The sequence below is a fragment of the Phascolarctos cinereus genome, unplaced genomic scaffold (genome assembly GCF_003287225.1).
Source record: "Phascolarctos cinereus isolate Bilbo 61053 unplaced genomic scaffold, phaCin_HiC Scaffold_8;HRSCAF=390, whole genome shotgun sequence".
Taxonomy (NCBI): domain Eukaryota; kingdom Metazoa; phylum Chordata; class Mammalia; order Diprotodontia; family Phascolarctidae; genus Phascolarctos; species Phascolarctos cinereus.
This window is the reverse complement of record NW_027556291.1, coordinates 58,554,068-58,626,156: the sequence shown is the minus strand read 5'-3', so window position 1 is coordinate 58,626,156 and position 72,089 is coordinate 58,554,068. Positions and strand designations below refer to the sequence as shown.

The 72,089-nt window shown below is 38.5% G+C and overlaps 1 pseudogene across 8 annotated transcripts; it reads right to left on the bottom strand.

Moving 5' to 3' along the window:
• Positions 1 to 19,957: 19,957 nt before the first annotated feature.
• On the bottom strand, positions 19,958 to 60,141 carry LOC110202166 (E3 ubiquitin-protein ligase DTX3L pseudogene; annotated as a pseudogene). Of its 8 annotated transcripts, none has more exons than XR_002322649.2 (15): positions 59,975 to 60,141; positions 32,887 to 37,746; positions 30,561 to 30,599; positions 29,905 to 29,984; positions 29,746 to 29,824; positions 29,422 to 29,476; positions 28,303 to 28,377; positions 27,989 to 28,043; positions 26,726 to 26,806; positions 26,400 to 26,456; positions 25,802 to 25,858; positions 24,951 to 25,029; positions 24,617 to 24,675; positions 23,701 to 23,750; positions 19,958 to 22,745 (listed from the first exon to the last, which is right to left on the bottom strand). The product of XR_002322649.2 is annotated as an E3 ubiquitin-protein ligase DTX3L pseudogene, transcript variant X2 (transcript). The 8 variants fall into 8 exon arrangements; XR_013483713.1 differs by having other exon boundaries at positions 29,905 to 30,599; positions 32,887 to 32,922; positions 33,002 to 37,746; XR_013483718.1 differs by having other exon boundaries at positions 32,887 to 32,922; positions 59,975 to 60,132.
• Between the last annotated feature and the right edge of the window lie 11,948 nt (positions 60,142 to 72,089).

Here is a 72,089-nt window from a genome sequence, read left to right as displayed (position 1 = left end):
ATTTAAGAATGAAGGGGGAATTGCATGTTTCAAACTAAAATTTTGTTATAAAGCAGCACTCATCAAATATTTGGCATCATTTGAAAAATAGAGCAGCAGATAAATTGAATAGATCAGACAAGGGAGAATTAGCAGCAATGGATTTTCATATCCCATGTTTGATAAACCTGAAACTATATATTACTTAGCATTGAAGTCCATATTTGATAAAAACTGCTGGGATAACTAGAAAGAAATGTGGTAGAAATTTGGTTTAGAATGACAGCTTATACCACATCCAATAATAATCTCTAAAGGAATATGTGGAGATGTGAATCTCCTGTTGGAAGACAGATATTTATACCATTTCTTGTAGATAAAAATGGCATCAGAGAGCTTCTTCTTCTTTGTAATATAGTTGTATTTTTGAGAAATGTCAAAAAATAGTCTTTAAATATGCCTCCCTGAATCAGTCATTTTCCCTATGCAGTCCCCAATGTCATCTATTCAGGAGCTGCATTATTGCAATGTCTCAGGTGAGCCTATACCTTACTATAAGTGAATGAGTGCAAAAATGGATTTCCTATGTCAAGTGGGGTGTTGAAGCTTAATGCTAGTTGATATAAAAATTGTGGGAAAAGTGATGCTAGGTCCAAATATTTCTTTAAAATGCTCATATAGAAGAGGGTGCCAAGATGGCAGAAAAAAGGGCAGGGACTTGCCTGAGCTTTCCCAAATTCCCCTTCAAACACCTTTAAAATAATGTTTCCAAACAAATTCTAAAGCAGCAGAACATGAAAAAGGACAGGATAAAACATTTTTCTAGTGCAAGACAACTTAGAAGGTTGGCAAGAAAGATCTGTCCAACTGGGGCAAGAGTGAAGCACAGTTCAATGCAGGCCATGCCAGTTCAGCCTAGGCCCCAGCAAACCCAGGAGCAGGTCTTGGGAGCAACTGAATCAGCAGTGGCAGCAGCTTCTTCCAGAGCTCTCAGCCCACTGGTGGTAAGAGGGGTTGGACAACTGATAAGAAGGAGATTACAGGTATCCATTTGTTGGAATTGGGGGCAGGACTCTGTTGCATTGCCCATACTTGGATCTGGGTCACAGTCCTGGGTGGTAGTGCTGGGGCAAGGAGGAGCATTAGCACACCAAAACTTGGGGCCACAGGGGAACAGGTACCCTTGTCACAGTTCTAGGGCAGAAAAGAGTGTTTGTGGTCACTCACAGACGAAAGCATAGGCCAAGAGAGTTGCAAATACACCTCTTTTTAGATCATACCACCTGAGCTGAAAGCTTACAGACCCTAATAGTAGCTCTGAAAACTGCTACACAAAACTCTAAAGCTTGGGACAGTGCACTCTTACCCTGGAAGCAGAGCTCCACTTTAGCATAGAATTAAAAGTCAAGAAGTAGACTGGGAAAAATAAGCAAAAAACAGGGAAAACAAATTCTGACTATAGAAAGCTACTATGGTGAAAAGGAAGATCAAAACACACACTCAGAAGACAACAAAGTCAAAATTGCTAAGTCCCAAGTCTCAAATAAAAAAAATGAATTAATAGTAGGACTTTAAAACTCAAGTAAGAGGTAGAGGAAATACTGGGAAGAGAAATGAGAGTGATGCAAGAAAATTATGAAACTTACTAGCTGTGTGACCCTGGGCAAGTCACTTAATCCCATTGCCTAGCAAAAAAACCAAAAACCAAAAAACAAAAAAACAAACAAAAAAAGAAAATTATGAAAAATGAGTCAATATTTTGGTAAAGGATACACAAAAATACTGAAGAATAACACCTTCAAAAACAGAGTAGGCCAAATGGTAAAAGAGGTTTAAAACTCCTGTGAGAAGAATGCCTTAAAAAGCAGAATTGGCCAAATGGAAAAAAAGATATACAAAAGTTCATTGAAAAGAAGAGCTCAAAAAGAAGAATTGGTGAAATGGAAAAAGAGGTACAAAAGATCATTCAAGAAAATAATTCCTTAAAAATTAGAATTGGGCAAGTAGAAGCTAATGACTTTGTGAGACATCAAGAAATAATAACAGGCTCAGATTCTTAGAAGCTAGCCAGTGCTCAGATTCTTAGAATCTAGCCAATAGCTTACTAATGTTCAGACTCCTTAAGAGTCTGCCCCATATGACTGATGTTATAATAAACCTTGTCTTTGGCTGAAAGAAGGCTTGGGTCGAATTCTTTTGGCAGGATCTGTGTGTTGTGATTTTGGGGTCCCAGCACCCCTAAACCCTTAAGCTTCAACATTTTGGTGGCCTGTACAGGGAAACTACCTAACCCCAAGTTCTTCTTCAGCCAAGACTGGAAGGTATGTAAGTCTCCTTCCCCCTCTTTCTTGCTCTGCAGTTGAAGTCACTCTCCAAGCACCAAGGCTTGGAGGTGCTTTTCAGGCAGACAGTTACTAGGGTGTCTTGAACTCAGCCTGATGCTCTCAGGCTCTCAGTCCACTCCTGGGTACACCTTTTTCAGCATAGGATGGATGCCCTATCTGGAAGTGTATGCCCAATTCTGTTGGTGCTAAGGAATTGGGGAAAACTGCAGTTGCTTTTTGGTTCCCTGAGGCTTACTTACTCCCTTCCCTTAACAACTCTGAATCCTCCTTCATGGAGGTTACAGGGAAAAGTTAGAACAGCTAAAAATATCTTGGCAGATACTGGAGGTTTTGTGATTGATCATTAAGGAGTTTTGAAACTCCTCCTTACGACTGTGTGGGACATCGACCCCAACCCAAATTAAACTCAGAGACTTCTCAAGGTGGAAAGTAAAGGATACCTTTATTACAATCTTGAGAGGTGGCTGTCTGCTCCTTCGATACATGTGGAGAGAGAGAGAGAGAGAAGAGAGAGAGAGAGAGAGAGAGAGAGAAACTCAGAGTAACAGGGGCTGCCTTATGAAAGCAAATCTCTGCCCACCATGCAAACAAGCCTCCACCCACCACGCAAACAAGTTTCCACCCACCACTATCCCTTACTCCCTTAACTGGGGGTGGGCTTACATTCTAAGCTCGAAAGTTTCTTCCTATCCTCTTAACTGGGAGGTGAGGCTTACATTCCAGGCCCAAAATTCAAAGACAAGGAAAGAGGCCTGAAGCTCAGGTTGGGGGTGGGGCAGGGCTTATTCTTTCTGTTAAGTGCTTAAAAATAGGGTCTAAGTGGGGGAGGATTTTGAAAGTAATAATCAAGAATTATTTGACCCTTTGAGGAGCCTTCACTTCTGAGAGTTCATTTCTCACACTACCTTCTGAACTCATTACCTTAATTACACTGAGAAGTCTTCACTGGGACATCCCATTCACGACCTTTGTCACTCTTTTCCCCCACTCCCTTCCTTTGAGTCAAGAGAGTATCTCTTTGGAGAACAGAGTTTCACCCTTTACCCCTCACCTTTGATTTCTCCCTCCCCTACCTGGGAAAGGAAGGAGTGGGGAGGGGCAGCAGCCACAGCATGGGACCCTCTGGCAATGGCCCTGGGCCCTGGGGCAACCTTTGTGGGGAAGTATCACGCAGGTTCAGCACATCCTGCTCAAGGTAAAGAAGCTAGCCTCCAAACTCGGGTAAGCGCTCTTCTTAAAGTTGTAGTTTAAACTGTTAATGATGAGATGTTGACGGGTTTGTTTCAAGTTTCAAATTGGTGAACTTTTACTGCTAAAATAATTTGGCTCTTGTTGGTTATTGCTTTAATGCGTAAACTTGCCAAAAAGCTTGTATGGGTTTTGTCTTGCTGAGAATTTGCAAGTATATAGAAATAATCTCTAATGATTGTCTTTTTACACCAGGACAAATTTAAATTTGAGATGTAAATCCTGGAAAAGTTTTTCCTAAGCTGTGATTAGTGAAACTTGCTGTTTGAGGTAAAAGCTCATAGGATTTTATTTTGAGTTGTCTGATGGATCGTAATTCATTGATAATCAAAAATCCACCATCTGAGAGAAATACCATAAGCTACTCGGAGAGTGTGATACTGATGGGAAGTCAGCATTGGGAAAAGCTGAAAGGACAATTTTAGCGTCAGTCTAAGATGGGATCCTCCTGGCTCAGTTTCCTCATTGTGTTCCTTTGAAAGGGAATGTTACCCACATGGCTATTCCTGAGTCTGGCTATGAGGTGGATTTGATACTGCATGGTTGGAAAACTGAATTATCTGAATTCAAACAGAGCTAAGGATGTTTTATCCTCTCATATTTGGGCCCTAAATCTAGTCCCTGCTTTATATCTGGGCCCTGCAGTCTTTTCTGTCAGATATGTGTCTTTCTGACCACAGGCCATTCGTAGCAAACAGCAGGTACCAGCCAATGTCCCCCCATTGTTCCCTGGATGCAGCCTGTGCTTGGTTCCAGTCAACCTTCTCTTTGGGAGCCCCTCAAGGCAGAGATAGCTTTACCCCCCTTACCAGCAAGAAGCAGTTTCAGAAGCCAAGACCTTTGCCCCTTACCCCAAAAGAATTTGTGTCCCATTTGTTTGAGGGGGGAATGATGAGGATGGGATCTAGACCCCAAAAAGGAAAAATCCTGGACTTTCCCACATGGCCAAATCTCTGGATTTTGCCTGAGGCTATAATCCCATCAACTGGCATTTCAATGTAGCTACACCCAATCTCCCAATTCTATTATCTTTAACCTAGCCCTAGCTCTCCATTGTCTTATCTCCCTATGGCCCCCCAGGCCACTTCCCATCCTTAATACCATCTAGGCTCCATTCTCCCTTGGCCACATGGTCCAGGTCCCTGGAATTCTATTACCTCTTAGACTACTTGGCCATCCCATAGTCTTTCTGTATATAAGGTCGATCTTGTCACCATTAAGATGCTTAGATTCTTATAATCTAGCCACTGCTTAGATTTTTACAATCTAGCCAATAGTTCATAGATGCTCAGATTCCTTAAGAGTCTGGCTAATATGGCACATCTTTAATAAACCTTGTCTTTGGTTGAAAAAAAAAAGAAACAATAACACAAAATCAAAAGAATGAAAAATATAGAAGAAAATTGCCTAAAAACAAAACAAAACAAAATGAAATTATCAAAGAAAACTATCCTGATATTTTTGTACAAGAGTGTAAAATAGAATGGAAAGAATTCACCTATCATATCCTGAAAGAGGTCCCAAAATGAAAACTCCCAGGAATATTATAACCAAATTCCAGAGCTCCCACGTCAAGGAGGAAATACTGCAAGTTGCCAGAAACAATTCAAATACTGTGCAGCTGTAGTCAGAATAAGGCAAGATTTAGCAATTTCTATGTTAAAGGATTGGAGTGCTTGGAATATGTTTTCTAGAAGGCAAAGGAGTAGGATTACAATCAAGAATCACCTACCCAGTAAAACTGATTATAATTCTTCAGGGGAAAAATGAACTTTCAATGAAAGAGAAGACTTTCAGGCATTCCTAATGAAAAGACCAGAGCTGAATAGAAATTTTGATTTTCAAATACAAAATTCAAGAGAAGCATAAAAAGGTAAACAGGAAAGACAAATCATAAGGATTTCAATAAGGTTAAACTGTTTACATTTTGACATGGGAAAATGACACTTGTAACTCCTATAAACATTCTCGTTAGGGCAGTTAGGAGGAGTATACATAGATAGAAAACATAGTTGTGATTGAATATGATGGGATGATTATCTGAAAAGAAAAATAAAGTTAAGGCATGTACTTGGGGAAGGGGAAAAGAGTGGTAGAATGGGATAAATTATATCACATAAAAGAGGCACGAAAGAGATTTTACAGTGGAGAAGATGGGGGATGTGGAAGAGGGAGTAAGTGAACCTTACTCTCATCAGAATTGGCTCAAAGAGTGAGTAACATACACATTCAATTGGGTATAGAAGTCTATTTCACCCTACATAAAAGTAGGAGAGGAAGGGGATCATAGAAGGGAGGGTGATAGAAGGGAGGGTGGATTGGAGTAGGTAAAAGACAGAAAAGCAAAACACTTTTGAGGATGAACTGGATGAAAGAAGAGAGAGACTGGGATAAATAGGAACATAGGATGGAGGGAAATACACAATAATAATCATAATTATGAAAAAAATTTACAGCACATTTCTCTGATAAAGACCTCATTTCTCAAATATAGAGAAGACTGCATCAAATTTTCAAAAAGATCCATTCCTTAATTGACAAATGGTCAAAGGATATGAACAGGCAGTTTTCAGACAAAATAATCAAAGCTATCTATAATCATATGAAAAAATGCTCTAAGTCACTATTGATTAAATAAGTGCAAAGTAAAACAGATCTGAGCTACCACACCACAGTTATCAAATTGACTTTTCCATCCTCTTCTGTGATGTTAGAGGTCATTCTGATTTCCCCTAATGTAAGGGCTCTTCTATCTCTGATAACCTTCCATTGAGGTGCCCTCCCAGCTCTGACATTCTCTTCTCTCTGGCAACCCCTAGCCCAGACATTCTCTATGTGTTCTCAAGTTTCTATAAGCCCTGATATTCCATGTTCTAAGGTTCCATCCTCTTGTGACATGCAAGGCTTTGGTGTCTTTTGAGTACATTGTATTTTATTGAAAACTACCTGGTTGTATATCTTATCAATGCAGTAGTTTACTAAGACAAGGAGGCTCTTACAAATCCTCTCTAATTAACCCTTTAATGTTATGAATAAAATAAATACTGTGGCTGGGGCTGCTGCTGGGAGTGCTGAGGCACCTGGAGCTACTTAGTCAGCAGAGGAGGTGGCAAAGCCTGGGTCTGTTGGGGAGGTGGAAGCTGCGGTTGCTGATGGGGTTACTGTTGGGGCTGCCAGGGATGTGGCCAAGGCTGCTGCAGGTGCTGCTGGACTTGGTGATCCAGCCACTTGGGGCAGGCTTAGGCCCGAGGGCTAAGGGAAGTGGGGGGGGGGCTCCCAGGGAAGTATAGTGAGGTTGACCCCAGCACCCATCAGGGCTGTAGTGTTCTCTCTCTCTTTTGAGTAACATACCATAAGCTTGACTTGTTTGTATCACACCTTCATCTGAACACATGGGCCCTTGTGCATCTTGGACAGATTACTGTCCAGTTTTTCCAGAAGGTTTTGTGAAATACTGAGTCCTTTCCTCACTAACTAGGGGCTTTAGGATTATCAATCACTTTGCTGCTGTGATTTCTTTCTGCTGTATATTATATATCTGATCTATTTCACTGACCAACTTCTCAATTGCTTAACCAATGCCAAGTTATTTTAATGATTACTACTTTGTAGTAAAGTACTAATAGACCCCCTTCCTTGCTACATTCTTTTCATTATTAGCCTTGAGATTTCTTACCTTTGGGGGCAGAGTCAAGATGGTGGAGTAAAAGCAATGACTTGCTTGAGCTTTTCCCCAGACCCCTTCAAATACTGGTAAAGAATGGCTCTAAACAAATTCTAGAGTTGTAGAATCCACAAAATGACAGAGTGAAACAAATTTCCAGACCAAGACAACCTGGATGGTTGTTTGGAAAGGTCTGTTGCTCCATGCTGGGAGAGGAGTGCAGTTCAGTGTGGGCTATGCAAACAAATACCAGGCCTCAGCTAACCTGAAGCAGGCCTCAGGGGACCGAATCATGAGCAGCTGTGGTGATTTCCAAACTTCTTAACCCACAAATGCCAAAGACAACTTAGATGGTCAGTAGGAAAAGTCTGTGACCTTGGTGAGAGAGAAGCCCAGTCCCAGCCCCAGTCCTGGCACAGCCAGGGGGAGGCGGCTGCTTCAGGAGCTTCTGGCCCACAGACTGAGGGGGAATCGAGTGGCTGATCAGAGAGGGATTTCAGGGATCTCTTTGCTGGTGCTGAGGCAGGATTCTTTTACTTTGCCTATGCTTGGATCTGGGTCACAGTTCTGAGTGGCAGTCCTGGAGTGGGGAAGAGTGCTAGCATGGTGGAGCTTGTGCCTTGGTGAAGAGAGAATTTTCCTCACAGTTCCAAGGCAGAAAACAGTGCTTGTGGTCACTCATAGACCAGAGCACAGGCCAGGAAAGGAGTAAACACCTCGCCCTTGATCATACCACCTTGGAAGAACTGAAAACTTACAGGTCCCTAGAAATATCTCTCAAAACAGCTGCACAAAATCCCCAAAGCTTGGGAGAGTACATTCTTCACACTGGAAGGTGACCCCTACCTTAACAGAGTTTATAACTCAAGTAATTGGCTGGAAAAATGAGCAAACAGTGCAAAAAAGTCAGACCATAGAATCTTACTTTGGTGACAAAGAAGATCAAAACATACAACTGGAAGAAGACAACAAAGTCAAAGCTCCTACATCCAAAGCCTCCAAGAAAAATCAGTCGCAGACCATGGAAGAGCTCAAAAAGGATTTTAAGAAGCAAGTAGGAGAAGTAGAGGAAAAACTGGGAAGAGAAATGAGAGTGATGCAAGAAAATCATGTAGACAAGTAAACAGCTTGCTAAAGGAGACCCAAAAAAATACTGAGGAAAATAACATCTTGGGGCAGCTAGGTGGCACAGTGGATAGAGCACCAATCCTGGATTCAGGAGGACCTGAGTTCAAATCCGGCCTCAGACACATAACACTTACTAGCTGTGTGACCCTGGGCAAGTAACTTAACCCCATTGCCTAGCCAAAAAACAAAAAAACAAACAAATGAACAAAAAATATAACACCTTAAAAAATAGCCTAACCCAAATGGCAAAAGAGGTCCAAAAAGCCAATGAGGAGAAGAATGCCTTAAAAAGCAGAATTGGTCAAATGGAAAAGGAAGTTCAAAAGCTCACTGAAGAACATACTTGCTTAAAAATCAGAATGGAGCAATTGGAAGCTAGTGATTTTATGAGAAATCAAGACATTGTAAAACAAAACCAAAAGAATGAAAAAAGAGAAGGCAACATGACATATCTCATTGGAAAAACAACTGACCTGGAAAATAGATCCAGGAGAGATAATTTAAAATTATTGGACTATCTGGAAGCCACGATAAAAAAAAAGCCTAGACATCATATTTCAAGGAATTATCAAGGAAAACTGCCCTGATATTTCAGAACCAGAGGGTAAAATAGAAATGGAAAGAATCCACCGATCTCCTCCTGAAAGAGATCCCAAAAGGAAAACTCCTAGGAATATTGTAGCCAAATTCCAGGGCTCCCAGGCCAAGGAGAAAATATTGCAAGTAGCCAAAAAGAAACAATACAAGTATTGTGGAAACACAATCAGGATAACACAAGATTTAGTATCTTCTACATTAAGGGACTGGAGGGCTTGGAATATGATATTCCAGAGGGCAAAGGAGGTAGGATTACAATCAAGAATCGCCTATCCAGCAAAACTGAGTATAATCCTTCAGGAGAAAAAATGGTCATTTAGTGAAATAGTGGACTTTCAAGAATTCTTGATGAAAAGACCAGAGCTGAATAGAAAATTTGACTTTCAAATATAAGACTCAAGAGAAGCATGAAGAGGTAAACAGGAAAGAGAAATAATAAGGGTCATATTAAGGTTGAACTGTTTACATTCCTACATGGAAAGACAATATTTGTAACTCATGAGGCCTTTGTCAGTATTAGGGTAGTTAGAGGGAAAAAAATTATACGTATAGATAGATTGATAGTTAGAGGGCACAGGGTGAGTTGAAGATGAATGGGTGATATCTGGAGAATAAAATTAAGGGGTGAGAGAGGATTATACTGGGAGAAGGAAAAAGAGAGAGGAAGAATGAAGTAAATTATCTCACATAAAACAGACAAGAAAAGGCTTTTATGGTGGAGGGGAAGTGGGGGAAGGTGAGAGGGAATGAATAAATCTTATTCTCACCAGATTTGGCTTAAGGAGGAAATAACATACATACTCAATTGGTTATGGAAAGCTATCCTACCCTCCAGCAAAATATGGGAGAAGGGGATAAGAGAGTGGGGGAATGATAGAGGAGAGAGCAGATTAGGGGAAGGGGTAATCAGAAGCAAACATTTCTGAGGAGACACACGGTCAAAAGAGAGAATAGAATAAATGCGGGGCAGGATAGGATGAAGGGAAATATAGTTAGTATATATATAAGTATAACCTGTACAGAGTTGCATGCCTTCTCAATGAGAGTGAGTGGGGAAGGAGGAAGGGAGAAAATTTGGAACCTAAAGTTTTAAAAACAAATGTTAAAAATTATTTTCACATGCAACTGGGAAATAAAATATACAGGCAATGGGGTATAGAAATCTATCCTGCCCTACAGGAAAATAGAAGAGGAAGGGGATAAGAGAAGGAGGGGAGATAGCAGGGAGGGCAGATTAGGGGAAAGAGTATTCAGAATGCATGCTGTCTTGGGGTAGGGGTGTTGAGGGCCAGAGCTGGAGAGTCTAATGTGGGATAAAGAATTTAGATTAGAGCTTGACTCTTTCTTTTTCCTACCCACAAGGGCTTAATTATTTAGAACATTTGGCTCACCAACTTCCCATAGAGGTTAGAATACTCTGACCCTTAGACCTTGATAGTAAGCAGGTATGAACAATTAAGGATGTGCATAAGGACTGGGGTTGGTCACATAAGAATGGTGAGAATGCCTCAGGGATGATTGTTAGTTTTCACTATATAATCCGGACCCTCAGAACAATAAATTGGCTCAGTCTTTCACTGACCCACTTGTCCCACATTTCTTAATTTCACACTCCTTCATTTGATGCAACACTTAGTCATGGGTGACAGGTGGCGCCATGAAGGAGACCTAGGAAGGTATGAGAGGAGTGGCTCTCTTGGTGCTCTGGAGAAGAAAAAAGAAAAAAAGAAAAAAGAAAACCCTTGGCAGCTTTATGCTGTGGAAACAAGGTCCTTGGTGGCTCAATGCTGTGAGAACAAGGTAAGAGAGCAATAGCCACACAACATATCCTTTAGCAGTTCTAGGGCTAAGGGGACACCAGGCAAGTGGGATATAGGAACATAAGAAAAAAAAGAGAGAAAGGCTCGGTAACAGGAGCATAAGAAAAGAAAAGAAAAAGGGCTCGAGCATAAGAATAGTGTCGCTTACTTTTGGTTCTGGGAGGCGAGCCTGGGATTGAAAGTATGGGTCAACCACAAAGCAGAAGCAAAGACAGAGAATATTATCTAAAACCTTTCAAGGAAATAGTGAAAGAAAGAGGTTTATTTATTACAGATGGTCAATTACAAGGAAGTAGGTCCAGGTGCATTCTCCATAGCTACAGTCTCAATTTGGAACATGCTAAAAATAAGTCTTACTCCTCCAGAGAAAAGTGCTATTAACAACAACAGTACTTAAGGCAAATGTGGGGGTGGGAACTGAGGAAGAAGAAGAGATGAATAGAGTATTTGAGGAAAGGCTTAGGATTGTAGAAGATGTTATCTATGCAAAATCTATCACACCTTCAGCACCACCACACCCCCTACCTTCATATAGAGAAGATAGTGAGGAGACAAATAAAGATCAAAAAAGCCATAAAACACATTGTAAAGGGATATTAGAAGAAGAAATCATATAAACAAAGAAAAAAAGAGTAAGAGGAACCACACATTTTCAAACACAAGTCATAACAGCTGCCTTTAATAATGTCCAAAAGCCTCAATGAACACTAAAATGTTTTAATTGTGGGTAACCAGGTCACCTAAAAAGGGAGTGTAGAATACCCAGAAAAATCTCTCAAAATTCTCCTAGTACTCCCTGTCCCAAATGTCACCTTGGTAAGCATTGGGCTTCTCAGTGTAGATCTTCTATTGATATTGATGGACAACCTTTAAACCCCCAGAGGGCCTGCTCTGCCCCAGCAAACAATAGGAGCTGCACTGTCTCTTATGCACCTCAGGCCAGCTCTGACTCCTCACTAACCACTGTGCATGATCTTATACATGCTACCTTTGGTGGCACTGGATTGGATTTAAGTTCTCATATCTCTACAGAAATTAGTGATGATGTAGTTTGCATTCCCACCAGTGTATATGGCATGTTGGGGAAATTAATGTTATGTTGTATGCTTTCCCTCATTGCCACATTTCTACCAAAAAAGGGGAAAGAGTAACCTAAAAGAGTAAGAGGAACAGAAGGCTTTGGGAGCACAAGGATGTTTTGGCATAGAACTATCACAGATGCCAGACCTACATTAAAGATAAAAATACAGGGAAGAGATTTACTGAAACATATGAATGTCACCATAAGTAGCAAGAATTTTTCATAGGGGTCACAGCCAAAGATAAAAGAACAGTAAAAGTCCCAAAAATAACTTGGAAAGAAGGGCTTCCTATATGGGTGGACCAGTAACCACTTAATCTAGAAAAAATCAGGGTTCTTCAACAGATAGTAGAGGAACAATTAGCTTCAGGACATATAGAACCATCCACAAGTCCATAAAACTCTCCAATATTTGCCATTAAAAAGAAGTCAGGAAAGTGGAGGATATTGAAGATCTGAAACAGACAAATCATGGCATGGAAGAACATGTTAAGGAACCTTTGGAACTTAGAAAAGTATTGACCAGTTATAGATAAGTGGTTTAAGCAGCCAGAAAGTACATTTTTTGTAAAGAATTGATTAAAGTAGATCAACTAGAAACAGCTGGAAAAGGAGAATTATGATTGGATACCACATACAGGGACTTTTAAATACCCAAAGATTGAACTTAGATGTCAGCAAAATAATATTATAGTACTAGAAGATACAATAAAGTTCAGAACAGGGATCCCTATTACTATGGAACACTTGACAGGAACAGAGATCAAAAACTTTTAACAACAAAACAAGAGGTACAGGCAACTTAGGTGTTTTGCTTAAAAACATGATTTTCAAGGGGTATTTTTTTATATAGGATATTTTTCCTTCTTTTTGAGGAGGAGAGGGAAAAAACAGTAGAAAAAGATTTTAATAACAACAGATTTTGAAAGGTTTCTTCTCCTATTCCTAGTCTTTACATGCTTCATATCATCACTGTCCCAAGTAGAAGGGAAAAGCAGTTTTCAAAACTTTATTACTAACAAATGGTGGAGGTATAAGCACAAAAATTAGGATCTGGTCATGGTTCTTATAGTGTGTACCTTGTCATGAGGTGAAAAAATAGTTTGAGTTATCTGTCTACTCTTACAGATTTATTTCACCCTCCAAGAAAGCAAGATCACATATAATTGCCAATCTCAGCTAATTAAGATGCTCTACATCGGAGTAACATGAGTGGCACAACTTAAGATTGAGGGGTGTTGGGAAAGCAATATAGGAAACGTTATACTTTCTCCTACTCCTGAATCTGTTTGAGTTTTGACCTTTCAGAAGCATCTAAGTTTTTCAAAAGGAAAAAAGCCTTATAGGAGAGTTTATTATGTAATCCCTAAATGTTTTTTTCAGGGCATATATAGAGCTGCAAGAACAATTACAGTTGGTTTACCCAAGAGGAAAAAATGAATGTTTCAGATGCTATCTTTGATTCTGTAAACAGCCAGGGCCCCACACCCATTTGTTCAGCAACATCTTTAGAGAGGCAGAAAGCTCAAGCAGCTGAAATGAATGATGATAAAGTAGATAATGAAATTGTACTTAAACTACCACCAAATGTTAACAAGAAAATAACACCATTGACTCAGACTCCACCGAGTTCAAGAAGAAAGGCAAAGAACAATAAAGAATTATCTTGAATATGGCATCTGCTCAGGGAACTTGGGTTTTGTTATTAGAACCTATTTGTGTATATGATGGCAATTCTGAGTAGTTCTTCTTACCCATTTGTTAATTGTTAATTTGGAATGGGTGTTCTTATCAGCACAACCAAAGTGCACTCTCCAAACATATCAAAGAGTAGGTAGTAGACAAATGGCCAACAAAGAATTCTTTGCATGTACTTCAAGGTATTCAAATAATACGATGACACTATGAATGACATGCCCTACTGTGAACTTAGAGAAATTGAATTTCATTACACTGACTTTTTAGGGTATTTGGAAATTTTTCAGGTTGGATTTTTTTTCTGGTTAAAAAGCACCTGTTTATTGGTTAGAATATCAACTCATGGCAACCTGTTTCACTGAATCACTGTACAAATACAAAAACCAAATCCATTGGAAAAAGTTATAAACAGAAGTTCAGAGTAAGTGACCATTTCACAGTGAAGTCATTGACGTAGAAGCACTATTGGAGAATGACAAGTCCCTGGTTTTTATTAGCTTAAATTGGAGCTGTGAAGACTTTATTTGGAAACAGACATACTCCAAAGGCAATGTGGAATTGATTCATCTTTTGTAATATTTACTGACTTATCTGGTCCCAGTCAGCACAGAGTGTGTAAAACAAATATTCTAAGATGAGAAGAGATATAATGGAAATTTGACTATTATACAGTGACGGCAAAACCAAAGTTTTTAGAAAAACCAATTACATTTAGACTCCTTTGGATGTAATATGTAATACGAGTATTCAAATGCATCTTGGAAAGGAGAAAAAAAGCAGAATAGAGCACCATTGTGTAAGTAAAACAAAGGCTTGAAATATCTAAAGATGATTCCACTGAAGTCCATAATAGTCAAAAACCTAACATACTGTGTATAATACAAGATTTTGTCAGGCACATTTTATCTGTTGTCAGTTATATCGATTGGTGGCACTTTGCACATTTTTACCATGGCAACACTGCATTAACATTCTGCATGTATATAACCAGTAACTGGATGAAAAGGCCTGTGGTGCCTCCAAAGTGTAGGAAGAAATTTTGCCAGCATGCATGCCAGATTATTGAATATAAGTCGCACCAGCAGCCCATGCTTGCTTAATCAGTCATTCTGCTATAGAACACCACAGATAATGTATCTGTTTTCACTAATTCTAACCAGTCTAGTGACATTGATTGTCCTTTGAATAAAGGGAGAAAAATAATAATGGAATGTTTTTCATGCTTTTCCAAATAAAACACAGCACTGGAATCCCATATAACCCTATGGGACAAACAATGGTGGAATGAAAAAAAAATAGATCCCTGAAAATACTTCTTCAAAAGCAAAAAGGGGGAGAAGTAAGGGGAAGGCCACAAAGACAATTGGCATAAGTGGTATATGCTCTAAATTTTCTTACACCTGATAGAGAAGGCTATACCTCGGCAGAAAAACACTTTAAGGTTTATGGGAAAGATAATAATGAAGAACAAAAGACTCAAGAGTCATGTGGAAGGACCCAAAAACCAATCATTGGTTTGGGCCAGATAGGTTGTTGACTTGGGGGTGAGGGTATGCTTCTGTCTTTCCAGACAGTGCAGAAAGACCGACATGGGTTCCTGTACGGAACATCCGGATCTATGCTCGAAGTGACCCAGAGACTTTGGACACTCGGATGGCAGAACAAGCACAGAGACAAAAGAACAAGGAAGGAACGCTCAAGACAATGGAGCAAGACCCTGAAGTTTGATAAAAGTATTGACTCTCATTTTCCCCTGCAACCTTGAGGTGTTGTTTTTCTTCAGTGCCTGTACAACGTACTCTTTCATTTTACAAGGGCAAGCCAGTTAGAATTAAGTCTTCTCCTCTCCTCCACTGTGGGATGTGACTTCTTAAGGGAAGAATCAACCCCAGGACACATTGCTAAAGTGACTAACATTGTATAAGGAGAGTCATGTTTGCATTGCTTACCACCTTGCAGGGGGGATTATACAGTTTCAAAGGGAAAGCCAGTACACCTCTAATGTGTTTCAGGATAGATGTGACTTTTGATCATTGTGTTATCTGAGATATTGTATCCCTTGTATCACTTATTGTCTCATCAATATCATTTGGCAACAGCTTCATTGTGTTATCTAGGATATTGTATCCTTTGTATACTTAACAGCTTTAAGAAGCATGAAGCATTGGCTTGGAATGTATCATTGGCATAGTGTTGAATTTATTGGAGATCTTTGATTCTGATTTGTCTTTTGCTAATGGTCATTTCCCAGGAACTCAACCTCAGAACCCAGCCCGAGAAATTCTGGAAAATTGGGCGTAACCAATATAGTTAAAAAGTACCTGCTTTACTGTGTCATCTATTTTCATGGGCAACATTGTTTGTTATCTATGGTAAAATCGTGGTTCAAGTCTTTGGGTACAGATGTTCATCACCTTAAGTTAATTATAAAAAAAGAAAAGGGGAGTTGTTGAGGGCCAGAGCTGGAGAGTCTTATGTGGGATAAGGAATTTAGGTTAGAGCTTGACTCTTTCTTCTTCCTACCCATAAGGGCTTAATTATTCAGAACATTTGGCTCGCCAACTTCCCATAGAGGTTAGAATACTCTGACCCTTAGACCTTGATAGTAAGCAGGTATGAACAATTAAGGATGCACATAAGTACTGGGGTTAGTCACAAAAGAATGGTGAGAATGCCTCAGGGATGATTGTTAGCTTTCACTATATAATCTGGACCCTCAGAACAATAAATTGGCTCAGTCTTTCACTGACCCACCTGTCCCATGTTTCTTCATTTCACACTCCTCCATTTGATGCAACACTTAGTTGTGTGCGAGATCGGGGGAGGGACTAGATGTGGAGAAAATTTGGAACTCAAAATCTTGTGGAAGTAAATGTTGAAAACCAAAAATAAATAAATTAATAGACAAAAAAAAAAAAGAGATTTCTGACCTTCATATGAAATTGGTTATTTTCCTCATGCTATATAATATATATTTTGTACTTTGGGATAGCACTGCGTAAGTAAATTAATTAAGGTAGTATTGCCCTTTTTATTGTATTGGATCTACCTATTAGCAATTAATATTTCTCCCATTATTCAAGATTCTATTTCTGCAGTAAGGGTTTTATACCTGGATTCATAGAGTTTCAGGTTGCATCTTGGAAGCTATGTCCCCAAATATCTTATACCTCCTAGAGTTATTTTGAATGTAATTTCTCTTTCTAGCTCTTCCTACTGTGTTTTGTTGGTGACATAAAAATGCTGATAACTTAGATGAATTTATTTTATATCTCACAACTCTGCTAAATTTGTTAATTGTTTCAATTAAATGTTTGTTTGATTCTAGAAGTATAGGTTCCCAAAGTGGGTGATACTGACCTCTGGGAAGCACTGAAATGATTGAGGGGGAGGGAGGTGGTAGTAGCAATTGGGGGTATTGAATAAAAACAAGGTGATGGTGGAAGCATAAGGAAAGAAGAGAAGTGGGACAACTAGGTGGCCTTGGAGTCAGGAGGACCCGAGTTCAAATCCGGCCTCAGACACTTGAAACTTACTAGCTGTCTGACTCTAGGCAAGTCACTTAACCCCAACTGCCTCTCCAAAAAAAAAAAAAAGAAGATAAGAAAAATTTGAAAAAACCATACATACATGTTTCATCTGTTGTATTACAGAGTTAAAGTCCTAGTGATTACATTATTTTCCAAATAAACACACAAAATGCAAGTTGTAACATATCAATGGTCAAGCCTGCTGACAGGTCTTAACAAGCAAGTATTGGCAGGTGAGCATGTTGCACATTGTTGGGAAGTCCAGCATGCATGGGCAGGAATATGTGTGTGTAATGACTTGTTTATAATACAATACTATATGGTTACATGGAATGATATTGCATCATCAAAATTTCAATGCAGGAAAAACCTCCACAAATTTACAATAAATTATTAAATTTAAAATGTCATTAAAATATTTTTAAATGATGCAAATTTCAGAAAAAACTGTTAAAGGGCTAAAGAAAGTAGATTTCTAGGGAGGGCACTGAGTAATTTTTTAAAAAAGAGGTGGTAGGCTATATAAGTTTGGGGACCTCTACTCTAGGGTTTTCTAAGTAAATCAATACAGCATCTACAAAAAGTGATTCTTTTCTTTCCTCTTTGCCTATGCTCATTCTCTTCATTTTTTCTTGTTTTATTGCAACACCTAGCTTTTCTAGCACTATATTAAATAGTAATGATGATAATGGGCATCCTTAGTTTGCACATTTTTTTTTGAAAAATCTCTAACATTTCTCCACTACATATAATTTTTGCTCTTGGATTTAGATATTGTTCACTATATGAAAGAAAGGTTAATTGATTACTATGCTTTCTAGAGTAATAAAAATGAATGTTGAATTTTGTCAAAAGCTTTTTTGTCATTTATTGACATAGTTAAATGGTTTTAATTATTTATATGATTAACATGATTTATTATACTCAGTGTTCCTGATATTGAATTAACCCTACATTCCTGGCATAAACCCAACCTTGTCATTTAATCATTCAAATATGTTTTTGTAACTTACCAATATTTTATTTAAAAGTCTTGTGTCCATGTTTATCAAGGATATTGCTCTATTATTTTCTTTCTCAAGACTGTCTCCCCCTCATTTAGGGATAAATATTTTTATGAAAAGTGTTTGTATCATTGAAAGATTGGAAGGGTGCCTATTTTCAATATTATGGCAAATAGCAAGTATATCAAAATGCCTGGAATGGCCTTATCACTTCCATATCTTCACTTCTCTGGCTTTCTTCAAGCCTCAGATCAGATCTCACCTACAGATCCTTGCTCATTCCACCTAACTGAGCCTTCTCCTTTGTTCTGTTTCCTATGTATCATGTATATACCTATTTAATTACATTCTGTATCCACTATTATATTTTAAGCTCCTTGAAATCAGTGACTGTTTTTATACTTTTGCTTTGCTTTGACAGAGATAAAGAAAAAGAGACATATAGACAGAAACACACACACACACACACACACACACATACATACAAAGAATTATTCAAAGGGATGTCAGTAAATAATTGAAACAATTACTATTTGCAATACCTAATTTATTCCTCAGTTATGAACTTGAGAAGGGAGGCCATCATCAAAGCATAATCCTTCCTCCTGGGTTCCCTAGCCTTACAGTGTTGCCATGGAGATGGGAGGCTCAAGCAGATGTTAACTCAGAACATTTGCTTTCATATAGTTAATTGTTTCTATTTGTTCTTTGACCCACTCATTATCTGGGATTTCACTACTGACTTCATTTAGGTCTCTGTCTTTATTTTTTGGTCCCTGACCCAATGACTGTTTTTATTGCATAAGCAAATTCTAAAAAGGATATATTTACTATTTCTGCCTTGTTACATTTCTTTCCAATATTTCTGTGCTCAAATTCATAGTCAGTTTTTCTAGAAGGCCTATGAGGTACTGAGATCTATGTGTAATCTTTGTGTTCCCATGTAGAAAATATCGTAAGTTCTTTAATTTTAAATTCTCCAGCAATTGATTCAGTTCTATATTTTCATTTTGTTTACTTTCTGTTAAGCTTATTTATCCATAACTGAGAAGGCTATTGAAGTCTCCTGTCACTATTGTGTTACCATCTATGTGGTCTTGTAGCTCAGTTAATATTTGCTTTGTGAATGCATATGCTAAGGTATCTGAAGCATATAATTTTATTACTGATATTATTTTGTCTATAGTTCCTTTCAGCATAATATAGTGTTCTTATTTATCCTTTTTAAATTTTGAAACTGTTTTTTAGCTTTGTCAGATGCCATGATTGCTACTTCTGCTTTTCAGATTTCACTTGATGCATAGTAAATTTCTCCCCATCTCATCAGCTTTATTTTGTTATGTCTTTGTTTTTTAAATATGTTTCTTGTAAGCCATGGATTGTAGAGACTTGTTTTCTTATTCACTCACTCTCCTACCCCTGTTTTGTTTTATTTAATTGCTTAATCCATTCACATTTAAAGTTTCAAAAATTAGGTTTATATTTTTTTTTCCATTTGCCTCTGATGCTTTTTCAATTGATTTTTTCCCCCTCTTTTCTGCTGAGAACAGTCTTATGTCTCTTCAGTTACTTTAGCTTAATCTTTTTTAAAGTGGCTCTGCTCCTACTGGCAATCTTCTCCTCACCTCATCTCCCATTTGTTACAACATTCTCTTTTTTATTTTATTTTATTATTATTATTTTTGGCTAGGCAATGGGGTTAAGTGACTTGCCCAGGGTTCATAGCTAGTGTTATGTGTCTGAGGCCGAATTTTAACTCAGGTCCTCCTGAATCCAAGGCTGGTGCTCTATCCACTGTGCCACTTTGCTGCCCCTTTCTTTTTTTTTTTTCACCCTAAGTAATGAGGCAAAACTCGGGAAAAATAGAATGAAAAGAAGTTTATTAAAACTGTATCTAAGAAGTAACATGTTTACTAGTTGATCACTAATGCATCAATGCCAAGATGGAGCTAGCATTTATTTATAACTTTCACAACAAAATAAAGACATTTCAGATAGGTCCACATTAGGAAAATTGGATAGGACATTGCATCTCAGCTCTTTAGGTAGCAGGTGACTTGATATGTGAGTGATAACAGATAATAACACAAAAACTGTAGCTGTTGGGAGTGATGCCTCCCCCAACAGTGTTTCACAAGCAGGACTGGAAACAATGGATCACTGAGTCAGCATAACTTTCTATAATTCCCCAATTTGGTGCTAACCATATATAGGGTGCAGCAGCACAACTGGTTTCAGCTCACTCCTTTATCCTCAACTGCTCCATCCTGCTCTCTGCTGCTCATGCCTAATCAATTTGAACAAGCATCAGCGGTTGTGAGCTACGGGATTTAAAGTTACAACAGGAAACAAATGTACTGTGGCCATGAGCTTCACAAATCATAATCCCACATTTCCATCAATGTTATAAAGTCAAATAAACTTAGGTACAGAATCATAATCTCATGTATCCCCCAAGGAGAAAAACCTGGTTAAATAAGCTCTATGTGTAAACTAGGGCAGGCCACTTAGAGGACTCACCATGTACTAATTTTAGAGGGGAGATTTATGTATCAACAAGGTCACCAAGAAAATTTAGTAAATATAAATACCATGAAACAAAAGACCAAAGAAACACAATAGTGGTCATCAATATTAAATAACATCAATTCTCCTTGTAACCCACTCCCACTGTTCAGTTAATGAGCACATTTCATCTTGAGTCCCAGATGTCCCATGTAGTTGTCTGATCCCTGGCAACATCTTCCCTTGGACATTCAGGAGTAGGCCTCACTCCCAGAGCAGCTCTGAAGTGGCCTCTTTCCAGTGGACTTGCTTCCCTGTTCCAAGACACTTGTGGAAATTCCTAGGTAATTCTATTCAAATCTGTCAGTAACTAGGCTCAGTACAATTTAGTATAACATCTTAAATGTGCTTTTTACAATAACCAATTCATGTAGTTAAAAAAAATCTGTTCAAGTCTTATGATTCTGTTCTTATTAACAATGGAGCTATGAGAACATCCAATTAGGAGCCCATAATTCACCTGAAACTTCAGAAACTATCAGTTATTACATACTACTTGCTGTTTCTATCTTTCTTCTTTACAATTATTAGTGCAATTTTATATGTAAGGTCCTGAACTCAATTTTTACAACATTATTATAACATGTTTAAGGCCATATATATATATATATATATATATATATATATATATATATATATATATATAATTGTCTGATCTTGTTGCTTTCTCAAATTTTTCCACGCCTGGTAATTCCCCTATAGCAGGAGAAGATACTTTAAGGGTCTTATCCTATACATGAAAACATAGCTACCAGGACTCATTGTTAGTGGATGCTGTCAACCTCCAGACTAATAGATATCCGACCCTTAAGGTATTATATACTCACCCCTTAAAGCAAAAATAAATCTTTAAGATTAGAGTTTGTTGAGATTAAGTTGGATAAAGATGTAACTTCACTATGTACTATTCCAGATATAATTCCATAATCTTCACAGGTAATAGGCAAATAGATTTAGATGAACCTCACTCTTTCTTATAAGCAGGCTTGAAAATTTCCCTCATGTTTTTGCAAGGAATGGAAGAGAGGATCCCATTTTCTCAGAAAACCAGTTCATCGTTTAGGAATTTCACAACAATAGCAAGATCTTTCGTGGGGCTGATAAGATTTTATTAGGTAGCCCGAGCAAACAATCTCAAAAAATCTTGGAAGTTCACAAATAAAAAGATTTTATAAGGTCTTTTGTTTGTACCTTTTCCCATACAGTAAGTAATTAACAATTTTCCCTTTCCAAATATACCCAATTAAATACTTGATACATTTTTATATTATGATAATAACCACTAATAACTTAATTAATAATTTCACAGTAACCAGATAAAAAGATATTTTCAGTAGTCTCATACAGTGGTTTCCCAGTATCCACAATAAAAGTAAATTTAAAAGCATAATAACAACATAAATAGTATTATGGATTCTTAAAACAAGAAATTCCTTTATTTTATCACTTCTGGCATTTTACACTGATCATATCTAAAACCTGGTATAAAGTTATCAAGTAAAGAGCAATTGCATCTAATTAAAGAAATAATAATATTAACAATAGTTAACATTTATATAGTGCTTGCCATATACCAGGCACTGTGTTAAGCACTTTACAATCATATGATCCAACAACCCTGAGAGGTGGGTACTATTATTTCATTTCCCCCTTTATAGATGGGGAAACTGAGGTAAACAGAAGTCAAGTCACATAGTCAATAAATTTCTGAGACTGAATTAATTGCTGAGACTGGATTTTTTGACTCAGGTTTTCCTGATCCATGCATTTTCTAGCATTTTTTTTTCTTCTTCCTTAATACCAAATAATAAATGCATTTTTACATTAAGTTCTGATTTACCACAATTATCCTGACAGAGGAACAGATTTCACTGTAAATGAGACCACAGGATGATTTAGTTTCAGGACCAAATCAAATCTGGATTTATAGTCACTAATGGTAAAGTGTAAATTTCAATTTTTCTAAGGGCTATTTAGTGCTAGCCCTTGAAATTATAGCGCCAGTTACTTTCAGTTGGTCTACTGCCAAAGATTTAAAGTCACAGTCTTCTATTTTCACCTCTCTTTTAGGATGAATGAAACTTTTCTGAAATGTAGAAATTGCAAACATAACTCTATTAGGCAGTAATGAAATCATAAATGCATATTTCTCACATAAAGAGTAAAAAAGATCCTGATAATGGTTTGCTATCTGAAGTGATTAAATGCCGCAAATATATTTCTATATTTTCTATATCATGAAGAATAACCAAATAAAATTTTTCATAATCCTTCTCTGAATGAGATTGAATCCTTCTTCACTTCTATTTTCAAACTTCCACAACCTTTTACTTTCCAGCCCTCTATTCATACTATCAGTGCAAAAGAAACTAAAACTTTTCTTAATTTCCTACCCATTTCCTCTTATCCCTAACTTGGTTAAACTTTATCTCTTAATTTCTTTCAAGCTTAGATTAAAGCCCTTCACAACTGTACCTGTCTTGTTTCTTTCATTGTCTGACCAGACACTTCCATTACAAATTATATACCAGAGTATCTATACAAGTAATATTCACTTTACTGATTTTTTCTTCTTTCCTTTCTCTTGGGCCACAGTAAGAAATTGTGAGATTCCCCTTTTTTATGTTTTACATTTAAAAGACTTAAAAATTCTACTTTAGCCTTCCCAAAAGGTATTTTTAGTACGTAGTCACCTACCCCAATGATTGTTTCAAATCTCTTTTAAAAGCACTGAAAATCTCTGGTTTGCCTAGCCTAGAGATCTTCAAATCATATTTAGAATGTGCATCTGACCAAGTTTAATACCTAAGGTCCCATCCTTTATCAGGTCAAAATACATTGGGTTTTTTTTCCCTTCCCTCCCCCCAATAATTTCCCCAGCCCTTACCTATCTTTATTGCTCAGTTGTGGACCTATGAGGCAGGATGTTCCCCAAGCTTTTACAATTTGTCTACCCTGGAGTACCCTGAAAGCTCACTCCTCCCACTCCTTTTAGGAGTACTGGTATTCCCATGCAAATACAGACAAGGACATTTACTTACCTGCCTCTTCCTGGTGATCCTTTTGCCTTTCCTTCTGCCTTCCCTTCTTCCTGCACAAAGGGAAAAAAAATTGGATTTGGGAACTTATTTCTCCTTTTTCTGTCCCGGCTTTTGTGGACCTAAATTCTCTGCCACTTCACAGCTTAACTAATTGCTGGGGTAGGCCAGCTGTCAGGCAGATTGCTGGTTCCAGGAGTGGAGTGGGCCAGAAGTGAAAACCCTCAAAAATTCCAGGTGGTTCTCCATTTCTTAAAAGAAAAACTCTTTGTTTGGACTTTTGCCCTGATTGAGGAGGCAAGATTCAGGAAAAAGACAATTAAAAAGAGTTTATTAAAAGTACATCCATTAGCAATACATTGACGGGCTGATCACTAGTGATGGAGCCAGTTTTTATAGATAACTTTTATAATGAGAGACAATATGTCCAAATCAGCAAAGGGGTATTCAGGCACTGCATCTCTTCCCCACCGTAATTGTTGGTAGATCCTAGATAACAGGTAGTAGGTGACCTAACACTTGAGGGATAGCAGGAAATACAAAAGCCGTAGACTGGCTGATACTGCCACCAACAAAGCCTCCTTTAATAGAGCCTCCCAATGGGGAGGAATGGCTCTGTCTTATGCCCGCATCTGGGGTCTCCCAAGCAGAGCGTCTAATGCACATATCACTCACAGTCATTGAATTAGGCCTTGGCAAAACCAAAAAGCCTCACTCTCCTCACTTGTCTGTTAAGGGTCTGTCAAGTAAAAGGGCCTGAAAAATTCTGTAGTTCTAGTTATGTGGACACTGAATTTTTAGGTGAGTCAGTCATGGCAAGAATGAATACATATGTAATGGTGGGGAGTGGGGAAGAAATGAATGGTTGACCTGCATGGTCAAGAAGCCCTAGACTTCATATCTCAACTCATCCACTTACCAGCCATGTCAAGAGTGCGAACTCACATGACCTTCCTTACTCCTTCTCAGCTCTCTCTCCTACAATATCAGAGCAAAAAAATGACCAGTATCAATGTTTGCTCTGACACTCAAAAGGTACACAAAATGTAAAGCTTGCTGCATACAAGGGAGTGCTTCTTCTTTTTTTTTTTTTATTACTGATGGCATGAACATTTCCAAGGACAGATGTGTCAGGAGTGCAGGGGAACTATTTCAAAGCTCCAGCAGGAGGAAACTCTCTGGTTTTCCCTGACTTAGGCCCCCAGATCTAACCTATTCAAATTTCTGAAACAAATACAAATCTGGAAACTCACCTTTGAAAAGAAAGTGACTTCCCCAAAATGAAATTTGTCCACAAGAGGAACATTATTCCAGCTCTTCCTGGGAATAATCCTAGAACCAATCAACAGAAATGAGGTTAACCTTAAGGCAATGAGAGGCCAAAAGAAGATGAATCTGACATTTGGGGGAGGCTCCAGAATCTGATCTAAGCCTGCAAGAACTTTTGTCCTTGGAAATGTCCACTAATTTTGCCACCCTTGAGTACATTTAGGATGAAGGAAAATGAAATGACATAAGGGAAATAAAAAAGGGAGAGGAAAAAAATATATATATGCCCTTGTCCATCACTTTGGTGTCAACAGATCAAGACCTGGATTCTTGGGGAAGGTGAACCACCCAATCAAGCCAAGGATGATGGCATGGTGAAAGGAAATGAAGTACAGGAACAAAAACGATGGCAGACAGCCAAACCTCTTAGAGCCTTGGACTTGGAGCCAGGAAGGCCCGACTAGCAATCCCACCTCAGCCACATAGGAGGTGTGTCCTCCTGGCCTGAGTAACTTCCCATGTCTTAGCTTCAGTTAATTCCTCTTTCAATTGGACTAAAAAGAGCATCAGAATCAGAGGTCTGCTGTTGGGTCAAAGGAGATAACATGCACATACTGTACTCCTTCAGTGATATTTGCTGTTCTTATTGTGATTGATCCTGAACAGAAAGGAAAAGATCTGGCAGGGCTGCAGTGGAAGAAAGGAATCTGTCCAGCACATTATGGCAGAGCCCTTGGGCAAGGCCAAATGCCACCTCCAAGGGCAACCATCATCCATTTTTCACAAAAGGAAAAACTGAAGAGACTTACATTTAGGAGGGAAGAGGGATGGTTACCTGAGGACATTTGTGAATGAGAGGGCCACTTCTCAAATCTTCCAGGATATCTCCCTCCTAGGAAGGAAATGTGCAGAAATTATGTGAAGCCAAAAGGACTTAGAGGAAAAGAGATGACAAGATTGAATGTATGGGAGGTGTGGCACGTGATCCCAACTGTCTGGGATCCCAAGTACTTGCAATTGTTTGTCCTGCTGACTGCATTTGATGGAGGGAGAAGAATGGGAAAACCAAAAAAAGAATAAAATATGATTGAGGTAGAGGCACACTCAGGGCAGTGTCCAGTGACAAATATTTGGAGTCAGCCAAGCAGAGATCCTAATGCATACATCAGACGCATTCTATTGATTAGGCCTTTGAAACCCTGTGGGCCTCACTTCCCTTACATGTCTGATAAGGAGCTTTCAAGGAAAGGACCCCTGAAAAGGCCTCTGTGGACCCTGAATTTTTAGGGTAATGTAGGGTGGTAAGAATGAATACATATGTGGTAGTAGGAGAGGGAGAAATGAATGGCTAACCAGCTCAAATCATTAAGAGGCCACATCGTGACCTGCATGGTCAGGAAGCCTGGACTTCACATCTCAACTCATCCACTTACCAGACATGTCACTAGGGGTAAGTCATGTGACCTCACTCCTCCTCAGCTCTCTCTCTCCTGCAAAATCAGAGCAAGAAAACCACCAAACTCACAGTTTGCTCTGAGACTTAATAGGCATAAAAAATGTAGAGCTTGCTGCATACGAGGGAGTGTTTCTTTTCCTTATTATTGATGTGCATGAGCACTTCCAAGGAAATGTATGTCAGGAGTGCAGGGGAACTACTTCAAAAGTCCATCAGGAGGTAAACTCCCTGGCTTTCCATGACTTATGACCCTAGACCTAACCTATTCAAATTTCTAAAACACATGCAAATCTGAAAACTCACCTTTGAAAAGGAAACAGTGAGCTTGTCAAAATGAAATCTGTCCACTAGGGGAAGGTTGCTCGGCTCTTCCTGGGAATAAACCTAGAACCAATCAACAGAGAAATGAGGTTAACCTTAAGTCAATGAGGGGCCGAAAGAAGGAGAGGTTAATATGGTGGGAAGGCCTCAGAATCTGAGCTGAGACTACAAGAACTCTTACCCCTGGAAACGGGCACTTATTTTACCACCACTGAATACAAATAGGATGAAGAAAAATGAAATGGCATAAGGGAAATACAAAAAAAGGAGGGGAAAAATATATATGTTCAAGTCCATCACTTAGCATCATTTAATTTCTCCACCAACCGGACTACAAAGAGCATGGGAATCAGGGGTCTGTTGTTGGCTTAAAGGAGATAGCACATATACATACACTGTATTCCATAAAAGATTTGTGGTGGTCGTTTCTGTTTTTGTATTTGGAGGTATTATTATTGCTATTTCTGCTGTATTTGTTATTGTGATTAATCATGAACAGAAAGGAAAACATCTGGAGTGCAAGAATGGTATTTGTCCATCACATTAAGGCAGAACTTGGAGGCTAGACCAAATTCCACCCCTAAAGGAAATCATCATCCAGTTTCCCCTAAAGAAAAAGGAATTAAAGAGACTCGCCTTTCAAAAAGAAGTGGGATAGTTGCAATAGTGAACATGAGAGTGACTTCTGAAATCTCCCAGGTTAACAAAGTCTTAGGAATGGGAAGTCCAGAAATGAAGTGAAGCCTCTGGTACTTAAAGGAAAAGAGATGGCAAGACAGACTATGTGGGTAGCCCTGCACATTGTCCCAACTCTGTGAAATCCCAACTATTTGCAATTTATGTTCCTGCTACCTCCATTTGATGGAGTCAAGAGAAGCAAAATGACAAGGAAGAATCAAATCTGACCATGGTAGAGGTACACTCAAGGTAATGTCCAGGGGGCTACATTTGGAGTCAGCCAAGCAGGGGACCTGATGCATACATCAGATACATAACCCTGTGGGCCTCACATCTCTCACTTGTCTGACAAGGAGCTTTCAAGCAAAGGGCCCCTGAAAAGGCCTATATTTCTAGCTCTATGGACTCTGAATTTTTAGGGTACTATAGGATGACAAGAATGAATACATATGTGGCAGGGGAGGAAAAACAAATGGCTGACCAGCAGGGGCCAAAATCACTAAGAGCCCACATCCTGAACTGCAGGGTCAGGAAACCTGGACTTCACATCTCAACTCATCCACTTACCAGACATGTCAAGAGGGCCAAGTCACATGACCTCACTCATCCTCAGCTCTCTGGCCTATAAAATTAAAGCAAGAAAACTACCAATATCACAGTTTGCTTTGCTGCTCAAAAGGCACACAAAAAGTAGAGCTTGCTTCATACAAAGGAGGGCTTCTTTTTCTTATTACAGATGTTCATGAACACTTCCAAGGAAAGATACGTCAGGAGTGCAGGGGAACTACCTCAAAGGTCTGTCGGGAGGGGAGCTCCATGACTTTTCCCCCCAGACCTAACCTAGTCAAATTTCTGAAACAAATACAAATCTGGAAACTCACCTTTGAAAAGAAACAGTGACCTTGTCAATATGAAATTTGTTTTCAAGGGGTAGATTGGTCTTCCTGGGAATAATCCTAAAACCAATCAACAGAGAAATGAGGTTAACCTTAAGGCATTAAGAGGCCAAAAGAAGGAGAATCTGACATTTGGGTGAGGCCCCAGAAAATGATCTCAGTCTACAAGAACTTTTGCCCCTGGAAGTGTGCACTTATTTTACCACCCCTGAATACAAGTAGGATGAAGGAAAATGAAATGGCATAAGGGAAATACAAAAAGGAGGGGAAAACATATGCCCATGTCCATCAATTTGGCATCAACTGATCAGGACCTGGGGTCTTGAAGAAGATGATCACCCAAGTAAGCCAAGGATGATGGCATGGTGAAAAAAAAATGAAGTACGGGAACTAAAATGATGGCAGATGGCCAAACATCTTAGAGTCTTGGACTTGGAGCCAGGAAGGCCCGACTAGCAATCCCACCTCAGCCACATATGAAGTGTTTCCTCCTGGCCTGAGTAACTTCCCATGTCTTAGCATCATTTAATTCCTCTGTCAATTGGACTACAAAGAGCATCGGAATCAGAGGTCTGCTGCTGGGTCAAAGGAGATAACATACACACTCCTTCAATGACATTTGCTGTGTTCATTTCTGATTGGGTAGTTGAAATTATTATTATGGCACTTTTTGTTGCTGTTCTTATTGTGATTAATCCTGAACAGAAAGGAAAAAACCTGGCACACCTGGAATGGGAATGATAAGAAAGAATAAAATGTGAGTGAGAAAGAGGCACACTCAATGCAGTGGTCCAGTGGCCAGCATCTGGAGTCAGCCAAGCAGGGGATCTAATACATATATCAGACACATTCTTTTGATAAGGGCCTCACTTTTCTCAGTTGTCTCATAAGGGGCTTCCAAATAGAGGGCGTTTGAAAAGACCTATAGTTCTAGCTATGTGGACCATGAATTTTTAGGGAAGTGAAGCATGGCAAGAACGAATACATATGTGGCAGGGAAGGGAAAACGATGCTTGACAGGCAGCATTCCAAACTGCTTGGTGGTCACAACCTGACCTGCAGGGTCAGGAAGCCTAGACTTTACCTCCCAACTCATCCACTTACCAGACCTGTCAAGGTAACCAAGTTACTTATCCTGTGTTATCCTCTGGTCTCTCTCCTGCAACATCGGGATAAGAAAATTACTAATCTCATAGTTTGCTCAGAGGCTCAAAAGTGGCCCAAAATGTACAGCTTTCTTTATAGAAGTGAGTCATTCTTTTTACTGGTACAGATGCATAGGAGCACTTACAAAGAAAAATGCCTCAGGAGGGCAGTGGAACCATTTCATTGGCCCATCAGGAGGCACCAGTCCGGGGTTGCCCTGACTGATGCCCCCACCCTCAACCTCTATAAATTTCTTAAGCAAATGCAATTCCAGAAACTCACCTTTCTGAAAAAACAGTGATCTTTTCAAAATGAAATTTGTCCAGAAAGGGAGACTGCGAAGCTCTTCACTGGAATAATCCTAGGACCCATAAATGGAGAAATCATGTTAACTTTAAGGGACTCACAGGAAAAAAGATGGAGAACCTGAAGGAAACTCACTTTTCAAAGATAACGGTGCCAGCTGTGATAGGACATTTGTGCACAGGAATTAGACTGCTAAGCTCTTCCTGGGAGCACTCCTAAGGATGAAGAAGTGTAGGGATAATATTAACCTAAAAGGATTTTCAGACAAAAAGAAAAATTGATCCCTGGTTGACCCTTGGCTCCAACCCAGACCTAGGACATCCTTTGCCACTTGTAATGTTTATTTTTACTTCTTATATTCAACACATGCAGGAATGAGGGAAATGAAAAAGCACAAAGAACAAGAAAAACTACTTGGAGGAAAATTAAATACAGTAGTCATAGTGTCCCTTTGAGGGAAGGTGGCAAAGGACCAGGCATCTTCCATCTGCCCCAAAGGACTTCCCCCTCCGTGGGAGTCAGTCTTCCTGCTACCCACTCTTCACCAGCTTCTTCCATTGAGAAGAGGGGCCTAACATTCCTCTAACCCCATGCCTTGTGCCTTCCATGTCCTTCTGGGCACAGCACGTCCCCTGCAGGAAAGTATCAAGAGGCCAGGTGAGGAGTCTTCCATCTGCCCCAAACCAACAACTTCCATATGTACAAGCACAAGGCAACTTCTATCTCCTACTGCCAGCCCGATCTCCCAACCAAGATCTGGAGAATCTCTGATGCAAAGAGGAGCAACCTACCTTTTCACTTCACGTCTTCATCTCCTGCTGTGCCTGTCTCTTGAGGGAAGAGGAAAATTGGTGGGGAATGGAACTTCTGACTCTGTTTATTACTGCACAGATTTGACTTTCACCTCTTGCTGTAATCTTTTCCTGCCTAGTCTCTACCGTTCAGAGGGAAGAGGACTAGGGAAGCAGGGTTTCCCATCTGACTGTCCGAATGTATGCCTCCCATCTCATACTGCACTTTTCTCCAGCCCTATCTCCAGCCTCCATTGGGAAGAAGAGTGGTGCCCTCCATTTAATGGTGAATATTCTCACACCTGGACATACCCTTCTCATCTTAGTGAGTGTGAGCCCCTGAAGATCATCATCCAAACCACATTCCACCCCCCCTACCAGCCAATTACTTTTTCCCATCCCCCCAACCCTCTCACCCCTAAGTAACTCTCACACCACCCAATCTTTCCAATGCTCCTTGTGGAATACCTGTTCCATAGGCAACAAATTTCCCTTTATTTCAAATCATTTCATCTCCCATCTGTGTAATATCTCTTGAATATCTCTTTCTCTTCGCTGACAGAGCCACCACTCTGGTGCAGGCCTTCATCACCCCATGCCTGGACTACTATGGTAGCCTGCTGGTGGGTCTGCCTATTTCAAGTTTCTCCCAACTCCAATCCATCCTCCATTCACCAAATTGATTCTCCTAAAGATCAGGTCCCATCATGTCACCACCTAATCCTCAACTCCCCCGACAACTCCTAGAGGCTCCCTATTGCCTCCAGGAGCAAATATGAAATGCTCTGTTTGGCATTCTAAGCCCTTCATTTCCTACTCACCTTCTACCTTTCTAGTCTTCTTACACCTCAATCCCCTACGTGTACTCTTTGATTCAGTCACACTGGTCTCCTTCCACAAATACACATACCAGTTGTGGGCATTTTTTGTGGCTGCCCCTAATGTTGGGACTTCCTTAACTCCACCTACTGAATTCCCCTTTAGGTCTCAACTAAAATCCCATCTTTTACAGGAAGACTTCCCAGCCTCTCTTAATTCTAGTTCTTTCATTCTTAAGTAGTTACTATTTATTCTGTATATACACATACACACATACACACACACACATATATATATACACACACATATATATGTACATATATATATGTATATAATTTATGTGTTTTGCATGTTGTCTTCCCCATTAGATTGTAAGCTCCTTGAGGGCAAGGATTGTCTTTTGCCTCTTATTGCATTCCCAGTGTTTAGCACAGTGCTTGGTACACAGTAGTTGCATAATGTTGACCGATTGATAGCAGACTGCCTATATGCATATAGTCTGAATTATACTATTTTCCTCTTTTCAAACATTTTATTTCATTTCAAGAATTGTCTCCACATAAGTTGATTCCAACCTGAAAATTTGGCTGACTGGGCAGGATTCTCAGGCACTGAAGGAATTGTGAGTAAACTCCAACCAATGCCTTGGGGAATAAAGAGATGTGAAGAAATTGGAGACTAGGTATTATAAATTAGAAAATGTGTAGTGCAGGCTCTGAAAAGATCCTGTCTGGATCTCTACTGGCTAAAATGGGGCAGAAATACGGGAAGCTTTGTTCATTGATGGCAGGTCTCTATCTCAAGAGGTTAATATCTTTCTGTCATGTGTGAAATGTTTCTATTTATGAAAAGCCACATTTATAGTGGCTACAAGAAGGTTCATTTGTAGTAGGTAAGTTAGCATAATCAGTGGGATTTTCAGAAACACTGTATCAAAAGCAAAGGGATTACTGGTATCTTTGAAGTGGGTATTATGCCTCCAAAAAACTTAAAAATGATTTCAATAGTCAGAAGAGAAAATTGAAGAAAATGGAAGAAGAGGTAAGACAGCTAAAAACTCTTTCCAAACCTTCTGTTCAAATAGGACCTTTAGTTGAAAATCACGTTTTTTTGCTATCACTTGATTTGCCTGTTGATCTGGTGGGAAGAGACAATCAGTGTAAATTATGATATATATCTTATTTATTCTGTACCCCAGAGGGGGTGTTTTTGAAACTCCAGTAGGAAAAGGCTGATTTAGGTACTATGTGGCTTCAGGTTCAGGAAGATGGTGAAGGAAAGTGGCAGTTTCACCCCAGGCTGGAAAACCAATCCTAAATAAAGGAAACTTAATCTATATTGGGGGCCCAGTCTAGGAATGACTCTGGCTTGATAAAAGGAATTGAACCCATTATGATCAGTTATCCAAGGATAAGCCATGGCCATGCATCAAGCAATACCCTCTGACCAAAGTTCAGATTGAAGGGATAAAGTCAGTAATTGAAGACTTAGAGAAATAAGGACTTACCAAAAAGAGGCAGTGCCCATGTAGTACCCAATTTTACTGGTAAGAAAAGAAGGAAAATTAGATAAAGTTAACCTGTGTATCTGGTTTCTTCAAATTAAGCATTCCTGTGATTTACCTATCTTTTCTAGACATTTGTAGGAAGTTGTTTATTCCACCAAAGGTTTCACCTTAATTCATTATACCTTCCCAGCCTTCAGCCTGTGATTGGGTCCCCAATAATTTTGGCTCCTGCATTCTCCACACTTGAGACTCAAGCATCCTTCTGGCTCACATGAGGGAATTGCTGATTTGTACCTCATAAAAAGATAAGAGTATAGATGAACTTGTTCACATACTAAATCATCAATGTCTCTCTTTCAGTTTGGAATGATTTTAATAGAAATTTAAACAAAACAAAAATAAAGAACTCAACAAATTGCTAGAGAAACTAGACCAGAAAGACTTCTGGCATCTTCTAAATTGGACTGCAAAAGAATATACACATTTCACAGTAGCACGTGGAACTTTTACAAAAACTGACTATTTCAATTTAGGGCACGGAGATATTACAAATGTAAAGACACAGAAATAGATAATAAATCTTTTACGGACCATAACTTTTTTTTTTATGATCATTACACAGTTTCACTTTATTAGAAGTATCTGACACAGCTATTAAATAATGTCTCCCCTAACATAAACAGAGTCAGATGCAAATGATTTAATTATTTAGAGAAGAACCAACTAAAGATCACTTGAGCTACAATACTTAAACTTTTGCACTGGGGCAACAGGATGTTGCATTATCACCAATAAGATGTTTGTAACTGGAAAAGAAACCTCTCTGTATCAAAGGTTCTCTTTCATTCTCCAAGCAATGCCACAGGATACAGAATATAAGCTCCTAATGAATATTTCTGCTTAGTTTTTATAGCCAATACCAAAGATGGATTGATTCCGAGATGAAGGGACATTTCATGTTGTCCCACAACTACACTTTTGAGGGGGTACCCAGAACAACATAAACTTGAGCAAACAATTTTGTGGAATTTAAAAGTCAGAAAATATTTGAGTATGAATGTGGTCTCACTAAAACTAGTCAAACAGAGCAATTGTCATAAGGTGCACCCCAAAAGTTGATCTAGGAATGCAGAGAACCAGGGAAGCAAACAAGCCAATGCCAGTTGCCTGTTAATGTGGAAACTCTAATTCCCAGGTCAATCAGCCTGCCCATAGTCAATCAGTTAGTGAATAAGAATTTAAGTGCCTACTATATTCTAGGCACTATGCTAAGTGCTGGGGATACAAAAGAAGGCAAAAGACAGTCTCCACTCTCAAGTAGCTCATGTTCTAAAGGGGAAGACAATATGCAAACAACTGTATACAAACAAGCTACATACAGGACAAATTGGAAATAATCCACACAGGAAAAGCACTAGTATTAAGGGTTTTGGGAAAGACTTCATGTAGAAGGTGGGATTTTAGGTAGGACTTGAAAGAAGTCAGGGAAGCCGGTCAGTGGAAATGCAGAGGAAAAGAATTCCAAGTATGGTAGATATCCAGTGAAAATGCAAATCTGGAAAGATGGAGTTTCTTGTTCAAGGAACACCAAAGAGGCCAGTATCACGTAATCACAGAGTATATAGTGGGGAAAGAAAAGGAGGGGCAAGGTTATGAAGGGCTTTGAATGCCAAACAGAGGCTTTTTTATTTGTTCTTGAAAGTGATTGGAAGTCACTGGAATGGATTGAAGACAGAAATATCTTTTCCCACTCCTTAATTTACATTAAATTTGCCAGAGACCCAAGGATGGATAGTTTCTTTCTGAAGTGAAGGACTCATGTAATTATTTGGAGACTGTAATCTTCTTCATGATGTCTTCTAAACTTTTTAATGCTCCTGGCTACCATTCCAGTTAGAAGGAAGTAAGCTCTGATCAGTTCTGAGGCCACCAACAGCTCACGACAAATAATGTGAATGGACCCAAGGGTCAGTCATCGTCTTGTACAAGTGGTAAAATGGAAAATTCCTTAACTCCAGCATCCCTGGTGACAGCAAAACTGGAGACAGGCAGGAAAGCAGTGAGAGATACACTTTGGGTTCTAACCAGAACAACTTTGATATTCCCACGAGGCTCTCAGTTTGTCTAATAAAAAGTAAAATCTCCAAGAAATTAGATAGGCTAACAGGTAGCAGTTCATCCCTCTCTCCCCTAAAGGCAAACTAATTTCTTCTTAAGTTCTTTTATTTCTCTCTAAATGTTCTCTATACATACATATATTTTATGATTCCTTTGATTCCTTTCCACAGCTATAGCTTTTGCAAGCCCAGCTCTGGAGACATCCTTGACATCAGCACTCTTACTCAATTCCTTTAGCCTTCAGTTCCAGCTTGACTCGTTGTAGATAGCCAGGATCAGGGTAACCAAAGTTTTCTGGCCCACCAAACTGGAGAGTTTTGTGGTGAATATCATTCCAAGTGATCACATCCTTGACTCCTGATGTCCGGGACTGTCCTACTGTGAAAATCAGCCTTTGGTCAAAAGCCCTTCTGAGGAGAAGCAAAACCTGCCGTCCTTCTTCATTATTTGGCAAGTATGCCACCCGTCTTGTTCCTTCATAGCGTTTTCCTGGGTTGGGATGCTCTTCTGTCTGTATGCCTCCCCGCATGTCATAATGAATCACAATAGTGCCATAGGAATTATAACCCGGAAGTGAAGACGTTCTGTAAGAGGTTGTCATTGTTCCATCTGGCTGATTCCCTTTCACGATGCCATAGGAAGTCTGGCACACAGGGCACACTGGCTTATGTTTCATGGCCTCTCTGATACAAGGGCCACAGAACTCATGCTTGCACTTTGGGAGGACTTCTTTCTGGCGAATGGCTTCCATACAAATCACACACTCCTCCTCTTCCTCTTTCTCCTCTTTTCTTGAGCCCCCATAGCTAGGCAATCCCTTGATGACAGGTAAAGCCATCTTGAAATCCTCAGCATATCTGTCCAAGGGGGATAAGAGCTCTCTACTCCAGTTCCCTGCATGGGAGGGAAGTAGTCGCCCTTGTCTCTGCTGAGCAGTACCTTCGGTATCAAAATATCTCTTAACATATTTCACTGCTTCTATAAGGTACTTAGCCAAACCAGTCAATATCAGTTCCTGTTCATTCCATTCCAAGCTTACATAGGGGTGCTTTCTTTCAAATTCTTCAAGGAATGCCCTTTCAGGCCAATACTTTGTCTCTTGGTTTAACGGTTTCAATGAAATAACCTCTTTGACAATCTGAGGTAAGAGCATCTGAAAGACCTCAATGAAATCTTCATAAGCATGTGCAGTGAGGTCTAAGCCTACGTTTTTTGGTTTAAATCGAATGAGGGTTTTCTGAGTTTGAGGATTGTTCACCAATTCCATTGCAATGTCATATTTTCCTTCTATATCTCTGAATTCTTGGCACAGAAGACGCAAGTGAGCAGTATCAACCTCAATTCCATTCTTCATTATGTTTTGGGAAGCCATTAATTCCAGAGGCTGTTTGCGGGAGAAATTTGCTTCAACATAATGTTGAGCTCCTATGATATCATGTGGGTTTCCCCAGAGGATTAAGACTTTTCCTTCAGTTTTAGTACGGAGGCCTTTAAACATGTCACTCAGTGTTTTTTGGACATCAAGTGCCAGCTTATTATCTGTGAAATGAACATCATGCCGAGTCACATTCTGTATTTCCCTCTGAAATGCTCTGATAAAAGCTTCTTGAGCTGCTTTCCTGTCCCCTAAATTACTTGTCTCGAAGTCTAAACACACATCGCCTGTAGGATACACCGAAGTACTTTGGATACGTACTTGATGCTCACTTTCTATTCTGTCCAGAGTTCCAGCAAAGAAATATTTAAAATATTCATACAGATATGAAGGAACTGAGATAAGGTCTGACTCTTCTGCCATGCGTTTTGGGTTTGAGTGAAGAATAGGACTGTTATAGTCATTTGGCATAATATGCTCGATTTCTCTTGCTGAGGCTGAAGCTGAGGCTGAGGCCAAGGCCGAGGCTGAAGCTGAGGGTGAGGCTGAGGCTGAGGCTGAAGCTGAGGCTGAGGCCGAGGCTGAGGCTGAGGCCGAGGCCGAGGCCGAGGCTGAGGCTGAGGCTGAGGCTGAGGCCGAGGCTGAGGCTGAGGCTGAAGCTGAGGCTGAGGCTGAGAGGGAAAAATCTTCTTTCTGGTCATTTCCCAAGATGCTCTCAATTAGGAATTGATGAGTTTTTTCAATATCTTTGTAGTCACCAATCACTTTCTCAGGTCCATCATAGCCTCCCTCTATTTTGAGATTTGGGCAGAGGTTAATAATTTTCTCCCTTTGTTCTATGGAAAGCTTGAAGTTCAGCTGGGCCTCCACATAGAGAAATATATTTTGAATGACGGAATCAGAGGAGCTAGCAGCACCTCCTTCATCTGGATGATTCTCATCTGGAAATTCCTTTGTGAGTGATTGAGTCTGAGAGGAAAGCTGGCTTATCTCCAAAGTGTTGTTCCCATCTGGATCTTCACTTGCTTCTACAAAGACATTTGCATATGTTGTATCACTGATTGCCACAGAATGATCTCCCTTTGCTATCACACCTTGCTGGGCTTGTTTTTTATAAAACTCTACCCAGAAAGTATCTTCACGAGGACCGATTTTGACCTTGCACTTGCCTCCCCCGGACCTCCACGGATTCTGGAAATACTTTTGCAGCTTCCTCTCCATTCTAGGGCAGCTCTCAGACACCCGGACCAGGACCCGATACAGCGGGCTGTGGGCAGTGATGCCAGTGGCCATCACGGCAAGGTTGGGATTCATGAGTTGAAGATCCAGGGCTGCGACGTTTGTTCAGTGGGTGCTGGAGGGGGAAACTGGGGAGCAGAGAGGGGAGATGAAAGGATGCTGTCAGCTCCCTACCTCCACCTCTCTGCCCAGACCATAACTTAATAAAAATAGTAATTGGTTCAGACAGCACAAACATAAGACAAAGAACCAAATGGCAACTTAACAATGAAATCCTAAATAATGACAAGTTCAAAGAACAATAAAAAACAAGTAATTATTTGAAAAATGAGGAAAAGGATGATGATGATCAAACAATATACAACAATTTACAGGATGCAGATACAGCAGTCCTAAGGAGGAAGTATGTGTGTATGAGTGTGGGTGTGTGTATCTCCTTACAAACACACATTAAGGACGTCAAAGATAAGAGGAATAATGAGCTGAATATTCATTGAAAAAATTAGAAAACCAACAAACAAACAAGCTTAAAATAAGCACAAGATATTAAAAATAGAGAATAAATGGATACATTGAAAACAAAAATACTCCAAAGAAATGATATCTAAAACTAAAGGCTGATTCTTTGAAAAGATAATGAAATTGATAAACCTTTAGCTAATTTGATTAAAAAAGAGGGGAAAAAATCAAATCAGTAAAATAGCAAATGAGGAAAGTGAAGTATCAATAGAACCAGAAGAAAAAAAATCAGTATGTTATGTATAGCGTTAACCAAAATCAGTATCACAAGTTCACGAGGCAAAGCTTTCAACTTGAGTTATTACAAGAGAAAGGCACATGCATGCAGAAACTCCCTATGCCAAGAAGCCTAGCAGTGCAGGATAAGTCTTAAGATTTAAGTTATAAGGAAAAGGGAAAGTCATAAGGGAGTGGAAAAGTATCAATCCCCTCCCAAAGGACAGGAGAAATCATGAATAAGTAAAATGACAAAAGCAGCATTCTTTTCCCTTGGGAACTGCTGGACCATGAAGATATGATGGTCTGATCATCTACAAGGTCCCAGCTATAGGAAGAATTTCTCAGTCTGAGGCAGACTGACTGGAACCTGTCTTGACTTCTAAGGACACACAGGGAATACAGCTTGGGGTACCAACAACAAACTGTGTCAGATTGGGGGTGGGAGGCTTATCCTTGATACGGTCAGGGTCTCTTACATACTCTATGTCCAGTGTTTCTGTGAAATATGCTAACTCAAAAAGACAAGTTCAAGGGACCCCTTAACATTCATTCCACATACTCTCTTGGGTATGCCAATGACCACAGAAGAGTTCACTTGGTAAAACATTTCAGGAAGGGTCTCTGAAGGTAAAAAAAAAAAAGAAACTACAAACAAAGATAAAGATAAAGGTCAACAGACAGAAAGCTAACAAGAGACCATGGGCACTTTTACATCTTGCAGCTGATACAGGATAGTTCCCATTACAAAGTGAGATCAGAACCATAAATGAAGCACAGTATAAGCCATAGTAAGAATGTTCAAGATTGGGGATTAATCCAAAGGGGAAAACCATACAACATCAAGAAAACCAAGAGAACTTAAGATACAGATGTGGAAAATAAAAGCCAAAGGGTTACAATATCAACAAACAGTAAGTCTCCTTGCAATTTAGTAACCCTTCCAATATCCATTCAGTAAATGCATTTCATCTTGGATCTCAGACGTTCCATGCAGTCATCCAGTCTCTGGAACATTTCTTCTTTGGGCAGTCTGGAAAATATCGTGTTCTCAGGGGCACCACTTCAGTGTACTTCCTTTCTGGTTCCAAGTTACTTGTAAATAGTCCTTAGACATGTTTGCTAAAATCTTTTACAAAACAGATCTCAATACAAGATTTCAATATCAGTCAGAAAGTTTACTTCTCTAACAACTAGTACATGTGGTGGAAACCAGCTGGACCCCTGGGGTTCTGAGCTAATCAATAACAGAGCTATAAGGGGAATATGAAATTAGGAGCCCATAGTTCATCTGAAACTTCAGAGAATTTAAGCTATAAATACCCCATGTTGTTTCTATCATTACCTAAACTCTATCTGACATAAACATTGTTAACAACAAGCTAAAGGATTACTGTTATATTGATATATGTAAGACATTCAAATACAAAATAAATATTTTCAATACCAGAAAAGGCAGAATTCTTACAAACCTTCCAAATTACATATATATTCATTTGATCATGTTGTTTTCTCAACATTTTTACTCTTTTTTAATTTTACAAGCTTGATTTTAATTGTTAATTTAGAACTCCAAATTTAAATACCATTTATTTTAATTTAATTCCAATTCAATTCAATTATTCAGTTCCCCCTTAGGAGGAGCAGATGAAGGACAGATAAGGATCTACTCCTCACATTAAAACATGTATTATAGAACACCTTTTAAAGAAGATGACCTATGATACACAAATGAATTTGCATAAAAGTTACCAAGTTAACTTCAGTTGTAGCTAAAGACTTGGGATAGGATGCGGAAATACACTTAAGTAAATAATTTCAAAATAGAATGTATCAATGAAGTTGCTAATAATAAAACATGTCTGAACCATAGGAAACAAGAAGTGTTATTTTCACATTAAATAAAAATTTAAAATAAAATTGATGTTTCCATTGGTGTAACACAAATGATTACATAAATTACTCTCCTCTAAGAGAACTGATTGCAATAAAATTTATTTCTTCAAACCAAACTGAAGATGTTTCTGATTTCATTTTAATTGTTAATAGAATAACAGCTTGGCCCCTAAACTGTTGCAACAACACCCAATTATTCTTACATCATTTTGAAACATTTAAGGACCTTATTTTATACAGAAATACATATGTAGTAAAAGGCAGGTGACTAGGCCAAAAACTCATTTACTAAGTTGTTTAGCATATAGAAAGGATTGTAATTCCAGGCTGAATAGCTCAGATCTTACACACATGCATTTTATTATTGTAGCTCAAATTTGTTCTAGCCTTAGTCCATGGGATATTTATTTAATATTGTAATTGTATCTTTGTTTCACAAGCTTCTTTTAACTTTGTCTAATTATTTCCATAGCATTCAGAAAGAATGAGCTATTCCAGGGACTTAATCTTACATATGACTATGTCAATAGTAGTAGGCAGATGACAAGCCCAAGTACAAAGTTATTTAGTTGTTTGGGATATGGAATGACTACACATTTAGACTGAAAAGAGTAAGATCTTACGTACTTGCACTATGCTCCTATCTTCTACTAACTATTTCCTCTAATTACAGAAATTTGCTATGAAAGGAAAATGCAGGGATATGATTCTAATAGCATCAAAACTGGCCCTTAATAACTCAGTATATCTATATGGCATCCTTAGTTCTGTTTGATGTCAGGTAAGAGTCAGAATTGACAATTAACCATGCAGTAACAATTCCACCTCATAGTCAGATTCAAGAATAACCAGTTGGGAAATATTTCTGTTCAAAAGGAAGTAACACAATGGGGAAACTGAGCCAGAAGGATCCTACCGTATGCTATGCTACGCTTATGCTCTCAGCTTTTTCCCAGATACAGACCTCTACCTGTAACATTTTAGGATCACATTCCCTCTGAATAGCTTGTGACATTTCTCTCTTATGGTGGATTATTCACTTAATGACCCATCAGACTATTATACTTGAATTCAAAACTCAAAACAATATCAGTTACAGTCCCAAGAGCTTTTATCTCAAATTGCAAGTTTCACTAATCACAGCTTAGGGCTATATACACTTATTTTTACTCTCATGAAGTTGCAATAAGCAATAAAAGTTTACCAAGACTCACACACACAAGAGATTTTACTTAACACTTCTTCACTTGTTTTTGTTTTCTTCTTCTCCTTGAACTTAGATTCATCCTGGTGTATCATTAGAAATCACTTCTATATTATACACAAATTTGTGAATTCTCAGTAAGCCTATTTCACTCTTTAGGAACTCCATAACCCATAACAAGCTCTTTTCCCAGGGCTGATGACTTGCACACACAGATGGTTTCCAGGAACATGTGTCTACAAGGTCTTTTCTTTGTACTATTTCTCACACAGTAATCAATGACAAATTTTCCCTTTTATTATACCTATATAAAACTTAATAGGTTTTAACATTATGACAACAATCCCAAATAACTTAGTTAACAATCTTACAACCTTCAGAAGTGATAGCCAAATAGTTTTAGCTGTAACTTCCTCTTAACTATAGGCAAAGATGCAACTGTCCAGTTTTCTAAATTAATAGATACAAATCATTATATAACAGGGTTAGCAGGGCTGATAACATAACAATTTTCAAACAATTTTTTCTTTCAGTTGTTCAGTTCATACTGTAATAAGTTCCAAGTTATGAAAATTTGCTCTTCTAACAACATAATTGATACAATAGGTTACCAATTTCACAGTACAAGAAAATATAGAAACATAACAACGGCATAAACAATAGTATGTATTTGAGACTTGAAACAAACCCATTAATACTCAAGTGACCTCAATTCAACTGAATGCATTTCCAAATTACCTTATATAGAAAATAATTTTATCACCACTGAAATTGTATGCTGATCACACCTAAAACCTGTATAAAGTAATCATATATGAAGCAATTACATATAATTAAAGAAATAATGATGACAATTAACATTCATATAGTTCTTGCCCTATGCTTGGCATTGTGTTAAGCGCTTTACAATCATGTGATCTTCACAACAACCCTGGGAGGTGGGTTCTATTATTATCCTCTTACAGATTAGTAAACTGAGGTAAACAGATGTGTGGTAACTTGCTTAAAGTCGCCCAATTAACAAAATTTCAGATCCATGCATTTTCCCAATTTTTCTTAATGTCAAATAGCATAATAAATTCTGATGCATCATAAACATCATATTAGGAGACACATTTCACTTAAAATAAGACTAGAATAAATTCATTATACCTGGATTTATTTTCCAAATGGCAATAAATCTATTATATTATATTACATTATATCATATTATATTATATCATATACAAGGGCTTGTTATTCCAAGCATTCCATATTATGGGGTTCATTATTTCCAGCCAATCCACTGCCAAAGACTGTAAAAGTGGCAGTGATATTAGGTTTTAATCTACCCCAACTATGACACTTAAGAGCACATTTTAATTTAATTCAAATCTGGGTTCTACAATCTCAGAAAGAATTCATTGCTTATCAATTTACTCCTAGACCTCTATAACTGTTTCTCTATATGCTTCCAAATCAAACAGCAACTTTGTATTAGTATAGTTCCCAGTAAGATAAACACATGAATTTTCATACAACCTTCCCACTTAAACAAAGCCAAAACTTTTCCAACTCTTTTCTCTCAACATACTCAAACCTTGCCAACATGCTTAAACCTTCTGAAGCTGGTACAAAGGCACCCAGAATAAGTGTCCAGGGACAGGATGTGTCCCCAAACTTTCTTATCTATCTTCCATATTTTCCCTCCGGCCTTTATTTCTCTTTCCAAATCTTTCAAAACAACTACTCAGACAAAGCTTTCCTTTCCTCAAAGCCTGCATTTCAACCATATTCCAAACTATATTCACTCCACTGAAAATTTCCTTTTATAATTTTAGCACACATTGTTATTAAATAAACCCAATGACTTATTAGGACCTTACTTACTTACTTTCCCACCCCAGGGGGGTGGAAAGAACTTGGCCACAGTTCAGAAATGCAAAGGAAGAGAACAGAACCTAAAAACCTAGATTAGCTAACAAGACACAGAGAGATGGCTTTGCTGGCAAAGTTTTTCCTTCTAAGCTCTGTGAGCACAACGACAGATTCTGAGAGACATATAAACAAAGACACAGGAAATACAAACAAACAGGTACAAAATGTTATTTCTTGCTTGCCTTGCTATCTGTCTCCAGAGGGCCCATGATGTCTATTACACAAAAGAATAAAATGTAGGCCATCTATAGACCAATGTCATTAATGAATATGAATTTAAAAATTTTAAATAAAAACTTGTCAATCAAACTACAGCAATGTATCCAAGAAATCATTCATTGTAATCAAGTTGGATTTATATCAGGAAAGTAGGGATGGTTCAACATTAGAAAAAAAAAATCAACATAATCATAAAATAAACAAAAACATCCCAAACCACACGATTATCTGAAAAATTTTGGCAAAAGTCTGTGACAAACTGCAATGGCCATTGATATTAAAAATCATACAAAGTATAGGCTTAGAGGGGTTTTTAATGTCCTAAAAAGTATCTATCTAAAACTAAAAGCAAATATACACAATGGGGATACACTACAAGCTTTTCCAGTAATGACAGGAGGAAAGCAAGGACATTCACTCTCCCCAATATTATTTGGCACAGTGTTCTGGAAATGCTAGAAAATACAATAAGATGAAGGAAAAAAAAGTAAGAGAGAGAGGAGATCAAACTATCCTTTTGCTAGTGGTATGACAGTATAAATTGAACATCCTAGGGAATCAGCAAAGATATTAATGTAGACAATAGCTTTAGCAAAGTTGAAAATATAAACATCAAAAAGGAGTTAAAAACCACCATCTTACAGAGGTTAAATTATAACACAGCACAATTTTAGGAAGTTGTTTTCCATCATTGCCTACCCCCTGCCAAGAATAGGTCCAAATACTGGAAACAAACTGCAAGAGATTGTTCTGCCAACTTTATGTCTATGTTATTGATGTCCCTAGGTCACGATAAGCTTACCAATGAAGAAATAAAGGGATGACAGTTTTGAAAAAAAGTTGTATTCAAATAGCTTCTGAGAAACAAGTGTACTATGCCTGAGGTATTTTTAAACAACTATAGAAGTTACTATTCTGTTATCTGTATAAAAAAGTGTTGTGTATTTTTCTTGCAGCCTCTCAGTCTCTCTGCCTAGATGCGTTTACTCTGGATGCTACTATTTTCTTTTTTTCAATCAACTCTTTATTGTGTCAAGGATTGTTTCCACATAGATTCATTTCAACATAATGTTGTGGTGTAGTTGGCAGGATCTTAGGACACTGGAAGAGCAACGAGTAAACTCCCTGTAGGAAAATGTAGCCACTTTCTAGCAGGTAAGAGACCTGAACTTTCTAAAAAGTCTCCCTGCTAGGGCTCTGCATACTGACCAGTGCCTCAGTCAACAAAAAGCTGTGAAGAAACTAGAGACTAGGTATTGTGTATTGGGAAATGGGTAGCATGGGCTGTAAAGAGATCTCACCTGGGTCTTGACTGGCTAAAATGATGGAGAAAGATGGGAAGTCAGGTATGTTGCTGATAGCTCTCTCTCTCTCCCTGCTAATATCTGTCATGTTTGTAATGTTTACACTTAAGAAAGGGCTAGATTTGCAGTGGCCAAAGAGGATTCATTTGAAGAATAGAAGCTGGTTTGTCTAAGGGGATTTTTAGAAACCCTGTATCTAAAACACATGGATTACTAGTATTTTGGGGATGGGTATTATGCCTCCAAAACACAACTATAAAAAAAATAGAAGAGGTGAGACATTGAAAAGCTCTCTCACTTTCCCCAAATCTTCCATTCAATTGAAAATCATGGTTTTTTGGGTTAATCTGTTGGGAAGAGACCTGATAAGTGAATTGTAGGTTACCATATTCTATACCCAGAAATGGAGTTTTGAGAACTCCCAGAGAAAATTCACCTGATTTGGTTACTATGTGCCTTCTGGTTCAGGAGGGGGATGCAGGGAAGTGGAAGTTTTACCCCACACTGAAAAAGTACCATGAATGAAAGGAAACCAATTGATTCTGCATTGTGAGTCCACTCTAGTAATGATGCTGGCTAATGAAAGGAATTAAACCAGTCATAATCAGTTATTGGAAGGATAAGTCATGGCTATGAATTAAGCAAAATCTTTTGTTTAAAAGTCAAATTAAAGGAATATAGCCAGTAACAGGAGATTTAGACAAACAACTATCAAAAAGGGGAAGCTCCCATGTAATACCCTTATCTTACCTGTAAGAAAAGGAAATTTGATAAAGAAGGTTGACATGTTTATCACTTTGTCAAAGATTTAAGAACTGTAAATAAATGGACTCCTGTTGTTGTTAATCATGCCACTATTAGGACTTCTGTACCTCTGGCCACAGTTCTTTTCAGCAATTGAGCTATGCTCAACTTTCTAAAGAATCTAAAGTCTTCTTTGCCTTTACTTATGGGGCATCTCAGTATGCATGGCAAAGAATTTCCCAAGGGTTTTGTGATTTACCTACTATCTTTTCTAGACACTCACAGGAAAAGTTAAAATCCTACTGTGTTAGGGACAGGCAGAAAAAGAATGTGAACTTTTTATGCTGATAGTTTCAAAGCTTTCAAAAGATAAAACTGTACCTTTGTGTTATTAATTCTGGCCAAGTTGGGAATCCAAAAAGACAAAGATATAAGAGGAAATGAGAGATTTCCCATTTTGCAGAAATTTATAGCATTACAAACTAGTTGGGTACTAAATTTGAGAATAGAAAGGAAATTCATTTACTAAATTGTGGTAAAAGTCTGAAAGTCCTTAGTGTATTTTGGGGGTTGTAGCCCTCCAAGGACAAAGGTATATATATATATGTGTGTGTGTGTGTGTGTGTGTGTGTGTGTATATATATATACAGCAGAACCCTCTATCACTCTCTCTTCCCTAGAGAGTGAAAGATTTATTATTTTAGTGTAAGAAAGAATGTGATTTCACTGACTAGAGAATAAATAGAACTGACACCAGTTTAAAGTTTTATTGCCAGTGACGTCCAAAAACAGAAAAAGAAAAAAAAACCAATGAGTTTTGCAGTTTTCAAGCTTTCCCTATTATTGGCTCAGGCATTTACCAGCTGTGTGACTGTGGGCAAGTCACTTAACCCTATTTGCTTCCATTTCCTCATTTGTAAAGGAGCTGAGGGCAGCTAGGTGGAGCAGTGGATAGAGCACCAGACCTAGAGTCAGGAGGACCTGAGTTCAAATCCAGCTTCTGACACATAATACTTCCTAGCAACCCCAATTAGCTCACTAAAAAATAAAATAAAATAAAATAAAATAAAATAAAATAAAATAAAATGAGCTGGAGAAGGAAATGGCAAACCACTTCAGTATCTTTGCCAAACAAAACAAAATGAAACAAATAGGATCAAAAAGAGTGGGGACTGAAATGGCTGAACAACAACTTAACTAATAAATTGATTGTGCTTGGGGAAGGGGGTAGTTCTGAGGTATCAGTGGAAAAAAAAAGATGGAAAATGCCAAGTAAAGATGATGGTCATAAATGGTACATCTCAAATTTTATCCTGGGGGTAATAGGAAATTACTGAATTTCTGTCAGATCTATTTGAATATCCAAAGATATCCATCCATACAAATACCAAAATATACAGTCTTTGGATATGTATTAATGATTATCTTTAGTGATTGTCTATAAGATCTCAAGTTAAAATAAGGATTTCACATATTCAGCTGTTTTAATTAGTTGTCAATAAACTTTTAAATCATTATTTGTTTTCAAATGCAAAATAAAGGAGGAAATAAATTCTACCCATCTCCTTCACAAAACTACTTAAACTATTGTACCTGGAGGTACATAGATTGAACATAAATACAGTGGGAAAAGAAAAGGGAAATACATGTGATCCTCAAGATGACCAGAAATAGACACCCTTGTTAGACCACCTAATAGGTTAGGAAGGGTTCAAAGAGATTTTTAAAGCATTAACTTGACAGTCCGGAAAACAAAGGATGGCTCAGTGAAATAGTCACTCTCTACAAGCAATGTGGTTTTTTTATGATTTAATAAGTGAAAACTAAAAATCCAGTAACTTACCTGTCCAAGGAGAAACATGGACAGTAAATAAAGAATTGGGTATTCTCTGTGACATTTTCAGTAGAAATTTCTGCTTTCTCTAAGTCAATGCTTAAAGATCACTTCCTCTCTTTCCCTTTGTACATGTGGCTAGACTTCACACAAAATCGTTATGTAGGGGCTCATTAAATACATCAGGTCTTTACGGTCATATCATGCTAAAGTACTTAGCTTTCAGAAAAGGTTTGTCTCAATTTATTGAAGCTCATTTATTACATAAACTAGTTGTCTAAAGCATTTCAGGACGTGCAAGAAGGTTAAAATGGATGTAACATTTTCAAAAGGCTACAGTGTGGTCTAATTGCTTTCTTAAAGAAGTCAATTTTCAAATTAGGACAAAACTAGAGGGTTATTAATAATAAAGAATAGATATTAATAGTATAGTTAATTTTCCTAAAAATTCAAACTATGTTTTAAAAGAATTGTATCTTCTTTTGTGAGCTTTTCATTATTGGGAGAGTGATTTTTTTTCTTTCTGTCTCTGTATCTTTCTCCTGTCTCCTCTTTGTAGCTCTATCTCTGCATCCTTTTCTCTCTGTCACTCTCTCCCTCTCCCTCTTTTATTATACCTTTCCCTCCCTACCTTCCTCTTTCCATCCTCACTCTCTTTCCCCTCTCTGTCTCTCTCCCTCTCCATCCTCTCTCTCTCCTCATCACTTTCTCTTTTGCTTTCTCCCAATCTCTCTGTCTCTCCATCTCCTTTTCTTTCCATCCTTCTCTTTCTGTTTCTCTCTGCCCCTCCATCTCTTTCTTTCTCCTTCCTCCCTTTCATCCTCATCCTCTCCCTCCATACCTCCCCCTTCTCTGTTTCATTCTCTGTTTCTGTATCTCAGTCTTACCATCTAATGTTTTGTTTGTCTCTTTCTCTTTCCCTTTTTTGCTCCCTCTCTCCTTCCCTTTAGCTCTGTACCTATCTCCCTGTTTCTCATTCTCCTGTATCTTTCTCTTTCCCTCCATCCTTCTCAATTATCTCTCTTTTTCTCCCTCCAACTCTCTCTTATATGTGTCCATCTCTGTCTCTGTCTCTCTCTCTCCATATCCTATCTCGCCCTTTTCCTCTGTTTTCCTCTCCATCCCTTTCTCTCTCCCTGTCCTTCAACTCCCGGTCTTTCTTTTTGTGTATCTGTTTCTTTCTATCATTGTCTCTCCCTCCATCATTCTCCCTGTTTCTCTCCCTTTCCTTCTCTTCCTCTCTCCATCCCTGTTTCTCTTTCTTCTTTCTCTTTTTTTCTCCCATTTTCCTCTCTCTTTCTCTCCCTCCCTTCATCCTCTCTCTGTCTCTCCCTCTCCCCTTCCCTTTCCATACTTTTCTCTCCTCTGTCTCCACCTCTCTCCCTCTGTATCCATATATCTCTCTCCCTCTCCCTCTTCCTACCCTCACTTGCTCTCCCCATCACATTCTTTATTTGTCTGTCTCTCTTTCTCTCTCCCCTTTCCTCTTCATCCTCATTTAATTCTTATTCTGTCATTCTCTCCTGAGTCTCTTTCTCTCTCTCCGTTTCCCTGCTTCTCTTCCATTTCTCACTTATCCTTCCTCCTTGTCATTCTCTCTCCCCCCCATCTCTCTCAGTCTCTTTCTCTTTCCATATCTCATTCCCTCCTTCTCCATATTCTCTGTCACTCTGTCTCTCCTTCCAATTCTATCTCTGTCTCTTCTCTTAATCTCTGTTTCATTTCTTTCATCTCCATCAATCTTTTTCTCTGTTCTATCTCTGTCTCTCCCCATTCTTCTCTCTCCTACTTGCCTCACTTTCCCTCCCCATCACAGTTTCTTTGTTTCTGTCTCTGTCTCTCCTCCTTTCTGTTTTTCTCTCCTGTCACTCTCTTTCTCCAGTTACCTTTCTCTCCCTCTTAATCCTTTTCTCTTTCTCTCTCCCTTCCCCTCCACATTCTGTATTTCTCCCCCTCCTCCACTGTCTCATCTTTCTTTCTATATCTGTCTCTCTCCAACCTTCTATCTGATGCTCTCTCTCCTTTGTTCTTCTTCTCTTTTTCCTTCTCTCCCTCTCCCTCCCTACCTCCCTTTCTCATTCTCTCTTTGTCACTCTTTTTTCTGCCTCTGTCACTCTCTCCCCTCTATGCTTCTCAATGTCTGTCTGTCTGTCTCTCCATCTCTCTCTTCCTCTGTATGTTTTCTCTCTTCTTTCTCTCTCCCTTTCTCTTTCTCCCTCTCTGACCCTCCATTTCTTCTCTGTCTCTGTTTCCCTGTTGCCTCCCTCCCTCAGTCTCTCCCTTTCTCTCTCCCTCCATGTCTTATTCCCTTTCCATTTTCTCTGTCTCTTCTCTCTTTCTCTATCTCCCTCCATCTTCATCCTTCTCTCTGTGTCTCTCTCCCTCTTCATCATTTTATAAATCTCTTTCTCTCCTTTCTTTTTCTATTTCTCCTTTCCTCTTCCTCCAGCCTTTTCTCTCCTTCTCCTTTCTCCTTCCTCTCTCTATCTTACTTTTCATCCCTCCCTACCTCTCTATATTTTCTGCCTCTCTATCCTCTCTCTCTCCCCCTTTCTCCATTTTCTGTCTCTCTCTCTCTCCTCTGCCTTTCTCTCTCCATTTCCTTTTCCATCCTTATGTCTCTGTTTACCTTTCTCTCTGCCCTCTCCCTCTCACCCTCTTTGTCCCCACTTTCTGTCCACACTCCCTTCCTCTCCATCTTTCTGCATTTCCCTCTCCCTTTTTCCTCTAACTTTCCCCACCTGTCTCTCTTTCTTTCTATTTTCCTTCTGCCTTTCACTCTATCTCTTCATCTCCAACTTCTTCCTTCTCTCCCTCCTTTTCTCCCCAGTACTTTGCATATAGTGCTCCATAAATGGTAACTATTACTATAATGTTAGCTATTAGGAAGGAAAAAGCTAAACCCAATATGACAAAATTAGAAAATTGTGCTTTAAATGGACCTTAACTGAATGTTGCACACAAATGTTTACCTAAAGCCTTAATATTATACAGCATCTGAAATACACTGGCGAGTTAGTGAAAAGTTTATTTTTAGAGATATTTCCTGAAAGCAAATATTGTTCTAAAGATTCTGATTCATCTTATCATAATTTTTATTAGTTTTGTTAGTTATAGTGCAGTTCTACACATATTAGTTATGTAAAGTCCTGAGAACTGTACAATCATAAGTCAGTATAGTTCTTGAAAAGATTTGAATTCTCTAAGTGGGTGGTACTATAAAATAATATCAAAAGAGAGACTGTAAGGGTAAGTGAAGGTTAAATTCTAATATAGCACTATCCTAGGGAGGTTAAATTATAACATAACAGTTTTAGGAAGTGGTTTTGTATAATTCCTTACCTCTTGTCAAGACCAGATGTATACAATGGAACCAGACAAATAGATTGTTCTGCCAGTGTTATGGAAACATCATTAAGGCCACTAGGTCATGATAAACATGTCAATGAAAAAAATACCTGGATGAAAATTCTGAAAATTAGCTGTATTGGAATAAATTTTATTGAAATAAGATCTGAAAAATTCATATTGATATAAGCTCTGAGAAACAATTGTACTGTACAGAAGTTATTTTTAGATACCTAGAGAAGTTCCTACTCTGTTGTCTGTATGAAAAAGACTGCTCTTCTGTATTTCTCTCATAGTCTCTCTCAGGCTACCTATATGCATATACTCTGGATGCTTCTATTTCCCTCTTTCCAATAAACTCTCTATTGTTTCAAGGACTGGCTCCACAGGTTCATTTCAACCTAAGACAAACCACACTATAAACCCTCAAAAATCAACTGCATTTCTATGTAATAATAACAAAATACAATAGGCAACAATAGAAAGGAAAATCCCATTCCAAATAACTAGGAAAGGCATAAAACATCTGTGGATCAATCTACAGATACACACAAAATACTTATGGAGATTCATTTACAAAGTGTCCCTTCAAGAAATGAAGGACAATATAAATACCAGTGCTTATAGCTGGGTTATGCCAATAGAATAAAAACGACAAGACTACCAAAGTTAATTTGGCCTTTTAATGCCATGCCAGTCAAATTATCTGGGGGATGCTTTATAGAATTTTATAAAATAATAACAAAATTCATTTGGAAAAATGAAGATCTAAAATATCAAGTGAAATAATCAAATGAGATGGGACTGATGAATGAACATCCCAAGACTTCAAACAATATTATAAAACAACATTCATCAGAACCATCTAGGATTGGTTATAGATAGACTGAAGTAGGTTGACAGAAAAGACTAGACCAGAGAATTTAGTAGCCCAGTGTTCAATAAGATGGAAAACATGTTACTCTTAGGAAAGAACTCTCAATTTAATAAAAACTGCTGGGAAACTGGAAAGCAGTCTTGTTGAAATTAGTCTAAGGTTGCACCATATTCCCGAATTCATTTTAAATGGATACATGACCTTACTATTAAGATCATACAATAAAAATATTAGAAGAAAAACAGACCATATATCTCTCACAGTAACAGGTAGTAGATATATTCTTAACCAAACAAGGGATAGAGGTAATTACCAAAGATAAAATAAATATTTTAGATTACATAAAACAGAAAAGCTTCTGCATAGACAAAATTAACGCACCTTGGATAAGCAAGGAAGTGGTTGAATGGGAAAAAAAATCTTTGTATCAAATTGCTCTTAAATGGTGTTGGTATCCAAGATATATAAACAATTAATAGATACATAAGAAAACAAAAGAGATTCACCATTAGATAAGTAGTAAAAGGATATGAACAAACAATTCTCAAAGGAGGAATGTCAAAGTATTTATAACCACACACACACACACAAATGCTTGAAATCACTACCATGAGGAATGCAAATCAGAACAACCCTGAGGTTCCACCTCACACATTGAAAATTCGCAAAATGACAAAGACTGGAATGATCAATATTGGAGGGGTTGTGGGAAATTAGGCCCACTGGTAAATTGCTGGTGGAGTTGTGAATTGGTACAACCATTTTGTATAGGAATTTGGAATTATGCAAAAAAAGTGAATAAAATGTCCATACTCTCTGACCCAAAAACTCCACTACTGGATTTATTCCTCAAGGAGACCACTGACAAAAAGAAATGTCCATATAGGAAAAAAATATAGCAACACTTATAGAGTTAGCAAAAAATTAGAAACAAAGTAGATTCCCACCAACTGGAGAATTACTAAAAAAAATTGTGGTACACAAATGTAATGGAATATTACTATGCCATAAGAAGGGATGAAGATGAATTCAGAGAACTATGGAAAGATCTATATGAACTGATGCAAAGTCAAGTAAAGAGAGTCAAAAAAGCAATATATACAAAGATTTCAACAATGTAAATGGAAAGATCAACCAGAAATGCAAATACAAACATACTTACACAAATATATGCACATATGCATTTATATAGCACAAAATTACAAAGAAATTTGTTGAAATATGTTGGAAAAAAAAGGTATTAGAATATACTCAAAATCCAACCTTTAGCAGAGGTGAGAGGTCCACAGGGATTGCATACTGCACATATTTTCAAACTTTGTCAATATATCGATCGGTTGTACTGATTATTTTCTTCTTTTTTTCCTTTATTTTGCATCAATCTCACGTTTGTTGTAGAAAGAGATAAGAGATTGGCAGCCAAACAGTATAAAGGGTAAAGGTTGGTAAATTACAATATGTTTTCTCTGATCCAATAAATACCTTACAAAGTTGAGGGTGGGGGGTGAGGGGGAATATAATGACAATAATCAGACAACACACCAAAATTTGTGAGATGCAGCCAAAGCAGTGTGTACTGGAAATTTTACATCAATAAACAAGAAAAAGAATGCATCAATGAACTAGGCATTCAACTAAAAACAGAAACAAATGAACAATTTCTAAACACCAAAACAAAATCCTAAAAGTCACAGGAGAGATTAATAAAATTGAAAGTAAAAAAAAAACCATTGAAGTAATAAATAAAACTAAAAGCTGGTTTTATGAAAAAAAATCTATAAATTAAATAAATCGTTGGTTAATTCGATTAAAAATAAAAGAAAATCAAATTACCGGTATCAAAAATGAAAAAGATAAATGCCCTACCAATGAAGATGAAATTAAAGCAATTATTAGGAGCTATTTTGCCTAATTATATGCCAATAAAACTGACAATCCAGGTGAAATGGATAAAAATTTATGCAAATATAAATTGCTCAGATTAACAGAAAAGGAAATAGACTCCTTGAATAACTTTATCTTAGAAAAAGAAATTAAATTACCAACAAATTAGCTCCCTAAGAAAAATCTCCAGGACCAGATGGATTTACAAGTAAATTTTACCAAATATTTATCTATTTCACAAAATAGACAAAGAAAGAGTTCTACCAAATTCCTTCTATGACACAAATATAGTTTTGATACCCAAACCAGGGAAAGCAAAAGCAGAGAAAGAAAACTACAGACTCATTTCCATTAATGAATATTGATGGAAAGAATTTTAAACAAAATGTTATCAAGGAGATTACAATAATATATCACAAAGATCATACCCTAAGACCGGGTGTTATTTATGCCAGGAATGTAGGGCTAATTCAATATTGGGGAAATAAGCATAATTGACCATATCACTAACAAAAACAACAAAAATCATCTAATCATATCAATAGGTACAGAAAAAGCTTTTGACAAAATGCAACACCCATTCTTATCAAAAACAATAGAAAGTATAGAGATAAGTGCAGGCTTTATTGAAATGAGTTATTAATCTAAAACTCAGAACAAGTATTATCTCTAATGGGAAAAAAGTAGAACAATTCCCAATAAGATCAGGGGTGAAGCAAAGATATCCATTACCACCATTATCACTCAATATTGTACTAGAAATGTTAGCCATAGCAATAAGACAAGAAAAAGGAATTGAATAGAAGTAGGTAATGAGAAAACAAAACTACCATTTTCTACAGAAGATATCATGGTATACTTAGAGAACTCTAGAGAATCAGTTCAAAAACTAGTTGAAACAATGAACAACTTCAGCAAGGTTTTAGAATATAAAATAAACCCACATAAATCAGCTTCATTTCTATATTTTACTCCCCCTCCAAATTAGTAGGAAGAGCTATGTGGGAGTCTATCCACAAGACAAACCTAGGAACTATATAAACACAACTGCAAAACACTTTTCACATAAATAAAGACAGATCTAAACAACTGGAGAAATCTTAATTGCTCATGGATAGGCTGAGCCAATGTAATGCAATTGACAACTAAATTAATTTAGTTATTTAATGCCATAAGAATCAAACTACCAAAGAATTATTTTATAGAGGTAGAAAAAATAATAACAATATTGATCTGGAAGAACAAGAGGTTAAGAATATCAAGGAAAACAATGAAAAAAAGGTGAGAGAAGGCTGCTAAACGGTGCCTGATCTCAAACTATGTTACAAATCAGTAATCATCAAAACAATCTGGTACAGGCTAAGAAATAAGAGTGGTGGATTAGCAATATAGATTTGTATACAATACACAGTAGTAAATGACCATAGCAACCTAGTGTTTGAGAAACCCAAATATCTAAGCTTTTGGGACAAAAACTCAGTATCTGAAAAAAAATTGAGGGGAAAATTGGAAAGCAAGTTGGCAGAAACCAGGCTGAGACCAACATCTCACACTGTATACCAAGATAAGATCAAAATGGGTAAAGGATTTAGACAAATTAGGGGAGCATGGAAAAAATTTACCTGTCAGACCTATGGATAAGGAAATTAAGCCAAATTGATAAAAATAAAAGCCATTTCCCAACTGATATGAACAAATAATACTCAGAAGAGGAAATCAAGGCTATCAATAGGCATATAAAAAAATTGCTCTAAATCATTCTTGATCACTTCCACAGAGAGAACACATCAACTCTGAGTGCAGATGGAAGAATATTTTTTTTTTGTTTTCTTTATCTTTCTTTTCATTTTGCAACATGGCTAATATAGAAATATCTTATGTATCATGTATATCATATCACTTGCCCTCTCAATGAGTAGGCGGAGAGATGGATGGAGGAAGAGTATTTGGAACCCCAAATAAAAAATGATTGTTAATTTCTTTTAAATTTAGCAAAAAATCCCCAAATTCTCTCAAATATTTAAACAACAATTCAAATATGAAAAAATCCCTTCTATGACAAAAACTTGGTAACTAAATACAGGGAGTCAAAAGGAGAAAGCAAAGTACAGACCAATTTTGATGATTATTGATAAGAAAACTTTAAATAAAATATTAGCAAGGAGGCTACATTAATATATACTAGGACAGGGGTAGGGAACCTGTCATTTCAAAGCTACATGTGGCCTTCTAGGTTCTTGGGTGCAGCCTTTTTACTGAGTCCAAGTTTTACAGAACAAATCCTTTGAATCCAAACTTCACAGAACAAATCTCCTTAATAAAAAGATTTGTTCTGTAAAACTTGAACACAGTCAAAAGGCTGCACCCAAGAACCAGAAGGCCACATGTGGTCCCAAGGTCATAAGTTTCCCACCCCTGTACTAGGATTAGGCTCCATTTATACCAGGAATGTAGGTCTAGTTCTATATTAGGAAAACTATAAACATAATTTATCATATTACCAACAAAATTCACAAACTCATATGATTATTTCAATAGAAGCAGAAAAAAGGGTTTTATAAAATGGCAATTCTTATTTTAAAACAAACAAACAAACAAAAAGTATAGGAATAATTGGAAAGTTCCTTAAAATGATAAGAAGTGTATGTAAAACTAAGTGCAAGTAATATCTTTAATGGGGATTAGCTAGAAGTCTTTCCAATAAAATCAGGGGTGCTCTTTAATATTTTACTAGAAATTGGGGCAGCTAGGTGGTGCGGTAGATATAGCACTGGCCCTGGAGTCAGGAGGACCTGAGTTCAAATCCAGCCTCAGACACTTGACACTTACTAGCTGTGAGACCCTGGGCAAATCACTTAATCCCAATTGCCTCACCAAAAAAACAAACAAACAAAAAAGTCCAATATTTTACTAGAAATTCAAGGCATAAAAATAAGACAATAAAAACATATTGAAGAAATAAGTATTGGCAAAGAAAAAACCAAACTATCACTTTATGCAGATGATACGATAGTTTACTTAACAAATCAACTACAAAATGAATCAAAACAATGAACAACTTCAGTAGTGTAGCACAATATATAATAAACCCAGACAAATATTCAGCATTTCTGAATGTTATTAATAATCCATCAGGTTGGCTGGCTCTTTGAGGGAGGTACAACTCTCTTTTCCCATTTTTTTCAACTGTTTGATCCAAGAGGCTGAGGGAATTGGGGGGATTATATCCCATTCTTAAAACAAAAAGAGACACAGGGTACATCTAATTTCTAACAGGGTACTAGATTCACCCTTTCCACTAGGTAAAAATCTAAAGGTACGATGATTGTAACATCAGGGGATGAATTTATGGTGTGGAACCTCCTAAGGATTCTGAGGTCAAGGTAAGTGTCCTCCTCTGTCATGACAGAAATCTCAAGATTTTTAATCCTGGCTGGAACTGAATGGCCAGTACTTTTCCTTTTTTTTTTCTTTCCTTTTTTTTTTTTTGATTATCAATAATTACATGCATTTTGTCTCATTGAAATACAGCCCTGTCCATGTGGCAATATCATTCACATTGTGTAGCATTTTTTTTGGCTTTTTTTGTTGTTGTTGTTGTTGTTGAGGCAATCGGAGTTAAGTGACATTTAAAAAAGAAAGTCGGGGCAGCTAGGTTGCTCAGTGGGCAGTGCACCAGCTCTGGATTCAGAAGGACCTGAGTTCAAATCAGGCCTCAGACACATAACACTTACTAGCTGTGTGACCCTGGGCAAGTCACTTAACCCCATTGCCTAGCAAAACAAAAAAAAAAGTCTGAGGTGTCATCCACTATGGCCAAGAGCACACATCATAGGCTATGGAGAAGCTAGAAAAGCAAGGGGAGAAATTATTTTTCACATCTACAGATAAGGGAAGAGGTCCTGAAAAAAGAAGCTATGAAGATGATCAGAGAAAATAAAATGAACAATTTTGATTGTATAAAATTGAAAAAGCTTTTGCACAAATTTAATGCCATTAAAATTAGAAGGAAAACAGGTCAATGGGGGAAAATTTGCAGCAAATTTCTGTAGTAAAGGCTTTATAATATATATGTGTGTGTGTGTATACATACATATATACAAATACATATATGTATATGTGTGTATATATGTGTATATATGTATGTGTGTGTGTATATATATATATATACATATATATATATATATATATACATATATATACATATATATGTTCCATTCAAATTTATCAGACTAAGAGCCATTCATCAATAGATAGATGGTCAAAGGCTATGAAGAGGTAGGGTTCAAAGGAAGAAATCCCAGCAATCAAAAACCATATGATAAAATGCTCCAAGTTGCTAACAATCAGAGAAATGCAAATTAAAGCACCTTTGAAGTTTCACCTCCTACCCATCAGACTGGGTGGCAAGGATGAAAAATGAAACCTCCCTCACACATACATACATACACACACACACACACACACACACACACACACACACACACCAGCTTTTGTGTGTGTGTTATATTCCTCCATTAAATTGTAAATTTCTTGAGAGAGGGACTGTCTTTCTTTTTGGTGTTTGTATCCCCAGCACTTAGCACAGCAGATGGCACATAGCAGGTGCTTGATAAATGTTTATTGACTATTAATGAATAAAGTGACAAATGTTGCAGAGGCTTCAGGAAAATAGGCACACAGAAATCATTGATAGTCCAGACATGCTGCAATTTAAAATTGTGCCCCAAAAGTTGCTAAATTCTGGCCTGACTGTACCACCACTGGGCTTAGACCACATGGGGAGCAAAGAAAAGGGAAAAGGATCCATCCATATAAAAATATTTATGGGAGGCCTTTTTGAAGTAGCCAAAAACTGAGAACTAAAGGGGTATCCATCTATGGTGAAATAACTAAATAAATTATGGCCTATGACTGTAATGGCAGGATCTTTTATTGTGCCATAAGAAATGGACAGTTCCAGGGGAAACTGGGAAGAGTTCTTATGATCTGATACAGACTGAAGTGAGCAGGACTAGAACAGCTTACACAATGACAACATTATAGAGAGAAAAAAAAATTAGGACCTTAATTAATGCAGTCCAGAGGGCTGTGGATGAAATCATGCTACCCATCTCCTGCCAGAGAGGTGATAGACTGAAAATCCAGAATGACACTTGCCTATTTGGACATAGTCAAGATGGAAATTGGTTTTGCTAGAATATACATATTTATTGTGAGGGTTTTGTTGATATCGTTGTTGTGGTGCTGGGGGGTGTCACTGGGAGGAAATGATAATAACTGCTGGTAAAAATAAATTAAAAAAACAACTTTAAAATAAAATAATTACTCTTTCAAGTCCAATTAAATTGGTTAAATGTTCTACATAAGAACCATTCTTTTGTGCATTTTTTAAGTATTGAAGATGGGGAGCTGTCTATCCCTGGCTGGCCCCACAGAGGTATATTAGCTCTGCATCCCGTTCAGTGAGCCTAAGAGAGGTGGGTTTTGTCCTTGCAAAAGGCTTCAGAACTCTGATCAATGCAATGGAACCAATTAATTAAGATCCTAGAAGGCTGATGACGAAGCATCTTGACAGATGAGGGAATCTGGATGCAGAATAAGACACATTTTCACACACAGACAAAGTAGAAATTTGCTTGACTGTGCATGTTTGCTATAAAGGCTATTTCTTTCTTTCATGAGGTGGGGTGTAGGAGAGAGAGAAGAAAGAGATGGGGGAAAAGGAAAAAAAAAAAAAGGCAGTCACCAAGGCATCTTAAAAGACAAAAACCAAAAAAAAAAAAAAAGCCCAAACAACCGAACAGACGAGAACAGAAGGCCAGAAAGCAGTACTAGCAGCTTTGAAAAATACACACTGAATTTATTATATAATTTTAAAAAAAAACCCTAAAAACTAAGCTCTAGATGACAAAGATCAACAGGTGCATGGACAATCCTCTTTTTCTGTTGTATGACGTACATGGAAATGTTTGTATGATCGGGCCTTTGTTGATTCCAGAATAATAATGAATGAAAATGAAAAGATACAAAAATAAGCGATATTTCGTAGACTGGTTCTGCTTTTCCACCCTCACCCATCAGGCCCACCCTCTGGGCGGCGCTCCACAGAGGGGCTGGGGGGTGGGGCGCGCGGTGGAGGGGCAGTGGGGAGGGGGCTGCTGAAGATGGAGTGGGGAGGTGGGAAATCACTGGATGTGTTGCCGGAGGACCTCCATCCCTCCAGACAAACAGACAGAGGCCTGGGCACATCCCGCTGCAGATCCATCCATGGATTAAGCCCCAAAGGCCCAAGATGGAGGTCTAGGGGTGCGGGTGGGGTGGGGGGCGCGAACAGCTAAACACCCCCTTGGGGTTCTGGGGAGGGAAGGGAAGGGAAGGAAAGGGGACTTACCTCCCCCACACAGGGGACTCCTACCAGGGATCAGGCAGGCCTGGGGTCCGGGGCGGGAGGCGGATGAAGCTTGAACGGTCCGCTGTCCGCTGTCCACTGTCCGCTGTCCTCAGCCCCTTTTCACAGAATGCGCAACACTCCAGCCCAGGTGAAAACCGCAGAAAGGAGGAGAGTTGTGACGTCACATTGGGAGGCAGGACTGTATTCAGCCAATGGAAAGCAAGTCGTGACACAGCCGTGGGGTGGGGGTGGGGGGGTGTGAGAGAGGATGCCACCCCCGCAGAACAAATTAGTCTGGCAGTCAATCCAGATTTGGTGAGCTCCTCCTCTGTTTCAGGCATCTGGCCAGAGCTGGAAATCAGAAAGGAAAAAGGACTCATCAGAAAAAGAGATCCTCTCATAGAGTAAACCGATAAAATGACTTGTAGGATTCAGGCAAAACAATCCTTATGTAGAATTTATCTTTCCAAATACATTCTTGAATAAAAGAGAAAAAGGAAAGACCAAAAGAAAAAAACCTGCAACAGAAATAAAATGAAAAAAAGCAACTGCACAAAAAGAAAAATTCTGAAAATAAAAGAATAAAATTTGGGCAAAAATGCACAAACAGCTAAGTGATTGTTTTTTAAAGGACAACCAAATTGCCAGGCTGTTTTTTTTAATGTAAAAAAAAGATGGAGATCAATCAGTTAATTGACATTTAATAAATGCTTACTACGTGCCAAGTACTGTGCCAAAAAGAGGCTGAAGATAGTCAGTCCCTGCTCTCAAAGAGCTCACGATCTGGGGTGGAGGGAGGGGGGAAGACAGTAAGCAAACAAATATGTACCCAAAAGCTACATATAGGATAAATAGGAAATAATTAACAGAGATGGAGCGTCTTGTTGGTGGAACAGCCAAGAGGCCAGTGTCACTGGATTGAAGAACATATGGAAGGGAGTAAGGTGTAAGAAGATTGGGAAAGTAGGTGGGGTAGAGTTTAGGAAGGACATTGAATGCCAAACAGAGGATATTTTGTTATTTTGTTTGATCCTGAAGGCAATGGGGAGCCACTGGAGGGTGTGTGTGTGTGTGTGTGTGTGTGTGTGTGTGTGTGTGTGTGTGTGTGTGTGTGCGTGTGTGTGATGGGGGAGGCAGGGGTGGTATAGTCAGATCTGTGCTTTGGGATAACCTCTTTGGTGGCTGAATCGAGGATAGATTGGAGTGGGGAGAGACCTGAGGCTAATGAAAGAAAGGAAAGTATTAGAAACTCTTTTTTTTTTTCAAATTTGATGTCAACAAAAATGATAAAGGGATGGATATTTACAAAAACATAAAGTACCTAGATTAACAGAACAAAAAGAAATTGAACAAACCATAAATGAACTTGCAAAGGTTGGGGGAGGGAGAGAAGGAACCCAAAACCCAAATAGATTTACAAGGGAATTCTAGCAAATATTTAAAGAACAATTAACTTCAGTTTTACATAAATTGTCTCTTAAAATGAGAGAAAAAATGATTTTAAATACCAAAGGCAAAGGCAAGAAAAGTCAAAGAAAGAATATGATAGACCATATTAATGGTGAATATTAATTTTAAGATACTGAATGAATATTGATTAATTGAAATGAATATTAATATGAATGAATATTAATTAAAAATACTGAATGAAATATTGGCAAAGAAGCTACCAAAACATATACAAATATTTAACTGTGGCCAAATTGTATTTGTACTAGGAATACTGGTCTGGTTCAATATTAAGAAAAATTACAGATATAATAAGGAAGTCAATAACAGAAACAAAGCAATTACATAATTATATCAATAGATACTGTGTTTATCTAGATTTTAGGTAAATACTGTTGACCCTATTAATGAAATATATTCAGATTTTATTCCTATACTTTCTTTTTTTTAACACGGTATATTTTCTCAAAAGTTTTATCTATCAAGGGGAAGCACAAGAGGCCTTTCCAATAAGACTAAGGGTAAAGCAAGGACATTTATTGGTACCACTATTACTTAATAGAGTAATAGAAATGCTAGGTGTAGTGATTAGACAAGAGGGGAAATGAGGGAGAAGGAAAAAATTATCACTTTTTGCAGTTGATGCAGTTGATATGAAATTTTAGGGAACCCTAGAGTCAACTAAAATAGTAAAAGAAATAAGTAAAATCTTCAGTAAAGTAGCAGGATATAAAAACAAACCCACAAAAATGGTCAACCTTTCTGTATATTATTAACAAAACTCAGCAGAGATGGGACAAGCAATTCCATTCAAAACAACCATAGAATTTACAAAAGATCTAGGAGTCTACCTACAAAGCCATATTCAGAAATTATATGAATACAACCACAAAATCTGCTCTACAAAAATGAAGGATGACTTAAATAATTTTAGACAAATTAATTTTTCAAGGTTGTGACTTGCTTTGGATAGGCCAGAGACTGGGCCTGTGATTTCATTGTTATAGGGAAATCCCCAAGGAGGAAGCTCTTTCTAGGTCTGGCACCTTCTCTGCAACTTAGACTCTTAGTGAATTGCCTAGGGCACTGAGAGTTTCAGTGATTTGCTCAGGGTCACACAGCCTATGTGTGTCAGAGTGAGGACTTGAACCTGGCTAGGTTGTCAGGGTTGTAGAGCTAGTTCTTTATTCACTAAGCCATATGGCTTCTCATGAGCTAAGCTCATCTAATAAAAATGACATCACTACATTAAATAAGTTGCAGATTTAGCACCATACCAATCAAACTATCAAAGGTCTAAGAAAATTCATCTGGAGATACACATGATCAAAAATCTCTAGGAAAAGCATGAAAAAAATGGGAAGAAAGTGGGGTAGCCATATCATATCTCAAATAATACTACAAAGCAATAATTATCCAAAGATTTTAATATTTTTTTAAAATAGAAAAATCAATCAGTACAACAGATTAAGCATACAAGATCCCAAAAGTCATTGAAAGTAATAGCTTTGGATATGAGAAACCCAAGAACACCAAATATTGGGATAAGGGCTAGATATCTAACAACATGTCATGGTGCTTGAAAAATTAGAAAACAACATGGGAGAAATTAAGTTTGCACTTAATAGCTCACACCATATAAAATGATAAGCTTCCAATAGTGTGTCCCAAATTGAAAGATCAGATCATTAAGAAATTAGAAGAGAAAGGACATACCTTTCCTGCTATGGATGAAGGAAGAATTCATTCATTCATTTGTTTGTTTATTTATTTGTTCATTTGTTTATTTATTTATTGCCAAACAGGTGATAGGCTTACACGAAATAGAAAGCTTTGATGACATAAAATTGAAAAAACCTTTTTTAAAAAATGAGATCAAAGGGCAGCTAGGTATTGAAGTAGAGCACTGGCCCTGAAGTCAGGAGGACCTGAGTTCAAATCCAGCCTCAGACCAAACACCTGACACTGTGTGACCCTGGGCAAGTTACTTAACCCCAATTGCCTAAAAAACAAAAATACAAAAAACGAGATCAAAGAGGTCAGAATTAAAAGTAAAATAGTAGGCAGTGGCTTGGGAGGGAATCTCTGCAGTAAATTTCTCTGATAAAGGTCATCTATAGGCAAATATAACACAAATGTATAAGAATAAGAACCTTTACCCAATAGATAAATAGCCAAAGGAAATGAATAGGCAGCTCTGAAAAGAAAAAAAAAAAGGCAAACTATCAATAACCATATGAAAACCTGCTCCAAATCACTAATAGTGAAAGAAATGCAAATTAAAACTTGTCTGTGTTTTGGCCTCATAACCAGAAGATTTTCAAAGAGGACAAAAGAAAAGAAAAGAAAAGAAAAATAGCAATTGTTTAAGAGGCTATGGTAAGAACAGAAACCCTTGCAGGAAATGAAGAATTGATTCAACCTTTCTGGAAAGCAATTTGAAACTATACCCCAAAAGTCACTGAATTATGCACACTCTTTGGCTCAGCAATACAACTACTTGTTAGGTGACTACTCCAAAGAGAGCAAAGACAGAAGAAAAGGACCCAGCTGTACTTTTTGTAATAGCGAGGTCCTGGAAACAAAGTAGGTACGCATCATTTTAGGAATGCCTAAATAAATTTTGGAATAGGAATGGAATGGAATATTATGGTGCTGTAAGAAATGAGCAATTGATTCAGAGACTGAAATGAACTGATTGAGAGAAAAGTAAGCAGGCCCAGGAGAACAAATTATATAGTATAACGTTTGAAAGAAAAATAACTTGGGCTCTAAAAAAACCAATCAATAAAATAACTAACAAGAATTCCAGAGACCACGTTGCTCTGTGAGTAGCCAGGCCACTTAATGATCAGACTAATACCATCTACCCTTTATAGATGCCACACCCCAAGGTGACTGGTCATCAGGACCCTCTGGAGAAAGAATGAGGCCTTGTAATTCTGAAACTGTGAATTGCCTTCTTCAATGTGTTTCCTACAGATATGCCTGACTGACTACCAATGTACTTTAAATATGGGCTCACATTTCCTCTTCCAAATGAGTATTTGTGGAAGATCTTCCCTAGGGTGTTATGAGAAATCCTTTGAAACTATTCTTCTTGTTATGCCATGCAAATAAACATCTTTGCAGTAGAATTGTGGCTATTGACTGATTGTTAAAGGGAAGCACAGTGATTGGGGCCTGAGAGATAGTGTTAGGAGGATAGCTACTCCTGAACATCGTCGCAGCCACCCTGAGGACCCAAACTGCCAGTGCCACTGTGAGTTAGGCCAATGAGCTCCAACGAGTGTCCTGGTGTGACAAGCTCTGCACTGCAATTGGTAGACAAGAGAGCTGTGAGCTTGAAGTGACTGAAGGCTCACCATTGACAGCTGCTTCTCCCTTACTCCCCTACCTTCTCTATCCTGATTACAACCTGAGGCACAAAGCCTCAGACACTCCATACTCTCCCCTTTTATTTTTTACTTCCTATGAAAAAATTAGGACAGCAAATCCTTCTTAGATTCATCATCTGAAGGATGACAGAAAACCCTACAGGTGGTGAGGATACCTGGGAACATGGGCTCAACAGTGAAAGGTCTGGAAATAATAAAGCTTGACTGAGGCTATATGGGTAGACCCTGCTTCCTCCAAACCCTCTATGACATAGAAGATGGTTTTCGTGGGGAACTGTGGCCAAATACATACTAGAGAGGCAATATAGCACAGTGGATAGAAAGCTGGCCTTAGAGCTAGGAAGACCTGGTTTCAAGTCCCACTTCTGACACTTACTGGCTATGTGACCCTGAACAAGTCACTTAAGCTCTCAGCACCCCAGGTAAAATAGATGTGCATTGGTGTAAGGAGTTTCTCACCTATAGAGGTTCCTCAGCACAGTGCTGATGGCCATTGAAGTAAAGGAGCTGAGGAAGGCCAATGGTGGTGTTGCTATGACGGTGTTCATGTTTGCTGATGATGGTTAAGTTCCTAGAAAAAAAGAAAATATACAAGAAGGAATGGCACCTCCTGGGACCATGACAAATTCCCGTTGTCTAATCATGACTGTGTCCTCACTTTTTCATGGGAAAACAACTTTTCTTTCCTTCCTTCCTTTCTTTCCTTCCTTCCTTCCTTCCTTCCTTCCTTCCTTCCTTCCTTCCTTCCTTCCTTCCTTCCCATCACATTTCTCTAAGTGTGTGTTCTAACTCTTGGCCATCTTCTTTTCTCTTTTCTCCCTAAACTGTCTCCATACGGCCTCATAACACAGCTGTCATTGAGACTTGGTGGGATGGCATTATGGTTGTCAGAAGGAACAGAAAGGCTTCTGGGTATGCATACAACCAATAAAATTTCAGACTAAATATTTTCCCCAGACCCTATTAACTTCCCAATCCTCTAGCAAAGAGCAATTATGCACCAGATGTAGAGCAATTATACTCAAATCCACACAAAAAAGGAAAAATCCCAAGAAGGCAAAATTTGGCTGAATTAACCCTGGAAGAGCACAGGCATCCTTAAAGCACTCACTCAGCACCCCTCCTTTAACAATCTCTCCTTTTCCAGCAGAGAGTCACCTACTGATGGTTCCATTTGTGCCCAGTATTTCCTCGGAATTCCCTTCCCACTTCAGAGACTTTGCCAACACATTCTTTGCTAACACATTGTCCCAATTTCAGGTTCCTGTTGCTCTGTAACAAGCAGTAGACACTGGTTTCTGCTCTATGGTATCAGAGAGGGGAGGGAAAAACTGGAAATATGCTATTGTCTCCTCAGGGTTGGCCCCAGGTTAGGGGCCCTCAGGTTTGTAGAGACTGTCTGGGAAATCCTCCTCCCACCCTGTAGTAGATGCTGATTCAGCTCAGACCCAGAAGGAAATGAAAACCAAGAAAGTAAAGTGATGGGGAATGCTTACTGACTCCAAATCCAAAACAAAATTCCTTTCTACGGCATCACAATGTTATGAGTAGAATTTATAGGTCAATGGGTATAGGGGAGAGGACACTTTCTGTGTCTCTTAAATCATACTTCATAGGCAGAGATGCCTTTTCTGCCTACATGAAAAGTCAGCACTATAGCCAAGCTCCACTGTTTCTTAGGTCAGGATCGTTCCAATGGCAAAGTATTTCATTTCTCAAGAAATGTGGAGTTCATGATTTCAACCATTCTGGAAAATAATTTGGAACTATGCCCAAAGGGTTATCAAACTGTGCATACCCTTTGATCCAGCAATACCACTACTAGGTCTATGTCCCAAAGAGATCATAAAAAAGGAAAAAGGACCCACATGTACAAAAGTATTTATAATAGCTCTTTTTGTGGTGGCAAAGAATTGGAAATTGGGGAAATGCCCATCAATTGGGGAATGGTTGAAAAAACTGTGGTATATTAACATAACGGAATGCTATTGTGCTATAAGAAATGATAAACGGGCAGATTTCAGAAAATCTTTGAAAGACTTACATAAACTGATGCTGAGTGAAGTAAGCAGAACCAGGAGAACACTGTACATAGTAACAACAACATTGTGTGATGATCAACTATGACCTCTTCTCAGCAATGCAATGATCCAAGACAATTCCAAAAGACTCATGATAGAAAATGCTATCCACATCCAGAGAAAGAACTATGGAGTCTGAATGTAGATCAAAGCACACTATTTTCACTTTTTTGTTTTTGGGGTTTTTTTCATCATTTTTCCTTTTTTTCAACTGTTTCTTCTTTCACAACATGACTAATGTGGAAATATGTTTTACATGATTGCACATATATAACCTATATCAAGATGGCAGATTGTTGCCATCTTGGGGAGGGCAGAGGGAAGAGAGAGAGGGAGAAAAATTGGAACTCAAAATCTTATAAAAAATGAATGTTGATTTGTGTGGGTTTATTTTGTATTATTCAACTTTGCTAAAGTTGGTAATTGTTTCAAGTAATTTTAGTTGATTCTCTAAGTATACCATCATATCATCTTCAAAGAGTGATAACTTTTTTTCTTCTTTGCCTATTCTAATTTCTTTAATTTCTTTTCCTTCTCTTATTGCTAAAGCTAACATTTCTAGTACAATATTGAATAATAGCGGCGATAATGGACATCCTTGTCTCATCCCAGATCTTATTGGGACTGCTTCTGACTTAACCCCATTACATATAATGCTTGCTGCTGGTTTTAGATAGGTACTGCTTATCATTAAAAAAAAAAACAACTCCATTTATTCCCATACTTCTTGGCTCTTGTGAGTAGGGGTTGTTTCATTCTTTGTGTTTGTAGCCGCAGTGCCTAGAACATACCAGAAGCTTACCAAATGCCTGTTGATTGGAATGGATTGGGAACCTTTCTCTGCTGTTTAGCACCCTTTGTCCTAGAATAATTAGTCTAGGGGCAGCTAGGTGGCACAGTAGATAGAGCACTGGCTCTGGATTCAGGAGGACCTGAGTTCAAATTCGGCCTCAGACATATAACTCTTACTGTGTGATCCTAGGCAAGTCATTTAACCCCATTGCCCAGCCAAAAAAAAAAAAAAAAGAATGATCAGTCTTCTGGCTACCAGGAGACAGTGCAGTCTCACTCAACAGAGGGGAGACCAAGCTCTCTGGTGGCAGAGTTTAAATTGAGGGCTGGCTTTCCATCAGTGAGCCAGACACTTCAAAGAACGGTCATGCTGAAACAGAGGCCTAAGGATAGTGATAAAACTAGTAATAACTTTCATTTCTCTGGACTTTCAGGTTTATAATACTCTACTCTCCCTAAAACTCTGTGGGGTATATCATGCAAAGGCTTATAGTGGGGTAAGTAGGAGGGATGAGTACCATCAGTCTAGAGACAGAAGTCCCTGGGAAGGTGGGGCTCACCAGAGGCAATGGGATGGACTCTATTTACCCCAAGTGCTTTTCCTTTGGTGAGTGGGCAACCTCAAACCTTAGGTACGTAGAGACCCACGGAAATGGAAAAAGAACTGTCTTGACTATTTATGGATCCATTCAATCAAACAGAAATTTATTAAGTGCTCACTCTGTGCCAGGCACTATGGTAAAGTCCAAATCCTTTGAACTTTGTATTTTTCATCAGGTGAAATGACACCTGTCCTATATTTGCTGTGTTGTTACATTGACTGGGAACTAAAAGTCTTTTATCTTTTTTTTTTTGTGAATACGTAGAGTCTAGGTCCTAGAGAGATGCCAAATCTTGATATTCCTTGGGAAAACCATAGGTATGGGACAAAAGTCTCCCTGGGAGACAGAATTACATGGGAGAAAGAACAAATGATGTCTCTGATGCTTGGTACCTGTGTGACCTTAGAAAAATCACTTACCCATTCTGGGCCTCATTTACCTCACTTGTAAAAGGAGGGAGCTGACCTCCATGGCCCTGAAGTCCTTCCCAGCTGTAGGTCTAAGATCCTCTGTCAAGTCTTGTGAAATGCAGGCTGAAGGCTGCCCACTGAGGGATGAATTTCTTTCACTACATCCACTCAGAAAACAATGGATCCTTGAATTGTAATAATAGCTAATATTTCTTTAAGAGTCTGTATGGTCTCTTTTCTTCTTTGTATAGAAGGGGGGGTTACTAAAATCTCCAGGAACTGCTGCTGACTCTCTGGACTTCTTTCTCCAGTATAACCCAGCAACCTTCTCACCTGGAACATGTCTCCACTCTGCAGTTCCTTCCTCTGATTGATCAGTTCCTGCCTGAGTTTACATTTTAACTAAGGGTCCCAGCCAGCCATTTTCACTGCTTGATTCTTCTCAGGGCTCTGCTCTTGTCTCTCAGGACTTCATTTTCCACCATGTCCCAACACAACTTCTCCCGACCCACCTCCCTCTCTGTGCCCTCCTTTACAGCTTCTTCTGGGGTGCTGAGTTTTTCCATTGGAATATAAGCTCCTGGAGGGCAGGGACTGTTTTTCTTTTGGCTTCTATTTCTATTTAGAGCTTATCACTGTGCCTACCACATAAGAAGCCAAACCAACTAGCAGCAGTCAGTTATACAATGGCAGGGAGCTAATTTTTACTTCATTTATTCATTTATTACTAATTGATGGGGTGCTTGGGTGCTTGTGCTTGTACTTGTACCCCAGTTTCTCCCTAGTCTCAGAAACACTGTCTCTGACAACCACCCCCCAGCCCAAGGACACTGTGCCTAGCAGTTATTCATGCATGGGCCTCAGCATGACCCTTATCTCTCTCCCTGGTACAGCTACACAGAGCTGGGCTGCTCAGGCCCCAGCCCTCAGATCATGTCTCTGGAAGCCTCCCAATTCCTTATTAAGTTCCTGTCTTGTAAGAAAGCTTTCCCTTGTTGCAGAACATTCTCTCATCAAGACAGAGGGAGAGGGGTGCCTTGCCCCGCCCAAGGAGTTTTGTCCTTGGCCAGCCAAAGGACTTTTCCTCCTGCCAGACTCCAAAGATCCATACCTCTGTCATCTCCCTCCCTGTCTGGTATACTCCCTGTACTTTCCCATCCATAGCTCCCAAAGATACCTGCACCTTTGGATTACCTCATCAGTGTTCCTGGAATTCTTTTCTCATGCCCTTTTTCCATATAAACCCTAGCTGCATTCTCAGTCTCTTGCAGGATACTTTAAGAATCCTTGCCTGCTGAAAAGCGTAACGATAAACTTTGCCACCTTGGCTTAAAGAATGCTTGAGTCTGTGAGTTCATTCCAGATGACCCATTGTGTACTTCAGTCTTTGAGGGGTCACAACCTCTCAACCTCTTATACCGCAACACTAACAATTGCTAGGAAGGCCTCATTCCAAGATTAGATGGACACCATTTGCACCAGACACACTCCTTCTCTACCACAGGCTAAATGCCAGGGAGAAGAGGGTAGCATTAATTGGGTATAAAGAACCATAGATCATTGGGAATGTAAACTTTTATCCCTGGTCTAAGTTCCACTCCCAGGAGGCTCATTCGCTCCACAAAGAGAAGCTGGTATCCATATCACAAGCTCTGCAAGCTTGGCAAAGTTTCTTCCCAGCTCTGACACTGAGTGTCTGAAGATCCTTAGAGCTCTGTCCATTAACGCACTGTGGGCCTTTCAAGTGCTGCCAGTCTATGGTTGAAGGTCCCTCCCAGGCCTGACCTTCTATGTCCTGAGGATCCTCCCAACTCTGCCACTCTATGACCTATGACCCTCCCAACCCTGACATACAGTATTGAAAGGTCCATTCCATCTCTGACAGGCACTTGGTTAGGGCCCCTGACTCAAACATTTTGTTTGTTTGTTTGTTTTTGGAGGTGGTGGGGAATATTCATACAATGTGAGTTAGAGCAGGAAGGGACATTAAAATATAAAATGCCATAACAGCAAGGGGACCTTGGAGGTCATCCTGTCTAACTCCCTCTCACACATGAGGAAACTGAGGTTTCAGGAGACTTCACTTCCCTGGGTCATAGAGGGTCGGGATTTGAACTCTAGCCTTCTGATTCTCCAGCCATTGCTCTGTCTGCCTCTTCCTGCTGCCCCTATGCTTGCCTCTAGTGCTAATGTACCAAATACCTTTTCGTTGCTGAGCAACAGCGTCTTGCCCCCTGACTATTAATGCTAGATAGAATTGTCCTGCTGAACTATTTCCTCTTCACTTGCCCTCTCCCACCACCATGCCTTTACTCACACAGGACCCCATGCTTAGCATCATTTATCCCCCATCGGCATTGACTGAAGTCCATTCTTTCCCTCAAGCTCCAGAGTAGCTAAAGCATCCTCCAGGAAGGCTCCTCTGAAGCCTTGTAAATGTCTTCTCCCTCCTCAAACTTCTCTTGTCCCTCTGGATCTCCCATCTGCTATTCCCAAAGATTAATGAATTACTTTTTTTTTTCCTACAGGCTTTGAAGCTTAGGACAATTTTATTTGCATAATCATTGGAGTTTTACCTTGGATCATCCTGGTCCTCATTCCACTCCACTTCCATTCCCCACTCACAACCCCCAGTAGACCAAGGTCATTAAAGGCAGGAATTAACAACAATTCAGTGTTTTATTATTGGATTATGAGTTTAGCAATCAACCATCAACAAACTCAATCACACAAAGAAGAAAAAAGGAGGATTACATGGGATACACAAAAATTATCTATAAGTTTAAAGTATTTACTAAAGAAGTTATGAACAGGTCATCCAATTTGTTTCCATATCTTCTTTCTGTCTTTTCTTGCTTATTTTTATTTTTATATTGATTTTGTATTTATTATTTTATTTTGATTTTTCTTCATTTTTTGGTATCTCTGCCATTTCCCACTAACTCACCCACCTTCCCCCCTCCAAGACTATGCTATCTTCATCTTTGTATTGTTCCCAGCAGGAAGCACCAAGAGCCCTGTCAGCACCCAGTAAGGACTCAGTGAATGCTTGCTGAGTTGACTTGAAAAGTCCAGGTTGGGAGTGGAGACCATAGACTCTGCAGCTGGAAGGGGTCTCAGAGATCATCTAGGACAACCCTCCCCGACACTTCCACCCCGCCATTGTATAGAGGAGAAAAGGGAGGCCTAGGGAGGAGTCTTATTTGCCCAAGATCTTCCACGTATCCTAGTCCATGAGGTAGGAGCCAGGTGCTTTGACTTCCAGAGGAATGCTATTCCCATTACACCACTAGATGCTTATGCTGGCTCAGGCCACAAGAGACCAATTCCCCTTTGCTCACTACTGCCCTAAGTCCAGGTTACCCTCCTCCTCAGCGTCTCTG